Genomic DNA, 72,089 nt, shown 5'->3' with positions numbered 1-72,089 from the left:
AGCTGGGTCTTTACAACAGCAGTCTCCTGACACAGGTCTAGGCAACACAGCTGAACATACAGACACCATTCAATTAAGAGTGGTTTCTAAGAATTGAGTTCCTATTGCTGATTTAAGTTTTCTCATTTCTATCTATGATCCCTAGTTTAACAGTCTTCCTAGATTTGTGTCTTAATTCTGCCTAATCGAACAACGTGCCTTACTTACAAATCTCTTAGCTGCTATAGCTATTGAATGCAATATCAATATAAATTATGTGAGCAGAACTGGGCACTTCTATGTCTAAAATTTCTTCTGTCAGTGAGCAGAACTGGGCACTTCTATGTCTAAAATTTCTTCTGTCACTTGGGATAATTCATACTAAAGAGTCTTCTCCTAACATCTAAAAGAAAACTCCAGGGGTTTCCAGTATGATTGCAAATAGCCTTCATTTTGCTCAATTTCTATTATCAATCATTACATTACTAAGCAATTTCATGGGTCATAAAACTTTTGAAGTCCAGTAGAATCATTTATTTAATGCATTTGTCAGTCATTCAAGAAAGATTTTTTTATCTTTATGCTAAGAGTTAATTGTCTAGGATAGAATTTGAAAGCAAAGCATTATGGCCAGGGGCATGGTTCATCAGGTAGAAACACTTGTCTCCAACTCTGATGACCTGATTTGATCTCTGAAATGCATGGTAGGAGAAAACCCATGTCACCAATTCCTCAAGTTATTTTTCTCACCTCTATGTGTGCTCTGTAATACACACACACACACACACACACACTAGGTACCTGATTAAACAAGCTTAGGTGAATTACCTTAGTGACATGGGTTTCCAATACCAGTCTTATAATTTTAATAATGCAGTTCCTTCACAAAGGATACATTTGATTTTGAAGAATTTCCACAAATATTTTGGAGCAGTCTTACTGAATCTAAATTATACTTTAGGTTGTTAGTGATACAAACTTGATGCAATGAGAACAGAAATGGGAAAGAGGAGAAAAGATCAGTAAAATAGAAAAACCAAGCAGCTGTCACAAATGGAGTAAGGGAGCAATTTACACAAAAATCTAAAGTTTTCTATTGCCAGTTGAGGACCATTGTTGGAAGAGCTATCCATGATAGCTAATCTGTCTGTGGAATCTCTTTATCTTGCCTATAGCTTGTCTTCTTTCAATGTAAGTCTTGTTTGCATCAAGCCTTGGGCCTGTTGTATCTGGATAATGACACAGTTATATGAGCTGCACAATCTGTTCCGACTTCACAGCCTTGTCATTTCTTTACTTTTGCAACCATTCTAAAACCTTAGTTCCCACTTCCTATATCCGCAATGGAAGTGCACACAGTGGAATTCAAACGTGGAAGGAGTGTTTAAGAACCTAATCTAAGCCTTGATATTGAGGGGAAAGTATAAATATCTGCTAGAATAATTTTGATAACAAAGAAGAGAGCATGCAGGTACCCTAATTAGTAAAAAGAAAATTAATAGCTTTTAATCATGTGATAAAAGTTCCAGAACCAGGGCTATTTCGGTGTCTGTATAAAAACGCAGCAGTGAAATCAAGATGCATCTTTGTGACAGCTTTCCCCTCTGCAACACTTAGATTACTGGAGTTAGTCTTGATTTTTCTCCTGGGGGTTTCAAGAAAGTCATCCCAGCCTCAGTAAAGCACAGCAAGGTGAGGATTTTATTTTCATGAGTTTTTATATCAGGGAGTAAAGTATTTTCCAGAAACTACAAAACGACTTACTACTTGGGACTCATAAACATTAGAATAGTAAGGATGAGAACTGAAGGCATCTTCAGCCTCAGCAGGGAGTCCACAGTTATGACAGGAAGGCAGCATGAAGGAGCATATAAGATGCAGGTGGGTGGTAGGTGGGCAATGAGCATAGTCTGTCACGCGATGTAAGGCATATTGTATTTCCACGGGGCTTACAATTTAACACTCATGTCATCCAGTATGGTTTTTGACAATTCCTAAAGCATTCTCAAATAAATTACCCCTTTCGTCTTCACATAACTTTGAAATATAGATTCTTTGTTTCAATTTTTAACCAGAAAAGTTAACTCCAATAATAAAATAGTATAACACAAATTAGAATTTCTTCACTTTTGTAATTATGGGGAAACATCAGTTTGAAACTCATCGACGTTGATTAGGAATGGGATTGAGACATTTAGCCAGAGTCAGTGAGGGGGATCAATTTCAACATAGCAGGATAGCAATCAAAACTTCCTTAATGATCAAGGGGGGAAGCAGGAGTGAGCAAACAAGAAACAATAACACTGCAGAAATGGCCATTTTTCACATATAAGCTCACAGAAACTGAAGCAGCCAGCATAGGGCCTATAAATTATGGTCCAGGTCCTCTGCATATATATTAGCTTAGCATTTTTGTGGGACTCCTCATTGTGAGACAAGTGGGTTTCTGACCTTTGCTGGCTGTTGGGCCTCTATTCCTCCTGTTGAGTTGCCATGTCTAACTTCAATGTGATAGTTTCTGCTTCATCATATTGTGTTTTATTTTGTCTCGCTTGGTTGTTATCTCTTGAAGGTTTGTTCTTTTCTGATGTGAGTCTGATGGGGGTTGATCCAGAGAGGAGAGGAGGAAGGGGAAAAGCCTGAGGAAAGGGGGGAGGGTAGTCTATGTGTTATATGAGAAGGAAATCTGTTGCCAATAAAAGAAAAAAAGAAAAGAAATGGTCATTCCTAACAAGGAACTTTAAAAAAAAAAAAAAAAAAAAAAAAAAAAAAAAAAAAAAAAAAAAAAAAAAAAAAAAACCATAGCTGAGAAGCTTGATTTCACAGGACTAACTAGGCACCTAATGTATACAAGACAGCCTGTAGAGAAAATAAATGTGAATTGAACTGTCTAGTCTTCAGAAAGCAGAGTCAAATGCTGTTCAGTAAGTGTTCTACCTGAAATTAGAATAGTACTATGCTACGAGTCATGAGGAAAGAAAAAAGATTCACCTTAGAGAGTAGTCAGCATCACGCTTAATACTGACTAAAGATTTCGAGTAGTAAGTAAACGAGAGGTGGCCACAACCCTCTTGGCTGTGAGAGGCAGGCTGGGGTATGCAGAAGGATGGTGAAGGGAGCATAGATTGGTAGTAAAAATGTTCTTATGAATAGAAATTGGTGAGTAGGAAAGCGGAAGGATGGTTGCTGAAGGCACAGAGAAGCAAATTACAGAGATAGAACAGAGGTAAGCTCTTCAGAAAACCCAAATGGTATCATGAGTGTGTACCACAGTACCAAGGAGCATACAGAGTAGTCACGGAAACTAGAGTGGATGGGTGTTTAAGAGGGTGACATATAAGAAAGAGAAAGATTGACCTTTAGATAAACAAGATTTTATAAGACAGTAAGACAGTATAGAAAAGTAGTGGTAGACATGGAATCCATGAAAGGTTAGATTATCTGTAATCTTGTGTAGAAGAATGAAAGGCTAAAAAGGAAGCACCCGCATGGCTCACATGACACATGCTAAAGAGTTAAATAGTGGAAGAACTGAACTTGAAAGAAATGTGTCTCTTCTAACATTTATGAACCAATGGGTCATGGGGTGGTGCCATATTCTGTCTTTGGAGGTTCTGTAATGTTTCCCTATTTTATCTTACATCCCACCAACAGTGTTCAAGAGCAAGTTATTTTAGAGGCTTTTACATGAACTATTATTCAGCTAAGAAAAGAATAAGTTATTTTGCCAACAGCATAGATGGAATTCAGGGAGTATATTATGTGAAATCAGCTAGAAACAAAGACAAGACCACACACCTTCAATCGTTTGTGGAAGTTATAAAAGTTGGTCACAATAAAATAGAAAGTAGAATAATGGCTTACAGAGACTAAGAAAAATACCAGATGCAGGGATGGAGAAAGATTAGAAGATAAATATTAAAATACAGCTAAAAAAGAGCAACCTGTTGTGATTTTATATACTACCATAGAGTAACTACAGTTACCATCATGCATAATATTTCTTTTGAAAACTAGAAGAACTCAAAGGTTTCTAACAGATAAAAACAAGAAATACCTGAGAAGTCAAGATTAATAATTACCTGCTTTAACCAGCACATGTAGTGGTCAAATATTTAATTAGACCCCACTTCATAAATATGTGAAAGTTTATATGCCAATTAACTTATAAGTTGAAAATTTTCCGGAAGTAGATGACAGGATGTAGGTAGAGCATTACGGAAATGTTGGGAGAATATATGATTGTTCTAGCCTGAAATATTAGAAGATATTTATGTAATTCAGAGAAATGAAGGTGAATAGAAATTTGGTTTAGAAGGTTCAATGCTGTTTGAGTCTGAGATATACTAAATCTGTGAGGATGATAAAAGAAAGATAAGATGCATATTGAGGTAATAATACTAAAGAAGTAAACATGGAAACAAGAACAACTCTTGCATAGATGATTACAGCAGAAGACGGGGATGTTAGGACAGAGAAGAATGCTTTAGAGACCCCCACACTTGAATCAGTACGAACTGCTTATTTGTAGAGTTTAAAACTCCAGTTACCTAACAGAAACATGTATTTTTTAAAGCATTAACATGAGGCTGAGGATGAAGCTCAGCTTGTAGAGGGCTTATCTTGAGACAATCTTAAGCATCACATAAAGCAAGCTGGTGGTCTATGCCTGTATTCTACGCACTCTGGAGGTGGTGGTCAGGAGCATCCAGAGTTCGGGGCCATCCTAAGCTTTAGAAGCCAACCTGTGCTATTGGAGACACTAAATGAAAACAAACAAGCCACTACTTGGGGAGGAGAGGGTAAGGAAAAAGGACAGAGATGAAAAGAAGGGTCAGAAGGAGGGAGGGAAAACATTGCAGAAAACAAAAGCAGAAAGGGAATAGGAAAGGTGGGAGGGAAAGATAATGTTTTAGTATGTTGAGAGGACAGCATAGGAAATGATTGCCACATTTTCCAAAAGTTTTATTAAATTATAAGTGAGAGGAAAACTTTTTATATATTTTTATTTAAAATTTAATTATATCACTTCCCACCTTCCTGTTTCTCCCTCCAACCATTCCTATTCCTTCATTCCAATCTTTCCCATCTTCCCCACCCTCAATCCCTCTGAAAATTGTGACCTGATTTTCTTTTTATCTCATCTTCAAATCGTTTTGATGCCTGTTTTTTTCCTCTGAGGATAATCACTGTGTTCTGCCCTCCTTCCAACCTTCAAGCTGCTGTGCTTTCAAGGTGCCTGAAAGGGAACATTTTCTAAAATACCACCATACATTTTATCTTCTTGTCTGTGTGTGTCATCATAAAAATTTGATTGTAGTCCTCAAATTCAGTGGCCTAGACTCTAAGTGTGGTGAAACTTCCATAAAATGACACACACAGAAACAAAGCCAAACAAAAGGAAAAAAAGGAATATTTCCACCCTCAAGGCCTCTAAGGGGGCTGCTTAGGGACATGAACACAACCCCGAGTCTGTAACTATGCAAGTGGACAGAATCCGTGAGTAAATACCCTGGTTTTTGCAGAAGTGACTTGTATTTTGTGCTGTTTGGAATTACTGTTTAATACAGGTATTGGAGAGCACAGTCATTGCCACACAACAATTTTGCTGTGAAGTTCCGGGGAAGTTACTTCACCTTCTCCGCATCCACTCATTTCCCAAGATGTTGCAGGCATGTGTGGGATCACCCAAAGGAGAGTGTCACACACCTTGGTGAAGTGGGATTTACGGAGCCTGCTGGGCTGGCTCCAATTGCACAGTTTTGACCTTTCAGAATCTGAACAACACTTCCTGAACAAACAGATAACCGATGTCCTCTAAGGATATTCAGAAGACCCAGGCTGTCACTATGGACTTCAGCCAGCTCCAGTCATTATCCGATCACCTTGTCTTCCCTGATCACCTGATGCTCAGCTCTCAGTTCCCTCAAGCAGATGAATCTGGAAATAAACTTGATTCTTTTGCTTCCTAGTGAAGATAAGAGACATTTTTAGTCCATGGGTCATCTGGAGCAGCTTAGAATAGGCAAGACGGAGGAAGCCGTACTTATATACTGTAAGCACACGAGGAGCGAAGCTGAACTGAACAGCGACAACACAAACGGCTGAGAGGCTCCTGCTATAACAGCCTGGCTCAGGCCCCTTAGTAGCTCTTCAGAGAGAAGACAGGGGTAGCATAAAGAATGAAGCAGCCATCTGTGGAAATGGAGCAAGCCCTGGCGATGCCCCTGGTTTCAATTCATGACTGCACAGCTTGACAGAAAAGCCATTTAAGCATGCTGAGCCTCATTTCTCATTGTATGTGGGAATCGTAACTCATTCTCCTTGGAATGACTGTGATGGTTAAAGGTTAAATGGCCAGTGCAGTCCTGGCAAATGTCACATGTCCTTCCTCTGTCCCAGCTCTTCCTCTGCCCCCTACCCCCCCCCCCGCCCTCCCGTACCTTTTCATGTCAACTGAGAACATCACTACATTGCACCACAGTATTTTCTTCAGCTTCCTTCCTCCTCTTCTTGAAGCAGTCTCTGATAATGGAAATTCCCTGATAACAGAATTCTTATGGAACTATACTGAGAGCCATAATATTGGACAGGAATATTGATTAGTCAGGATGGATGCTGGCCAGTAGACCACAGTCTATTCTCCAAGTCTTTAAGAGTCTGAGTTAGGAGAACTCTTTCATGACTCGATGCAGGTGCCTTGGAGGACAGTGACTGTCAGATCACTGGGGTCCTTGACTCTCTCCAATTAGACCTTTTGCCCTTGGTGATCCTAGCTTACTTTTATTCGTATCAGGCTGTTATGCCCTGGCCATCTCATCTTCAGTAACCGTGTAAATCAACACATGCCCAGATCTAGGCCTTCCCAGAATTTAGCCAAAAATACCATCTATTGAATGCAGATCTGATTCTTCTTTAGCTTTCTAACTTTTCCTCCAACTTAATCTATAATTCTAAGTGGATTTGTTTCTGAAATGTTATTGTAAAAGAGCTATAACCAGAAAGAGCAGAGAGGTTCTGGATATAGACAAACAGAATCACAGAGAGCAGACAGGGAAAGTGAAAGGAGGAGTTAATCCTATCTTCAGTAAACTTTACTTTCATAAAGTTATGTTGACTTGCCTTTACAACACAGATTCCTGTCTTGAACAATTTGGGGTGTGCTCAGTGAAATAAACCCCAAGACGATAACTTCATTTCGTCCACTCAAAATTTACCTTATACTCAGCAGAAATTTCATCAGAGAGGTCAAAGGCAGAAATAATTTTAAAATGGAAGCTTTGGCATTGCCTGACCTTCTAGGAAATAGGGCAGATCTAGATTTGTGGTCACCTGAACAAATACTTCAAGGACCTGCCCTCTGGGTGTCATTTAGCTGGCGATGCAGCTAGAGGAGCTGAGTGCACAGGAATGTGAAACTGGCTGTGCTGTGAGTGGCTGACAGAATAGAAGCAGCCTTCTCCTCAGTAGCTAATAAAAGGTGGAAACACCCGTCAACTCTTGTGTTAAATTTTATTTTTTTTTAATGCACCAGGGGTTGCACAGAAAATTGGGTTTTGTGGAAGCTAGCAAAGTGGCATATCCATCGCCTTTCCTGGAGAGTTTGACATTTATATTTATGACATTGTTTCAAAACTGACAAGGTGGCTCAAATCAAATCCACTTACAGAACTTAGGACCTGGTGCTGCAGATTCTGTGAATTACAAGTCCACACCTTGGAAAGCGACTAAGTATATATCGTGTCTCAGGTATCCCTTCCCACATTAAATGAATGAAGAACATTGTCTACAGTGAAGTTGCATAACTCCCAGAGTAGTTCTCTCGATAAGGAAAGAAAAACTAACATGCTTTCAGTTGGCTCTCTCTGTGGCACACTTTCATGTAGAGAGGATTTAAGGAAAATATCAAAATAGTAAGAAAAAAAAAAAAAAAAAAAAGGAGGCTCAGAAGAACAAACAAGTGATTTGACCCAAAACCAAATCCTAGTAAGTGGATGAATGAGAGCTACCTTCTGTACCTGTCCAGTGATTGAGTTACAAGTTGATTTACTTTGAAAAATTAATAGGAAAAGATGCCCCAAGTGGAACTTTTGTTGCTGCATGCCTTTGAGCTCTAATTTAAGGTCTTGGGAAGCTGAGGCAGGAGGAGAATTGCTAGGTTAAAGTAAGTTTGGACAACATAGTGAGATACTATCTTTTAAAGGGTCTCAAAGAGAAAGTGAAACCTTGGTCAAAGGAACAGAAAGAAACAGAAATTCATTTTCACACTGGGATCAAAATCATATATATGACGGACACTATACCTATACAAACCTAGACTTATACTACTCCCTCAGCAACAAATGCATTTATTTGTTCATCAGCACACACAGTCACCTGCACAGCTACTCATCTGACAGACCTCTCACATTATTTGAGAATAAAGAACTTAACAGAAGAAAAATATGTTTATAGAGATGCGTATGAAGCATTTCTAAAAACATTGCCTTCTTTCTACTGAGGCCCCCATAGAGTACAGAAGTCCTGTTCTTGATCTCTTCAGGAATTATCTTTCTTCATAATACTAGGAATGGTAGATACTTGAAGCGAAATGGCCTCATTAAATCCACATTTTTCTCTGAGGTCAAATCGTAGGGTAAAAAGTTCCAATCCCCTTTTCTCTGCTCCTTTGTACATTCTACATAAAGTAATGTTTCGGTTCCCTAACACCTTTACAGCATCTCTGCAAACAAACCACACATGTGTAAAACAATAAAGCACAGATTATACACACCTGCTAAGAAGAGAGTGACTGCTCCATTTCAAAAAGGATAACAACGCAGTCTACCTAAGGTCAATTTCCAGTAGAACTTAACATTCATGAGACTGTATTTTGAGCAGCAACTCTGACATCATTTTACGTGATATTTCCTCTCCACTGTAGAGTCACGCTTAGCAACTGATTGATTAAAAATCCAATGGTAGAGTCTGCATCCGTTGATGTATAACAAATATAAGTTCACATTTATCTCATAGACATAGAATTATGTTTTCCATGATAAGATCTGACATTTTAGAAAAAAAGGGCACTTTAAGTCTTGAGACAAATAAATAAATAAATAATAAACTTTCTAATCCTTAACCTTTTACTTGTCAATTCAATTAAATACAATACAAATATTTTGGATGAGAAATGTACACATGATTAATGTTGCCTATTCAAATATGTATTAGCTGCATAACTCAAAATTATTTTTCTCAATTAAAAAAATGATTTGTTTACTTTATAGTCTACTTATACAATTTCTTTGTGACCAATAATATATTTAGTGTAATAATCTTTGATTTCAATATGGACTTACAAAATAGATTGAAATTCAGAGTTCAGCTCTGACTTGACCAATATTTTCAATAATCACAACAGACTACAAAGTATGCTGGTCATATTTCATAACCTGGAAAATACCTCCCCAAACACAAAGAGATTGGCTATTTACAGGAAAACCGCAAGCAAAATACCTTTCCTTTCCTATTTCACTGGTGGTTTTGATTGCTATTGTCCCTCAATATTCTCAAATTCCTTAGATACAAGAAAGAGACAGAATACAGAAATTATGAAACGTTAGAAATATTTTAGAAATAGAGAAATGTTGATATATCAGTAATATGTCTATTTGAAATAAACAAGCTTCCAAAAAGAAATCTATTTTAAAAGCTGTTTCAGAATAACATGGTAATGAATTTAAAAAAAAAAGTCTTAGAAAATATTTTCACATGCATCGACTTTGGTGGATCTTATGATCCTCTCTACTTGCTCTTTCCCCTGAACATGCTGTGTTTCTGCACATCTCTACTGGACATCAGCACACCTCTGCCCACTGTATTCCTGCCACAGTTTAAGTTCCAGATGTGTCTTCATTGGAGCTTTCCCTTATTCCACGGGAGAAAATTATCCCCTTCTCTCTATTTCCAGAGAGATCTCCTTCATGTCAGGTAGTCACAGTTATTATGAGGCATGCATGCATATTTTTTTTTCATTTCTAAGGGCTAGACATGAGGTATATAATACATACTATACTGGGTTATATAATAATAATTTCTATAGCAATAGAATGTGGGCTCTCAGAAAATATAATATTGTCTATGCCATAAATGTTTTATGTTGCTTTTACTGCATGCTGCACAGTTCAAAGACTGTAAATGGAAATGTCACTCTTATTTCCTCAGAAGAAGGAATGAGATGAGCCCTACACCCAAGGTCTGTGAATACATGCATTTCCAACTATCCCTAGACTGAGGCCTGGAAGCTTCTGTCCTCTGTACAATCTTCTAATCTTCTGCAAGCCCAAACCTTGAAGGCTTCAGCTTCCAGCCTATGTGTGCTAACCTAGGCCCAGAATGTCTCTGAGACTTACTGTTCTTTCTGCTGGCTGGTTCAGCTCAGATATTCTGGCTCAAACGCCTGTTCAAGCTGACTGATTCAAATTGGCTTCTCTCAACTTCTGACTGAATTGCTCTATTTGGAAAGATTGCTTCTGAACTCCATGAACTGAACTGAACACAACTATCAGCCTCTCCCTCACTGCTCTTTAAGTCGCCTCTTTTTCCTGTTATCCTTGTGAAAGTTGGACATATCCTATATCTGACTCATTATGTCCAATCTTTCTCTGATTCATCAATTTGTCTGCCCCTCGAGTAGACATCATGTTCAAACATGGCTTCTTCCCTCTACAAACTAGCCTTACAATCATAATTAAGGATTGAAGGTGTATACTAATGGTATGTCTATATTTAACCCAGATCATACTATAATCCAGGGTGTGTCTGTATTCTGGCCAGATCATATCTTTGGGTGTGATTCTTTGCCAAAGCAGCCATGTTACTAGAACTAAAATTCCTCTACAGAAGATGACATAAACCTTATTTCAGTCTTTCCACTAAACAGTTTAATGGGTCTCTATCATCTTTTCATTACACAGAAACCACCACTCAGATCTTACAGTGTATGGTGACAATGTAAATCTCACCCTGGAGTTAATCTCAAAATTAGTATTGATTCTCTTAGTGGCTATGGAAATATATTAAAACAATCACCTTCATACTCATTTTTTTGCAGGTATTTTTAAAATCCTGGGGAGTATTTTTAAAAGCATAATTGCCTTAAAACAAAAGAAACGTGTCAGAGAACACCTGCACTGTGTCCTTCAATACTTAATGTTTGAATAATGATTTATTCTCTCTGGCAGAAAATTGTCACTGATATTGTTTTGATGACCATATGGTCTGACAGACTGACAACATTTGAGAAACAGTAGGAAAGAAGTGCATGAAGTCGAAGAACGATGGTTCATGGAGCCTAAGGGTAGCATTGCATTGCTCTTGTCTTGTACCTCTCTCAGCAACTGTGAGTGAAGCTTAACATTCACAGGAAGACAGAACAACAAAGCTGTCTGCATGGATATATGAGGTTATTGACTTGGCAACTGTGTCAAATTTAAGAGAGAGAATAAGTCGTGTTTAGAGTACAAACCTATGATCCCACACTTAAGAGGTTGAGGTTCAAGGCAACAATGAGAACTTGTCTCAAGAAACCAAAAGTCACAGCAGCAAAAAAAAAAAAAAAAAAAAAAAAAAAAAAAAAAAAAAAAAAAAAAAAAAAAAGACAATTCTTACTTTTTCTATTTTTCATTTTTCAAAGTTGTAATATTAGAATTTACCAACTACAAAACATAACATAATTATAAAGTACTAGTCAAAGAAAAACACATTACAACAAAAACAGTTTGTCTCTGATTTAAGAATAAAAAATCATCATGAAACAAATTATTGATTTTTGCACTTCCCTGTTTAAGTATTACCAAGTAATTATTAGTGTATAAAAACAGACTCTATTTGGTCTCATGGTGAATAGTAAAAGCTCAGCACGATAAAAAATTTGAAATGAGATGGCACAGGTCAAAAAAAATTAGTAAGTTAAAATGAGTCAGTGTAAATCAAGAATGGGTTTATACAACAGAATTCAACATTAATTCTATCTTAATTGCAGTGCTAATAAACTGACCACATTAGCTACCAAGTGCAGTGCAGTTCATATGCAATGACCAACATAACATGCTCCAAACGATAGCATTAGGAACGCCTAAATGGATTATCAAACAGGCATGATTTTTCTGACAGTGCTTATGAGCAGAAGATTCCAAAAATGAGTATCATGTCAAACAGGAAAAGAGTAATCCTGGGCTTAGAATGCCACCTACAGGTAAGAAAGTAAAAAAGAGAAGGATTTTGAAAATCAAAGAAAGTGTGTGTGTGTGTGTGTGTGTGTGTGTGTGTGTGTGTGTGTGTGTCAGGGTTAGGGGAGTGTCTTTTAAGATATTTCTAAGCCATCCAACTTAAAAGCTACTTCTGAGTAAGGCTGAAGGTTGAGTCCCAGGTGCATACATATCCCAGCCTACCACTTCATAACTTCTGCACCACAATGCAGCTGGGGGTGGGGGTTAGGAATCTCCATCAGAAACACATTTCAAAACTACAAGATTCTTATAGTGGCTTTCTCCTCCATGAGGTGATCTAACAGGATAAATCATTGGTCCAAGGTCAAGCAGAGCCAGTTGCATGCTGTTCAACACCTTTCCATCCTGCCCATCAGGCCAAGGGTAACCTCTCCCCATCCCAAGGTTCTCACTGACAGAAAGTGGGAAATAGCCATGAACTAGTCAGTATGGGAGACAACTTTCTGAACAGAACACCAATGGCTCACGTACTAAGATCAAGAATTAATAAACAGGACCTCTCGAAGCTGAAGAATTTTTGTAAGTCAAAGAAGACCATCATCAGGACAAAAATACAGCCTACAGATTGGGAAAAGATTTTCATTAACCCTACATTTGACATACATCTAAGATCCAAAATATATAAAGAACTCAAGAAGTTAGACAATACAAATAGCCCAATTTAAAAATAGGGTACAGAGAGCTAAACAGAGAATTCTCAACAGAGGAATCTCAAATGGCCATCCTCATAAAGAAATGTTCAATGTTCTTAGTCAGAAGGGAAATGAAAATCAAAAGGACTCTGAGATTCCACCTTACACCCATCAGAATGTCTAAGAATAAAAACTGAAAGAACATCACATGCTGGGAGGTTATGAGACAAGGGGAACGCTCCTCCACTGCTGGCCGGAGTGCAAACTTGTACAACCACCCTGGAAATCAATTTGGAGGTTTCTTAGAAGATTGGGAATAGTTCTACCTCCAGACCCAGCTATACCACTCCTGGGCATATACCCAAAAGATGTTCCAACATCCCACAGAGACACTTGCTCAACTATGTTCAATGCATCTTTATTGGTAATAGCCAGAAACTGGAAACAATTTAAATGTCCTCAACTGAAAATTGATACAGAAAATGTTGTGTATCCACACAATGGGATACTGCTCAGCCATTAAAAACAAGGGCATCATTTGTTCCATAGGCAAACGGATGGAACTAGAAAATATCATACTGAGTGAGGTAACCCAGACCCAAAAGGACATGCATGGTACGTTCTCACTTATAAGGGCATATTACCCATAAAGTACAGGGTAACCAGGCTATAATCAACAGACCCAAAGAAGCCAAATATTTTTCAGAAGGGGAAACAAAATAGATATCAGAAGTCGATGGAGAGAGAGAGAGCTGGGTGGAAGAGGAGATGGGTACCAGTGTAGGGTGTGAGGATCATATGTAGGGAGAGCCAGGAAAAGAAAAGGGAGATCAGCTGGGGTGTGGGAGCAATCTGTTGGACATATCAGAGATCTCGGATGGGGAGAAGTCCCAGGGGGTCTAAGGAGGCAACTCTAGCTGAGATTCCTAGCAGTGAAAGATATGGATCATGAAGTGGCCACTTCTTGTAGCCAGACAGGATTCCCAGTGGAAGGATGGGTCAGCAATCCACCCACAAAGCCTTCGACCCAAAATGTGTCCTGCCTACAAGATGTGCAGGGACAAACAGCAGAGTCTGGGGGAATGGCTAGCCAATGACAGGCCCAAATTGAAACCCATTCCATGGGCAACAACCAATCCTGGACATATTCATGATACTCTGTTATGCTTACAGACAGGAACCTAGCATAACTGTCCTCTGAAAGGTTCCACTCAGCAGCCAATGGAAAGAGATGCAGACTCACACCCAAACATTAGAAGGAGCTTGGGGAGTCCTACAAAAGAGTTGGAAGAAAGACAGAGGGACCTAAAAAGGACAGGTATTCACAGAAAAACAGTCAACTAATCTGAGTCCTCGTGGGCTCTCAATGACTGATTCATCAACCAAAGAACAAGAACTGGCTGGACTTACTCTCTCCTGCACATATGTAGCACATAAGCAGCTTGGTCTTCATGCAGATCCCCCAAACAACCAGACCAGAGGCTGTCCTGAGCCTGTTACCTGCCTGCCTATCTGTGGATCCCACACTCTAAACTGACAGACTTATCTGAACTCAGTGTGAGACAATGTGCCTAGTCCTACAGCAACTTGATGTGTCGGGTGAAGGGTGTAGTGTGGGGTGAGGGTGTAGGGTTGACAGTGGAGAGTTGACACACAGATGGGAATTCCCCTTCTAAGGAGAAAGGAGGAAGAACTTGCATGAAAGGGTATGGGGAGGAAAGGAAGGGCTGATAACTGGGTTGTAAAGTAAATAAACAAATAAATTTAATAGAAATTTAAAAATTAAAAATATATTTCTAAAAGCTGAGAGCATCTTCCTTAGTGATTAATTTAACAGCCAAGAGCCAATTAAATTGACATGGAGAATAAAGGCACTTGCAAGTCTGACAACCTGACTTTGCTCCTAAGACTCATAAGGATTAAGAGAAGAACTGATCCTAAAAGTTGTTCTCTGACCTCTACATGCACATGCCAACCTATGCACATGCATGCACATGCGTGCACACATACACACATACACACACACACACACACACACACACACTAGTGCAAGTTTGCTTCCTGTTGCTGTTATGCTGTGTTAAATACCATGGTATAAAAGAAAGAATTCCTCCAGCTGGAATTATTGTCATCATGAGTTCCAGTGTAGAAGCTGAAGGGAAAACTGAAGCAAAGCAAGTATGGAGTAAGGTCATATGATGGCTTGCTTCCTCTGGCATGCTCAGTGACCGTCCCTATGGATCTCAAGCTCATCTCCCGAGAAATGGCACTGCCCTACAGTGGTCTGGGCTCTCCTTTATCAGTTAACAATTAAGAAAATGACTCACTGAAGTGGCCACAGGTCAATCTGATTAAAGCACCCCACCCCCAGTTAAGGTTCCCTCTTCCCAGTGATGCCTAGTTGACAACTAAGGTTGAGAATCAGTTATGCCGCAAAAGACATTATTCTCGTGTACTTAAAAGTCAGAGTGCACACAACATTCTACTATTGATCCGTGAGAATTCTAGAATTTCAATTTCCTTCATCTTAGACATTATATCTGTGTTTTCAATCATAAAATCACGGAGGATCAAAAGAGTGAAATAGAAGGAAAAGGATGTGTTGGGGGTGCCTGAGGGTTGAGAGGGAAAATTGGTAGTGATGTGTATGTATAAAAGTGCCAAAGAAAAATAAAAGATACTCTATTTTTTAAAAATCTTCAGCACAACAAATTCGGTTGTGGAAGAGAGAAGATTTCACACACCACATACAATATACAGGCAGATATCTTTCTGAAGATAAAATTCACTTTCTACAAGTCATCCTTTCAAAATGTGATCACATCCTCTCCATCACTGCCATCTCCAAGCTGTACCTAAGCCGATAAGCTTACAGGCTTAGAATTTCTCTAAACTCCCTATAATAACCTCTTAACTCTTATCTGCACTCTTGTGTCCATAAAAAGCCGCCCATACACTGCTGCTGTGCTATGCAGCACGAGTCTTGTCAATATTTACCTAGTTAAGATTCTTATGCAGCTCTTTGCAGGCTTTAGAATAAAAATTCAGATCCCCTAGCTGTATAGCCTTCTAAATGATCTAGTCCTGCCTTTCTTCTGTGACTCACACCATTCCATTTATTTATTCAAAATAGCAGCAATGGGAGATACAATAAGATCAATACAATAGAAGCTGGATTGATGGCGCAACAGTTAAGAACACCAGCTGCTCTTCCAGAGGACCTGGGGTTGGCTCTCGGCACTTACATGGCAGCATACAATCATTTGTAATTCCTCTTCTGACCTCTGCAGTCACCAGACACACAAGTGGTTTGCCAACATAAATGTAATCAAAACACCCATACACATAAAAAGTTTAAAAGAGTAATAAAAATATTAACAATTACCCACACTTAGACTATAGACTGTATGATATGCCAGGAATGGTCCTTAATTCATAACTATAGTAAAATGTGAAAAGCACTACACTGATTGTATCGATTATGTTTAGATATACAGTTATGTGGCTTCTTATGTGTTCATTTTATTATGCAATCAATATCACCATACACCTTCAGGAATTTTTGCATCCTCTCTAGTTGATATTCTGTATACAGGGACAGTCCTATTCCCTGCTCCACTCTGCCCAGGCTCTGGTAATCCCCATCTCCACAAAAATCCTATCCCTGTGCATGTAAGTCCTCTAAGAATCTCAGAGAGGTAGAAGCATACAATATTTGTCCTTTGTGACTTGCTCATTTCCCTTTGCACAATGCTTTCTAGTCCAATTTTGCAGCATGTACTAATATTGCTTTCCTATTTTAGGTAAAATATTTCATTGTAAATATATGCCGCATTTTTTTCAGTAGATAGAAACTTAGATTGTTTCTGCCTTTTGAGTTTTATGCCACTATGAAGACCAATGTCAATCTGTCAGATTGCTAAAATATAATAACGTCCTATAGGCTCAATAGAAAATTTCAGTTTTAGATGTAGTGAAGTCAAAGATGAACATAGGAGCCTCCATTGAGGGGTGTGTTAAAGATAGTGCCTGCCTCCTTATTGTAGTGGGGGCCAGGACGAGGATCTATGGTCTCTTCTTATCAAGACATACAGTCCAGTGGGTTATTATCTAATCTCTAAATACCATCATAATGTCAGGATTCAAAATATAGGCTGAGGAGACACAGTCTGTCCATGACAATTGCTGTACAAGTTATGTGTTTGAATCCTTGCATTCACCTTTTTAAAACATTAAAAACAAAAACAAACCTATACAACTAGAATTGGAACTGCTAGATAATGTGGTAATCATGTTTGTGCAGGACCTATATTGCTCTCCACAGCAAATGAACCATAGTAAATTCTTACAGGAAATACACAAGGTGCCAAATCCCCCCTTCCTAGCCATTTGTTAATTTCCTTACTTTTAAACTACGTGACAGACATTCTTATAGGCATGGGAAAAAAATATTGGTCAGTATCTATGTGCAATTACTTTTAAACTAGGGAGTATTGATGGTGATTATCTTCATGAGTGCTTTTGGACACCTATCGGATTTCTTCAGAGAAATTGACTAAGGAGAAAACTTTTATAAAAACTTGAATTGCTTGAGAACACCATGCATGCATACAATGTATTTTGATGATACTCGACCCTATTCCTCAGAACTCCTCCCAGATTCAATCCCTTTCAAATTTTGTCCACACTTTTTATTTTTATTGTTTTTGAATTATTTTTAATCTATGTATGTATACATACCAAGTGCATGCTTGGTGGCTGAGGAAGCCAGAAGAGAGGATCCGATCCTCTGGAACTGTAGTTTCCACTGTGAGCTGCCATGTGGGTGCTGGGAACAGAATCCAGCCACTAGAGCAGCAAGTAACATTAACCTCCGAGCCATTTGCCTTTTGCCTGCTTTTTGAAAGGGACAGTCATTCTTTCACTGCTTTTTGAAAGGGACAGTCATTCTTTCACTTTGACATTGAGCTGGAAGGAGATCTGTTATTTATAAAAAACACACTTCAGTAAATAATCTTCCATTATGCAAGTACTCATTTCTTGTGTAGTGTACTCTGAGGCACAAATTTTTCATTTTTATGGCAAAACTTTCCAACTTAGTTTAGTTTGCCTGTACTTTTGATATCGCATCCAACAAATTACAGCCAAGTTCAGTCATCCCGTTAGCTCGTATTTTTACATTTAGCTCTGTTTGAGTTAAGTTTTGAAATGTTACAAGGTGAGCATCCTCACGTTTGTGTAGTTTACTTTTGCCACCATGTCCGTTATCGCTTTGTTTAGGTCTACTCTACTGCATGGAAGCTGTCCGTCTTCTGTTCATACTGTATAGGAAGAGTGTGTCAGTCTTATTGAGCCAAGGAGCAGAGGTCAGAGTTCAGACGATAAAGGTGACTAGGACTTGCAGAGGAGGAGAGTATCAGAAAAAGTCACTTCTCAGAGAAAGATGCCAAGGAAGACCTCTCTGCCCATGGAGGTTGTGACATTCATGTCAAGGGAAAACTAGCAAAGAGAATACTTGCTCCAGACTAGGAATAGCTTGATCTCCCCACAACCAGCATTAATGAGTGCGTTATAGTCAAATCTTCAGAAACCACTCAAAAATTAAGCTATAAAACCCTACAACATATTAGTTAGCGTTATGTTGTTTAAACAACTTTCCATCCTTTACTCTGATGCTCCTCAGCCTTAGCGCAGCTGCTCTTCTCTCAATTCTATGAAATTAACCTTTTAAAGCTACCTTTAAAAGCGAATTTTTATGTCTTTGTCATAAAAGAATGATTTAACTTTAATGAATATGCTAATTACATTGTTAGCATCCTGAAACAATAATGCATTTAACAAAATACCATACCATAGCCCCATTAATATGTAAAACGCTACTCTTGCCTCTTCCTAACAAAATTTAAAAGTAAAAAAAGAATATATTGAATCCAGTTGCTTGTATACTTTTTAACAGTCTTGAGGAGGAAAAGCAAAATTATACATATTCTGTGTCACGAAGGATGTTATCACTATCCAAACTTATTAGGTTTTAGATGGGGCAGAGTTCTCCAGAAAATATCTAGAAGGGTCATGAGGAATCAAGAGTTTATCAGAAAAACTATTAATGCTATGGACAGAGGACAAAGTGAGGACCACGATGAGGGCTTTGAGCAGAGTTCAGACCAGGTCGCCAGAGACAGGTACTATGCTGGGTAGAAGTGGAGGCCTGTCCTTCCCATTCTCTGATGATGGAGGTTTCACAGCAAGAGCTTGCAGCCAGCCTTTCTGGTCCCTAGGCAGAAAGACATAGGGAGCAGGAGATGTGAACTAGCTTTCCTACTGACAAATCCAGGCATAGTTGCCTGTAATGTCTCAGTAGGGGACCTTGATATACAGAGTATCTGTGGAAGGAGGGTTGAAGCAAGGATAGATTCTAATATCACATTTTTTTCTTTTATTGAATATTTTATAAACATTTCAAATGTTATCCCCTTTCCAGGTCTCCCCTCCAGAAATCCCCTATGCCATCCCCTCTCCCCCTGCCTCTATGAGAGTGTCCACACAGCCACTCCAGCTTCCCCTGCGTGGCATTCCCCTACACTGGGGTATAAAACCCCCACAGGACCAAGGGCCACTCCTCCCACTGATGTCCAACAAGGCCAACCTCTGCCACATACACAGACAGAGCCATGGGTTCCTCCATGTATACTCTTTGGTTGGTGGTACAGTCCCCAGGAGCTCCAGGGGGTCTGGCCCATTGACACTGTTGCTCCCCCAAAGGGGCTACAAACCCCCTCAGCTCATTCAGTCCCTTCTCCAACTCCTCCATTGGGGACTTGATGCTCAATCCAATGATTGGCTGTGAGCATCTGCCTCTGTATTTGCCAGGCTGACAGAACCTCTCAGGAGACAGTTATATCAGGCTAACCTCAGCAAGGACTTCCCAGCATCCACAATAGTGTCCAGGTTTGGTGACTGTATATGGGATGGATCCCCTGGTGGGGCAGTGTCTGGATGGCCTTTCCTTCAATCTCTGTTCCACTTTGTCTCCATATTTCCTCCTGTGAGTGCTTCTAAGAAACACTGAAACATCCACATTTTAGTCCTCCCTCTTCTTGAGCTTCATGTGAGTTGTATCTTGGGTGTTCCGAGCTTTTGGGCTTATATCCACTTATCAGTGAGTGCATACCATGTGTGTCCTTTTGAAACTGAGTTACCTATCTCAGGAAAATATTTTCAAGTTCCATCCATTTGCCTGCAAATTTCATGAAACCATTATTTTTAATAGCTGAGTAGTTTTCCATTGTGTAAATGTACAAAACAGCAACCAACAGATTGGAAAAAGATCTTTCCCAATCCTACATCTGATAGAGGGCTAGTAGCCAATATATACAAAGAACTCAAGAAGTTAGATTCCAGGCAACCAAATAACCATATTTTAAAAATGGGAACAGAGCTAAACAGAGAATTCTCAAATGAGGAAACTCAAATGGCTGAGAAGCACCTAAAGAAATGTTCGATATCCTTAATCATCAGGGAAATTCAAATTAAAACAAACCTGAGATTCCACCTCACACCAGTCAGAATGGCTACGTTCAAAAACTCAGGTGACAGCAGATGCTGGCGAGGATGTGGATAAGAAGGAACACTCCTCCATTGCTGGTGGGATTGAGAGCTAGAGCACCCACTCTGGAAATCAGTCTGGTGGTTCTCAGAAAATTAGACATAATACTAACTGAGGACCCAGCTATACCACTCCTGGGCATATACCCAGAAGATGCTCCAACATGTAATAAGGACATATGCTCCACTATATTCATAGTGTAAGACCCCCCCCCCCCCCCGCAAGGGGACCCTCACCCAAGTCCGGACCTGCACGCCCCAAGGACACACGAGAGACCTTCTTGATGCAATTGCAGAGGAGGTTTAATGACGAGGGCCCTCGGGCTGGAACATATCTCACACAGGAGATAGAGGTTCTGCCCTGGACCCAGGGAACTTGGGATATTTATCGGTAGGGGTTGGGGAGAGTGGGAAAATTTGGCGCGGTTACATATGATTGGATATTTCAAACATCAGCAACTTGCAGAACTGGCAGAACTTGCAGAAACTCGGACCTCCCAGAAAAGGGAGGGAGAGAAAAGTAAACACCAGATAGCCCATTACTCACTTGGGCTTGTTTGGACTTGTCTGGGCACGCCCTTGCATGCCTTTATTTTTTGTCACTCTGCCCCTGCAGGGGCTTAATATTTTTATTATGACTATATTTAACAAATTGTTGGTGGTCTTTGCTGACCATGAATTTTTGTTATTGTTACAATGCTGCTTTCAAATTTTGTTCTCACATTAGCAGCCTTATTTATAATAGCCAGAAGCTGGAAAGAACCCAGATATCCTTCAACAGAGAAATGGACACAGAAAATGTGGTACATTTATACAATAGAGTACTAAAATCACATTCTTAAAACCCCAGTTGTGAGAGGTTCATTAAAGGACCTCTGAGATCAAAAGTATTCTTTAATGACTGGTTTTAGGAAAAAACATTTCCAAATACCCTGGAGGTAATGAGTTTGAATCAGTTTCAGTGTCATTCTTCCTCAATTTTTCTACCACCAAATACATATATACATTATTTCTACACGTGGGGCTGCCATGTTGGATAGAAAACATGAACAGGAGTGAGTCTCTGGTTCTCGTGCCTTTCTTCATACAGGAATATGAAAGCATCCTCTAACTTCTACTATTATGTATGTCTAGTTAGGTGGCTTCCAGGGTTAGTCACTTGAGATTAAGATAGAAAGATGAAAACAGTCAATTCTGTGGCATGTACATAGACCTAGACCCAGACCCAGACCCAGACCCAGACACACACACACACACACACACACACACACACACACACACACACACACACACGTGTGCAGGAGCATGCATGCACACACACAAAGTCAATCATTTCCGAATCTTTAGATAATGCTGAGAAAGATTTTAGGTTATAACTTCAGTTCTTATTCAGTTGGCTTTAATCAAATGAGAGGTTATCCTGAATGAGCCATCTGACCCAAAGGGGACAAAAACCTTCTCTCGGTAGACACCACAGGGTGCCTGCATCTGTAGTTGTAAACCCTGCAATCTCCCTTCCTGACTGTCTACACTTGCAGAGAGCATGTCTCAGCTTGTGGCAGACAGCAGCTGCCTCCTTGTGGTCTTCTGTAGGTTTCTGTTCAGTTGTTAATAAGCCAGTTCCTCACATTCAGAATCCTAAGGCCCACAACACTCTCCCTAGTGATTCTTCTACTTAAGCCTGACTGACACAGGCTTTCTTCTCTCTGCAGTTCCACACTGTGTGTGCAAGGGTCAACTGTTTCTCACTGATTTGTTTACCCTTTGTCAGTAAATACTTAAAGATTCATGTTCTGTGCCACATAGCATACGCCTTCATCACCTTCCCCATACCACTTCGACTCACAAACCAACCTGTGATCAAAGATGAACGCTAGTGCTACAATGTGGCTTTGAACACGTTAGCAGCTGGAGGAAGCACCTGTAGCTCAGGGGTCTATGTACAGTAAATCCCCTTCTCGTTGTATTATGACTGAGCCTTAGAATGTTTACCAAATCTTCTATCTTGATTCCAGTTCCCCGTCAGGAACGTATAAGGAGAGCAAATGCCTTCCTAATCTTTTCAACGTTTGTAATCTAGTGACTGTGGATCATTCACTTGCTTCTCATACTTGGTCACTGTCTAATTTCAAAAGTGTTTATTAGGTAACACAGATGGTTTGATCTAAAAAAAATAAAAGTAGAAAGAATGGTATTTTCTTTGGAATTTTCTAAACAAACAAATAGTAAAATGTCTAAATGATGGCATTTCCTACATATAATGATAAACACTCTAGAGTAAGGCCAAATTTATTACCTATATATCATGCTTCTTAGGACTTTTGGAAATATATTTTCAAATGGTAAGAATATTGACTATTACTTTGGGGTTCGGATAAAAAACATGTGGCAAACATAAAATCTAGTAGCTTTTAATGACTATTTTTTTCTAAGTGATATTCAAAGAGAAATGTCAGAACTTATACATATATAAAACACAGTACATGCCAGTCACCAGCAAATAATGGAACCCATGACAGGAACATCATATTTATCAAATATGTATTTCTATATAAGAAGTACATAAGATGACACTGAATATATTGCTGACCCTGAAGTTAAACTTCTCATCCTTAAAACAGAAACAATAATCATGATGCCCCCCAAGAGTCATGTTCTAAAAATTAAACTATATTATAGTATAGTTTATTAATTCTATAATATATTAGTTTCTCCTCTAAATTATTTATTATCTGATCTATAATGTAGAATGTTATAAAAGAATCCTTGTTGCTCACTCCACCTTCATTGAGAACCTTACATTAACACAGAGTGATTCTCTTCCTTCAATGAGTGAATTATTTAACATCATACTACAAAGGTTCTTCAGACTATTTTTATTTTTGTAACTTATCTTTAATAAGAAAATCTATACAGATCTGTTTCTAGATCTGAAAATTCATTTATTTTATGTAATAGACTTAGATTGCCATTATAGCAAATTCATATGTCCATCAGCACTTCTTTTAAGGGAGAGTTCACAAACATCTTTCCCAGAGTTCTGAGGCAGACCTCACAATATCATTCCCATGCTGAGAAGGAGTTGAAGCAATCCTGGAAGGCATATCTGCCATGTACCGTATTTCATTGTACAGGGGCTAATAAATACTACTTTTATTGAAGCAATAGTAGATCTGGCTGAGGATCATAACCCCAGTCTATTTCCATCCATAAACACACTCTACTATTTCTTATAAGAGAAATATCATTATTTTATTAATACGTTAACACCGGAATTTGAGTTTCTAGTACTCAAATCAACACTAAATTGAAGAAAGAATGAGTCAAAATTTTAAATGTAAAGTTTAATTATTTGCCAGGCATTGTGGCATATACCTTTAATCCCTGTACTTGGGAGGCGGAGGCAGGTGTATCTCTGTGAGTTTGAGGCCAGCCTGGTCTACAGAGTGAGTGCCAAGACAGCTAGAGCTACATAATGAGACCACATCTCAAAGGACAAAACAAAACAAAAGTTTAATTATTTATAAGATTTGTATTATTAGCTATTTCTAAACAGTATACCATTTTAATTTTCTAGAATAATGTACTTGAAAAATAATTTGGTGTAGATGATTTTCAGAGATTTTTTTCAACTCAGAGTCTTTAGATATGTATATTGGCATGATTGTACATTTATAATCAGTCTTTTTATGTGAGGTTTCCAAAGCAAGCATACTAACAGATGTTGGAATTACCTGAAGACATAGCTTTACTACTCTCTTCTTTGGTCATAACTAAAGATCCAGATGTTATACAGATTGCTGCTTCTCTGCCAAACACTTCTCAATATCATCAAGCACTTGCACAGCAGCCCTGGGAATCCGGGTTCCAGGACCAAATACATTGGAAACACCGACTTCATACAAAAATTCATAATCCTGTTGAACAAATTTGCTTGATTAAAATAAACATTATTTCAACTTCAAAGAAATATTTTATACGTATGTGTATGTATGTGTGACAGTGTATATGTGTATGTCTGTGTGTGTGTGTGTGTGTATGTCTGTGTGTGTGTTTGCACACGCGCACTCGTATTGTGGGGAGCCGACAGAAGGCGGCTATCATCCTTGCAGCCATCTTGAGCCATATACCCTGATCAGAGACTTGATTGCATTAGCCTACAACAGCTGAGCACACTCTGATAACATCTTGCTTTAGATACCCAGAATTTTCCCTTGGGTGTGTGACTTAAAGGCGTGACTTAGAGATCAGATTTAGAGACAAGACCTAAGGGCATGATTGAAGGCGTGACTTAGAGGCGTAGCTTAGAAGTGAGACATATAAAAGGCGAGAGGCAGACAGGAGAGTTCAGAACAATTTGGAGTAACAGAGATTCAGACATTAGGAGTAGGAATAGACATTAGACACTTGGAAGAGTACAACTTACAGTACAACTTACAGTACAACTTACAGTACAACTTGGAACTAGGAATTAGGTTAGAGAGTACAAATTACAGTACAACTTGGAGTACAACTTGGAGTTAGGCACTTGGCACTTGGAGGAAGAACTTGGAATTAGACATTAGGCACTTAGCACTTGGAAGAAGAAACTTGGAAGTTGGAGGCACTAGGGACTAGGAAGTAGGGACTAGGAACTCAAAAGTTGGGACTTGGAGAGAAGAAGAGAGACTGAAGAATAAACGGGATTGAATCACACTCTGTCTGGTCTGCATTCCTCGAGTCCGTCTTCATTCTCTCTCTTGCTGAACCCTGACCCGCGGACCTGAGCAGCTTGGGGTAGTACAGTTCTCAACAGCATGTATGCATGCATGCACATGTATGCAAATACACTTTTTCATTTCTTCTTCACCAACAACCAGTTTCTCAGCTGGAACACTGTATGTGGAGCTGAAACAAACATCTTCCTTGACTAAAACAGCTAAAACCCTGCAGCACTGTGCTTAGACTGTAAAAGGAATTATATGTTCTAGCTAGTCCATATAAAAGACACACTGGCCTGCTATTTTATTTACAAGCTGTGAGCCTAGAATGGACAGGTTTGGGAGCTTACATCCCAGCTGTATGCCCCTTTCTATTTCTCCTGGCCTGTGCTCATGGTCCATCTCCTCTCATGGTGGCCTTCTCCTCCCTTCGTGTCCTCTTTCCTTCTCTTTGGTCTTTCCTGAGACCCCTCACTCAATCCTTAAGTCCAACTTTCTCTCCAGACTGCCCAATCACAGGCTCTAGCCTTTTATTAACCAATTGACTTTAATCTAGGAACAAGGTTTACATAGCATCACCTGGTGTACATGTGGATCTGTTCATCAGGGGCAACCAGATCTTGGGGGACCAGAATTTAGCATTTGAATACACAGCAGCACCAGACCAACCTCCAATACAGATCCCGAATCTCAACTAGAAATCTGCCCAGTGTTATTTGTGAAGCTACAGAGCCCTAACAAGGAGGGAAACCACACTTTCAAACCTAATTTTCTCTCTAAATCTTCACTGCTTCTTTTTCTATGTGTTAAACTTACTATAATGATATATTGCTGACTTTAAAATTCTATTTACTTCCTCCTTGATATGTATCTGTCACTAGTGAATACTGATAATTTGAATCTGGCCTATGATAAATCAGTTCTGTTAATGAAGACGTGTTGTCTTTCTGTTCTGCTACCACAGTCTTTAGCTTATTTTAGTGACAGCTAGTGTGTTAGTATAAGAATTCCTGGGACACGAGTCCTCCCACAGGTTTTAGGCTGTGTTAGCATCAGTGTTTAGCACTAACACTGAATCTAGGATGTGCTTTGAGGTTTGACCCCATACAGAACAGATGGTCTGGCCTGTATTTAACTGTTGCAACACTGGTCTTTTCCCAACTGTCAAATGATCGAAATTAGACAATAAATTACCAGTCCCATGAATTATCCACCCAGTACCCCTTTCAACCTCTGTACCTTTCTTACAATGCTAAGAAGTTTGCAATAGCATTTGACATATACTCCTAAACCTGTGTCCTTCCTGCCTGAATTTCTGAGAGAGGAGATAAGGTCCAATCATCTTTGTATTCCCAGCATTGGATCTATAGGCACTGAAAACACATCACTGACCAAGACAGCAAATGCTATATGTTTTAAAAGTTTATAAGAATGACTGAAGTATTCAGTAACAATCATCTCCAAATTAAGAACAGGCTGACAGGCTATCCTCTTTTTTTTTTTCCTTAATAATGTGGTATTCCATGGCATTATCCTTACATCTTAGTTATGATGAAACTCAGGATTGTGGAGTACTCTGAAATTTTGATACCCAAAAGAAGGGCTGACCTACCTAAGTCTTACATCCTTAGAAACATGTCTGTGTTATCTACTTGTTTGCCTCCCTGTTGTCTCTCTGGCCCTCTCTGCCCCTCTCTGTCTGTCTCTGTCTGTCTGTCTGTCTGTCTGTCTGTCTCTCTCTCTCTCTCATCTCTCTCTCTGTCTCTGTCTCTCTCTCTCTCTCGTTGTGTGTGGTATGTGTGGTGTGTGTGTGTGTGTGTGTGGTATGTGTGTGTGTGGTGTGTGTGTTAGTTCCATGTTATCTGTAATCTCACAGTCTAATACACATGCATCATGGATCATGGTGGATGGAGCATGTGTGTTATTTTATATAGCAATTTCATCTGAATTAGTGAAAGCTTCCTTAATGGAGGAGGCAGAAAGGTTCATGAGACTCAGAAAGAAAGCAAAATTCGTAAGTCTGGGATGGCTGAAACTGCAAGATTCCCAAGCAATAAGCAACCCTGGGAGGAGACTAAGCACCAGAGCTGTGAAGTGGGAATTGTGCTGACCTTCTGAGCTGCCTAAGAACAACAGTCTCCACCAGTATACACTGTGTTTATTGCTGGTATGGCTGCTTTTGAGTCATCCCTGATCCTGTAAGTAAGCCCTCACCCAAACTCCTATAAATCAAAGCTTGTGTGGAAATATGTACATGTGTGCACATGTACATGTATGCATGTGCAGGAATATAGAGAAGAAAATACCTGTGGTGGAATCACGCCCCCACACATGACAAGGATATCTGGCCGTCCCAAGGCAGTAAGTTCTTTGATAAGCTCAGGAACAAGGGTTTTATGACCAGCAGCAAGTGTGCTGACACCCACAGCATGGACATCTGCATCCACAGCTTGCTGAGCCACTTCCCGGGGAGTCTGAGCACACGGAAAGCAGACAGATCAGGTTATTACAAGGTAAGGGTGAAGCAAGACCCATTGCACAGCACTGTGCTATTTCCTTCAGCATCCCAGGATGTAGACTGACTGACCCTTGCTATTTTGTCATTTTAAGATTTTGAGTAATACTGAAGCTACTGATACAATGGACACAAATCCTGTGTTTGCTTCTGGGACTGGAATTTATCAATTAGGTGTAAGTGAGAACCAAAAAATTTCCTCAAGGAATCTTCAAGGTAATCTCCATGAACTAGAAAATACCAATCAATCTCAAAGACTACAATGATAAAGCCTCTTAAAGTAATCTTCACTTTCTAAATCCTGATTTTAAAAAAAAAATCATTCTAGGGCAACATTTAGAATGTAAATAAATAAAATAATTTAAGAAAACAACATCATTCTGAACTTACATTTATTTTTACAGAAATTTGACAACATGAATTTTGTTTCATTTATCATAAATTAAATGGATAACACACATTAGAAAATATAGAATTTGTTGGCTTTTTTAAAAAACAACTTTAAAAACATCTTCTTGGCTATTATCATTTACTTTTCTAAATGTGGTACGTACCTGAAAAAGAGGGCCTATGTCCACATCAAAACCAAGATCAGCAAATCCTGTGGCAATGACCTTGGCTCCTCTGTCATGGCCATCTTGTCCCATTTTTGCCACAAGAAGACGAGGTCTGCGCCCTTCACGTTCCATGAATTTATTAACTCTGGGAACATTTTAAAAGGCAATAATAACAGTTAAATTACTAACTGTCCAAATATAAAATATAAAACTGCAATTTATCCACATAAATCTTTCAAGGACACCCACTTATGTACATCTCATTAGTGACTTTATTTAATATGAAGAATCCCATTCAAGCCTTGAATTTGGTTGTCTTGTGTTTAGAGCCACATTTGAAAGATGGCACAGACTGTGAGCATACAGCCTCAAGACCAGATAAATCCCTAAATACATCTGGCCTATCAAAAGGATGACCATCTGACTGATAGGACAACAAGCAATAGTATCAAAGGAGAAATAGTTTCCCCACAAGAAAAGGTTTGGACTGGAGAGGTCTCTGCCAATGTTCTTCTAAACACTGCCAACACCAATGGTCCTCAAAATGTCCCATAAAATGGAAAGGGAAAGAACACTACCACACTCATTCTGTGAAGCCAGTACTAACATTTAATGTAGCCCATTGTGATGACACAGAATCAGAATGTGTGTGTATAAAATGACAAATTATACCAACCATAACAAAATACTACATCAATTTTTTAAAAAAAGTTCTGTTTGATGGCTTTTACCTTGGCTGTCTAACATTTACATAGTGTATAAATGTTAATGCAGTCTTTAGAAGAACGTGTGTTACACAAGATGAAAACACCAATCACTCAGAAGCCAGTTTTACACTCGAGAAACAAATCACACTGCAGCTTTGCATCAGGCAGTTAGTTTCACTAGTCCTCTCTGTCAACGCAATGAAAACTGACTTGACTTTTTGCAGAGGCAGCAGACAGGTGTTTATAGGTGTTTATTTTTCAATTAGGAAAATTAAGTTTTAACTATTCAAGCAAGCAAACCATGTGAAGAATGTTATGAAAATATGAAAGACTATGGCCACAAGTCTATGCAAGCTCTCCACCTGGAGGATCTGAAGGCCTATCAGGATTAGTTATACAACTGACTGTTTGAAAAAAGAAATGCCTAATGGCAACTATGGTGCAAGGTAAAAATAATATGCATTTTGCCAAATAAATACTTGTTTTAATATTTAATTCTCATTAGCCCCTATTTACTATAGTTCAAAATTACATGTAATTCATTATAGCCATAAATCATTAAATGACCAGAACATCTTCAGAGAAACACATCATGAGGCAGTTGTCAATGTCTAAACATTATACAATATACATAAGCTTAGTGGTAAAGCCTACTATACATCTAGGCTCTATAGTTAGTGTGTGTGTGTGTGTGTGTGTGTGTGTGTGTGTGTGTGCACGCACGCACGCACGCTGTAGCTTTTTCTTCCTACAAGTGTTGAACATTAAATAAAATTCAGAAGAAAATGGTGCAATTGAGATGTAGTAAGCAGAAAGCATGTGGACTGCTTACTGCCTGCATACTACTTTATAGTACACAGTTTTAACCATTAGTAAGAATACACTTTAAAATACAAATAAAAGGTACAGCAAATGAGTAACAGCATTGTTTGTTATCACTAATTATTATGTAGTGTATATGATGGTAAGTGCTATACTCCTGTATAACTGGCAGAGCACAGGTATACAGCAGCATCACCATAAACACATGACTGTAACCATGGCTACAGCATCACTAGGTGCAGTACCAGCGGGAGACAGGAATAAACACCATTAAAATCCTGTGGGATCTTCACTGTGCATTCATTCTATTGTTTTTCAAAATATCAAAGTTTCACATACTGGAACAGGATTATGTATTTACATTAGTTATGAATAATAAATTATATGACAGATTTTACAAATTGATCTATAGATCAATCATCTATTATATATCAGCTACATATATTTATTTAATTTAATAATTATTAGTTTCATAAGAATAACAGGCTAGTAAAAAAGTCGGCTTGTATATTTCATAAGTAACAGGGATAACTGAGGGGACTGTATGAACACGAAGAAGAGGACCGGGATCACGATCGCTCACACAGTACCTCTTGATGGCAGACGTGATCTCTTTACTTTCTCCAAACTCCTGCCGGTACGCTCCACTCACCATACGATCATTAGCTTTATGCTCACCAAATACTTTTTTCAAAGCATCCGTGATTTCTCCGACGGTACATCTACAATATTAAAAAGACGTGCCAGTAAGAGCATTAATTTATAATAAATAGCTACATGTTTAGCTACTTATGTCATAATATATTTACAATAGCTTTATCTTTAGCTCAGTAATCAATAAAAGTAGAATATTTTGTGAATAAATAAAAATAAACTGTAAACCCAAGAATGTTTTTAAGAGACTATGAAATCTTCTTTCCTGAGAATATGTATATGAAAGTGATTTTTGGTGCAATTTTGCATTATAACCCCTTTCTAACATCTGTCAACCAACATAAAGACTAAATGACCTAAACGTTACAAGTCGATAAGTATCTGAAGTCAGTTCAACAATACTCCATTTATCAATAGAAGCCGGCAGAGCAAAAAGAACCACTGACAGTTTCGGATGAGCAATAAATCTTTCAGTGTGCTTCACCCAGGGATAGTGGTGGAATCAAGACCAGGGAGACTGCAGAGAAAGTGGTGTGGAATAGGCCAAGACACCAAGAGAAGATAAGCAACAAAACACCACTTTCACAGGCACTCCTGAGCCACTCCTTCCCCTTCCCTTTCCTGTGTTTTTCTCCGACAACTTCAAACTTATTTAGCAACAGCAGAGAAAGAATTAGGATTGGAGCTGTTTATTCTTCTGGTTGCTTCATGATTAATACCTTAAAATCAATGACAAAAAAAAAAAATCAATGAAGTCTTTTCCCCTTCAAAGACTATGGCAAGGTTGTACACACAACCTTGATGGTATAACTGAGAGTACATCAGATCACAACCTAAAAATCTGAGCTACAGTCAAATTACACAATTACTAATCTCTGCCAGAGTAAATGCCCTGCAACTTGACAAAAACTGTATCAAGTTTCTAGTAGTTTCCATTATGTTCTTTTGGACTCAAAACAGTTGACAGAAGCAATAGTTCACTTGGGTACACTGTGAAAAGTTAAAGCGATCAAACTTTCATTTTCTGGAAACCTCCCAATCCCACATGCTCACCTTGCACGGGCTGCATCCACGGCAAGAGCCAGAATATTGCCGTCTCCACTGGCAGCACACTGGGTAAGTGCACTGAGAGACTGCTCAGCCAAAGCTTGGTCCCTGCTGGATTTGATCTTAGAAAGAAAAGAAGAAAGGGAACAGTTATCTGAAAGAGCAAAGAAACGGATACCAAAAGATTAGAGCCTGGCATATATTCTATTTACCATCATGTTCCATCATCCTGACCTCAAAACAGGGGAAGCAATGGAAGACGAAAATATTCAACTAAACATGTTCATTTATCTAACACATTTATAACACATAAATATAATTCTGATTTAGCACAAAGCCAACAAATCAGAAGCAAGCTTAGTGGTAACTTTCCTAAGTGTTATCCAGACTTTTCTGAAGCAAAAACCCAATGAAAACAGGTGGTCCTTTTGCAGTGGGATGCCACGGAACCTCAAAATTAACAGTGGAAGACCAGACAAGAGCTTATGGATTTTAACTATGCCAGAAGTGTCCTTTAGATGACTGACAACATGCTTGGTATCACACATATTGCTATTTTTTTTTTTTATTTAAAAATAAGTCCAAGAGACTGAGTCATAGACAGAAAGAGAAGGAGACAGAAAAAGTATAAAAAGTGCTAGCATTCCTTTTAGGCTCTACCCAAGAGCTACCTGGCAACAAACAGGTAGGCCTGGCCTACTATAAAAGGGCTGTTTGGCCCCTCCTTGATCTTTTACTCTGTCTTTTTCTCTCTCTCCCCTTTTCCCCTTCTCCTTTCCCCCTCCTTCCCACATGTTCTTGGCCAGCCTCTTCTCTTTCTCCCTCTCCCTCACCCTCTCCCTCTCTGTCTCTACTCAACTCCCCTTCCCATGTCCCTAAATAAACTCTATTCTATACCATACCCATCCTTTGTTTGGGGCCTGCTGAGGCACCCCTCCCATCTTTACCAAACCTGGCTCTATCAAACATATCCTGGCTCTGCTTTCATATAATTATGTTGCATAACTTCAGAATGAAATTAAATGAAACAGAAGCATGGTGCTCACCAAGATGAACACCCAGCACACACTCCAGCAAACACAGACAGCTCCCTACACACTGAAGCTCACAAAGGTGATTGTAAACACAGATAATCTGAAAACTCCAGGAGCGAATGAACCATGGTCTAGTGGAACAGGGCAATGAGAGCCCAACTCAAACAGTGACCCTAAGCCACACTGTGTTCTTATGTTATGACTTCACCACCAAAGTCTTTAGAGACCTAAGTGAGTCATAACTGGCCAATTATTTATTCCAAGCAAGTTTCCCAATATCTTTCCTTAAAAAAATAAAAGAGAGTGAGAAATAACATTGACCTCATATGGATGTTATAGACTACAGACGTTATGCAGAACAGTGTAAGGACATACTTAGGAAATAATCGCCAACAATACCTTCTTGAGTTTTTCAATCTGCTTCTTACGGACTGAAGTATTGTCAATGGCCAGGACCTCCACAGAGTCTTCTTTTTCCAACTGATACTTATTTACTCCAACAATTACTTCAGAACCTGTTGATTTCCCAAAGGAAAATAACAAGTAGATTTGCTCATAAATTGTCCCCTATTGAGAATGCTGTGATTACTACATATTTTTAACGAATTGTCTTAACTCATAATGAATTTCAGCATAATTCAGAAACTGCTTCCTGTAATACTGGGTATCATACATATTGCTTTTTTTTTTTTTTTTAAATTAAGTCTAAGAGACTGAGTCACAGACAGAAAGAGACAGAAAAAGAATAGAAAGTGCTAGCATTCCTTCTAGGCTCTACTCAAGAGTTACCTGACAACAGACAGGTAGGCCTGGCTTACTATAAAAGGGGCTGTTTAGCCCCTCCTCACTCTCTTACTCTCTCTGCCTCTGTCTCTGTCTCTGTCTCTCTGTCTCTCTCTCTGTCTCTCTCTCTGTCTCTCTCTTTCCTTCTTCTTCTCTTTCCCTTCCTCCCTCCCTCCCCTCCCTTCCTCCCTCCCTTTCTCCCCTCTTCTTTTTTTTCCCTCCTCCCCTGCCCATATGTTCACTGTTCAATGAAGGGTTTTCCACAAAGAAAGGCTTTGTTACTCTCCTGAGCGACACACTATCTCAGTTCCTCACACAAGAAACCAAATCAGTTTCCATCACAGATTTAGAAAGGAAAGCAAGTAGCAATAGACAATAGCTTTTCAGAAGTTTTAAATTTTTTTCTTATAACCAGTTGTTGTTAGTGAAAGGACAAGTGCTCTTAAACCTTATCCATAATAAATCAGTATTACAAGCACACTTTCTCTCCTCCAAAGGTAACTCACCACCTGCATCCTTACTTCCTTCACAGCACTTAGCATCATCAGTAATGACTTTGTTTCCTTACTTGTACATTTCCTCTGTGACTCCAATGGAATCTCTCGGGAGTAACCAAGAGTTCATGTCTGTCCTAGTCACAGCTGCCTGCCCAGCCACAGTGGACACCTCAAACAGAGCATCGCAAAAAGTATCCCCTGAGTGAATGAGTGCATTCCTCCATGGAGAGCACAATGACTGTCAAGCACATCATCCTTAATACAGTCATTGGCAACATCCACTCATATATGCACGTGTGTGTTATAAGTACATATATGCTTGCATGTGTGCTTGCGAGAACACAAAGACATGAGATATAGACATACGGATATAGGCAGATATGCAGATATGAGAAATATTTTACCGAAGCCCTATTTTTTCATTGTTTCATTTAAAAATGTATCTGTATCAACTGTACAGAGTAACCACAGATGAAAACTAGTTGTCCTCCTTAATCACTGAATTTCATATATAAGCTTTTCTATTCTCTTTTACCAGAATCTATTCTAGCTTGTCTTCGGGCAGCACATTCTTCAATGCGAAGTTTAGGGATTCCTTCAGCTACAGCTTTGGCCATTCCACCCATTTCTTCAACTTCATGTATCAGCTAAGGGAAAAGAGAAACCAACAGGGGGAAAGGACAAAAAGAAAACTAAGACATAAAAGCATGATGTTATATATCCCTACCAACATTCAAATTATAAGCTAATGCTAATACTTTAGAAGACAATACAAAAGGAATATGTAGAATTTATGTATTAAAGCTACCTAAAAAGAAAAAAAAAAAAAAAACTTTAAAATATATTCTGGAAAACCTGAAATTTCTCAGTCAAGTCTCGCAGGAAAATGCTAATAATAGCTCCAATTCTCTAACCTTTATTTTTGGTTACATGAATAAGAAGTAATATCATATATGTGTGCATACAAGATGGAAGAGAATCATCAAAAACCCAGTACAATATAGGAAAAATGTGCATACAAGATGTGTGTCAAGATACAAGTCAGAAGAGATCTTGATGCTTTCAAAAAGAAAGATCTGGAATAAAACAGCATCAAATTTCTGATCATAAATATTAAAGGCAAGAGTAAGAACTCAGAATGAAAAGCAGACTAATATTAATAAATTTGCTCATCAAATTATTAATAGAAATAATTCCAAACTAAGTCTGCTGCAGCTCATTTGCATAGGTTCGTGAACTTAGCTGGGAGAGGGAACAACAGAAGATTAAGACAGACAGACATATACAGAACACAAGCAAAGCTGGAATTGGGTGGACCCTAAGCTTCCTGATGCAGACAGACGTGCCAGCTATGAGCAATGGCCATCCAGCGCAGTGCTTTTATTATTTGTAGCACAGGAGGAGGAATTAGCTACTCTCCACATTAGGTCTACATAAGGTAGCAGCCTCGGGCTGCAGTCATCTAGGGGAAAGCTGCTGCTGCTGTTCTTGCACATACTGTGTACATCTCCTGTAGACTAGAGGGAAGCTGTGTCAATTCCCTGTCTAAGTCATTGATGTCCTTGACATGGCTGAGCTCAGGATTTTATCAATGCTAACCAAGGATAAGAACATAATGAAGAAACTGTCAAACAGGTAACGTTATAAATGATTCAACTCCTAGTAAGTTTCTGAGAGAAGTGCTTTGCGATTAACATGGAGATATACAACAGGTCTGTGCTTAGAGACTAAGAGACTGGAGTACTTCACACACAGTAGGACATTTATATCACATCACTTCCCCCTAGCCTCAAGTGAGCACTGTGGAAGCGGAGGTGGAAAGAGACAGAGAAGGTAGATGTCTGGAGAAAAACAGTTGAGCCAACCACGACAGCTGAATTGTACACATGAACTCACAGTAGCGGCTGGGACTGCAAGCAAAGACCTGAATGAAATTAAGCCAGTCAAGATTTCATTCTAGAAGAGAAGCAGGCTGTGAAGTTCCAACTCTATTTTAGGAGCTCTTGGCAGTGGGTGTCTACTAGGAGCAGGCAAGACCATTTTCTGTCGGGAAGATGGTTCTGATAGGAGATGGTCTCACATCCATACAGAGGCAGCACAAAATGGACTGAGTGTGTATTTTTAAGATAGTGCACATAAAGTTAGCAGGAAAAGAGAATGCAGGAAGAATTCAAGCAGAAAAAATAGGGGGTGGATTTTATGCAAACATAAAATGCATTCATACATGTGACAGGCATGTATGAATATTAAATAACTTTTTACAAAAGAAGTGCTTGGAAATAACAGGCATGAGAATCACGCTTCATATTCCACAAATCTCAGCAGAACTAGAGAGAAGTTCAAATCAAATAAGAACATGAGAACAGTACAGGAGGGATGAAGCTGATATAATGATTTTGGTAAGAAGAGGAAAGGAAAAACAAGGTATTAATTGGCTGAAATACCAAATATTATTTAACCAGGAAATCAAAGGTGTCTAAAGTTTTGTGTCTAATGTGTAAAGCCAACAAAATTACAAGAAATGATATATGTGTCATTTAAAATACACAGATGGTAAACAAAAAAAAAAAAAAATCAACTGTGTCATGTATTCCAATAAGCCAAAAAATGAGAAATGGAAAACAAGAGAGTGCTGCCTGTGTGTGTGTGTGTGTGTGTGTGTGTGTGTGTGTGTGTGTGTGTGTATGAGTGTATGTGTCAGCGTACATCTGTATCTGTACCTGTACATCTATTTCTCTGTGTGTCTGTGTAGTTCTGTATTTGTCAGTGTTTGTCTGTGTCTATGTATGTGGACATGTGTCTGTTTGTGTATGTGCGTTGTCTATATGTGTCTGTCTGTCCGTCTGTCTGTGTCTGTGATCTGTTTAAGCATATGCACTTTATAATAGCTATCTTTTAATCCTGCAGAGAAACAAAAATGTATTTTTAAATTATGTCTTAGTAGTGAAAACTATAAAGTCCAAAATAAATTTCCCTTTTCTCACATACATTTTATAATTTTAGTATAAATCTAAAAATGGTTATTTATAGATTAAAAAATTATAAAAAGCAAAGGTAAGCATCTGACCTTCAGAGCAGCTTCATAGACATCATTTGTGAGAGATTCCATCATGTATGATCCTCCCCAAGGATCAGCCACTTTGGGGATCCCAGATTCTTCTTGAATGATGATTTGTGTGTTCCGGGCAATCCGAGCACTTTTCACAGTGGGCAAGCCTAGTGCTTCATCAAAAGAATTCGTATGCAAAGACTGTGTTCCTCCAAACACAGCTGCCATGGCTTCGATTGCAGTACGGACAATGTTATTATAAGGATCCTAAAACATTTGACCAAAAGTCCAAATCAAAGCAAGAAAAAGGTTCACAAGCAACAGAAATAAGACGCATTATAAATTAAGCAACGACTATATAACCTACCCCAATTTCAAAAGCCCTTTGGGGCTGGATTGAACATCAGACATCGGAGTATCTGAGTAGCAAATAAACTCTGACAATTCAGTCAGCAAGCTAAAAAAGAATTAAGGGCCAAGGTGTGTAGTCCAGGTTTAGACATAAAAACATTGTCTCATATATTTCAAAGAAATATCAAAAACATTTACACTGTTTAAATACTGCTCCATAATCATATCGTGAAGTATAGGGTTTTTTAGATTACAAGAACATTTTTCCTAATTAACTATCTCCTAATTATTTTGCATACTTCAGAGTATCTCCTCAAAGGATGTATACAAAGTGTGCACTTAATAAATGACTAATTAAACTGATTAAGTCTAAACTCTTAGATAGAAAATTGAATTGCACTTCATTATATTCCTGTGATGTTGGCCAGTCACTTAACTTCTATAGACTTTAGCATTAACTGTAAAAATCAACATAATAAAACATAATTATAGAAGTTCCTTCCTAATCCCAGAACTTGGGAGGCAGAGGCAGGCGGATTTCTGAGTTCGAGGCCTGCCTGGTCTACAGAGTGAGTTCCAGGACAGCCAGGACTACACAGAGAAACCCTGTCTCAAAAACAAACAAACAAAAAAACAAACAAACAAAAACAAAAAAACAAAAACAAAGAAGTTCCTTCCAACCTGAAAATCTCTACTTCTCTAGTTATAAAGAACATGTTCATTGTTATTCAATGTGAAACGTAGAAAAAACATGTAACTTAAAATCACAGTAAGTGAACATATGAAATGAATTGATATAGAAATAAGACTATCATCACACAATTCTAATGGAATCAAATTACACTACCAAAATAGTAATACTCTTTGAATACCTGTTTGCATTCTTGCTTAAAACACAACTGTTTGTATGTGTACATGTATGTTAGATAAAATAAAAATTTAAAGAGGTAGTTTTATACAAAAAATGCATGTCTTAAAATTATTTAAAAGTATTAATTGTAATGTTTTTATTTCTTCTTCATCAGCAAATAATTTTCTACTATATTAGCAGAGTACATAATCCCAAGAACTGAAAAATAAGATTTCATGTAATTAAAACCTTCTGTCTAACAAAGGAAAACAATCACCAATCACCAGAGTAAAGAGACTTTCTTCAGAATAGGTATATCAAAAACAAAAAACAAAACACACACACACGCACACACACACACAAAAAAACCTACCAATAGGAGATTAATTCCTAAGATACAAAAACAACTGGAAATGTTAGTCCCCCAAGCCTAAAAGCCATTGAATCAACAAACGGGCTAATGAACTGGACAGTTCTCAAAAGAAGAAATACAAATAGCAGGTGAACGTGAAATGTTCGCAGCTTGAATATGCATCAAGAAAATGCATATTAAAACTGCTTTTGGATTTTATTTGATAAGACACCTGAACCAGCCAAAACAAAAACAAAAAACCAAAAACAAAATAAAGCCAAACATTAGGCAGAGTTGGAAAGTGCTGAAGAAGAAGGGGAGAAAGGATTGTAGAAACCAGGGGATCAGAGACACCACAAGAACACAGCCCACAAAATCAACCAGCCAGGGAGCATAAGGGCTCACAGAGACTGTACTGACAATCACAGAGTCTGACCTAGGTCCTCTGCATATATGTTATGGTGTGTGGCTTAGAGTTCTTGTGGGACTCCTAACAGTGGGCAAAGGGACTGTCTCTGACTCTTTTGCTTGTTTGGGGACCCTTGTACAACTCCTACTGGGTTGCCTTGCCCAGCCTTAATATGAGGGGAGGTGGCTAGTCTCACCATGTTTAGCTGATGTCCATGGGACGCCTACCCTTTTCTTAAGGTAAACTGAAGAGGGGTGGATCTGGAGAAGAGGGGAGGTGAGAGGGAGAGACTGGAAGGAGAGGAAGAGGGGAAACTGCAGTCAGGATGTGTCACACGAGAGAAGATTAAATTTTAAAAACGGTCCCATTGCATCCTATTCAGAATGGCTATCTTCATGAACACAAATGATACAAGGTATAGAAGTACAAGTCTTTAATCCCAGCATTCAGGAGGCAGAAGTCAGTCTATTGTACCTAATGAGTTCCAGGCCAGCCAGGGCCTTGCATCAGAGGAGTGGGGAGGGAAATTAAAAGATAGAAATAAAAAGGGAGGAAAGCCAAGAAAACAAGTAGCAACACATGTTGACAAGATGTGAAGAGGAGGCCTAGTCACTGCTGGCGGAAATGCAAACTGTTGTGTGGCCACTATGGAAATCAGTCCCACACTCCTGAGAGCCTCGAAGTGCACTACCAAATGTTCCAGCTCTGGTGCTCCGAGTACAGGCCAAGAATTCCAACTCAACAGGACACAGGGACACTTGCGCACTCAAGTTTACTGATTCTCTAGTCACGGGAGTTAGGGAATAAAGTCACCCTGGGTCTCTATCAACAGATGGAATGTGACACATGAGCAAACTGGGCTCTTATGCAGCTATAATGAAAATGGAATCATGACTGGCAGGGAAATGCATGTAACTGAAAATCATGTTCAGCAAAATAACCCAGAGTGAGGAGACCTACGTTTTTCTCTAATCCAGAGAACCTAGATGTAAAACTAAGTGTCTGTGTGTGTGTGTGTGTGTGTGTGTGTGTGTGTGTGTCTGCGTTTACAAGTGTGTTTGTAGGTCACAAAACTAAAAGAGGGCCATGCATGAAAGGAGAGGAAGACACTTTATAGTTGGTGAGTAACAGAGATGATACATTTGATAAAAGAAAAAAAAAAGTTGAACATGGACTATCTTGAAAAAGAAACCGGTGGGAAAAGGGAGTGGAAAGAGTGGACTTAAGAAAACAAAGTAGAATTGCCAAATGTGTCTGAAGAGGACTTGAAACACACCCATTACTTTGTATACTAACATAAAATAGTAAGAAAATCAATCAGGACTTTGCCCGGACTAAGCCAAGATAGGAAAGGTTTTAGTGTTAACCACTAGAGGGAGCTAACACTATTCAGTAAGCATGAACTCAAAACCTAAGTATGCATTATGCTTCAAGATATTTATGACTCTCAGATATTAACAAACAGGCCAGGGAACACATTCGCTAGCTGTGTCTGCTGCCTAGAAGAAAATGTTCATTTCCGTTATCGAGTTCTCTATTTTTCCACACAGACCTGCTCAGTAAGTGACCACCCGGACGTCTGGCAGTGTGCTCTGAGAAGAAGAGACTTGGAGTTTTTAGGCTGGAACATCTTTTCTATTAGGTGAGCCCACAGTCTCCTCCCAGCTCGCATCTTGGCTATTTCCATGTAGAAGTTCATTCCAATTCCCCAAAAGAAAGACAACCTAAAAGGGCAAAGTCCAGAACCTGCTGAAACTTAAAAATCAAGAAAATAAACTCATTGGATCACTCACTAGAAAAACTGTGTCCAGATTTGAATATCAAACAACGTAATTTGAATTAAAAGCAATGTACATCTAAGTAACTGTACGCTATGAATATCTGCTTCTATTGAGAATTACTCACTTCACAAGTGATTTTGTTTAGAAAGAAATTTTCTCTTGTTGCTCAGTTAAAGACAGATTCTTGGGTTGGGGATGTGGCTTTGTGGTTCTTACCCAACACACCACAGACCCGGAACTCCATCCCCAGTAGCACTGAATCCAACTCATTTATTTTCTCCATGCTGAGACTGAACCTGTGGCCTTACACTTGCTTAGACATATGCCTCCACCATTCACCTATATGTCCAATTTAAGATCCATTTCTTATATAAAAAAAAAAAAAAAAAACAGTTGGAATACCCGTTTACCTTGTTTGTTTAGTACAGGGTTGCCTTTGTGTGTATTTTAAGAACATAGCTGAGCATTGAGATTGAGATTTTTGCTTCTAATTTGTCATTAGCCTCACTGTTATCTTTCGTTTTATATTCTATTGTAGATTAGATTGACTTGCATATTTAGATTACAGATTTGCTTTTAATGGCCAGAGGTTGTAAAATCTCAAATAAAACAAGTGAGCTGTAAGACACTGAAGTTTAATGAAAGTCAATATACTCTGTAAACATTAAGGTCTTAAGATCTCTGCTCATTCTCAACATCTATGAAGACTGAAGAATTCTTCTTTATTTCAACATATTTATCTAAATTTTATCATTTAGTTTATATAAAATAACCATATTACATGCAAAACAGATAGTATCTTATGACAAGTAATATTTATCATAAAAAACTTATAATAAAAAATATTTCACTTTCTACTTTAAAATGTTTTTACTAGAAGGTTGTCCATTTTGTGTGTGCAGGTGTGCATGTAGAGGCCAAAGGACAAAGGACAATGTAAGGTGTGTTTCTTGGGCATCATCCACCTTTATTTGCTTGTTATTTTTGAGACGAGGTCTGTCACTGATAGAGAACTCTCAAGTGAGCTGAGATAGCTGGTCACTGAGCCTCAGAAACTTGCCTCTGCTTCCTCAGCACTGGGACCACAAGTACACCTCCAGCTTCGACACTCGAGTTGGAGTGACTGAACTCAGATCCTCTGCAAGTAATTACCAACTAAGCCACTTTCCCAGTTTTGTTTTACATTTTTTGAAACTTCTTTAACGCGCAGCTTAAAAGAAGACAGGTTAAAAACCTTACATACCTTCAATCTATTTCAATACAACACGCCATGTGGCTTTAAAGAAACTCTCATATAAATTCCGGGAGAAACGGAAATTTAAAAGTAAAGCAAACTTATAAAATATTCAGGAACAGTATAGACCTTGAAGAGCTATACAGTCCCCAGGCATCACTTTGGAAGCCACTGTAAAAAGGTTCAATAGCTTAGACTAAAGGAACTGTCCCGAGCCACATTTCATACACATGAACTGCCAGCACATAGGTGAGACTAGCTTCAGGGAGAGGCTCACCACGAGATTTCTCATTGGAATGAAACCTAGATTGGTTTCTGACCAATTTAAATACTTCAAAAACTTCAATGATATGTTTCTATATTTTCCATACAACTTTATTAACAATTCATTTTGAGACAAAATAGTATTGTGCATCCCCAAATATTTATGTAAGTATTACAGAAAAAAAGAATAGGTGATTTCCATGTTTTCAAATGAAATAACAATTAAAGTGACTTTATTTTATGTTTATATTTTAATATACCTTCTAAATATGTATAGTTGTATTCTGTAAATCACTAGGAAAAAATGGCATTACTCCAATTAATGAAGTAGGGTTAAATTAAATTCTGACTTTTTTTTTTTTTTTTTTTTTTTTTTTTTTTGCTATTGCTAATACTGGCTTATTTTCTCTTTCTCACTTGTAAAATATAACACAATCTAAATCTATCATGGCATTTATCTCTACAAATTTAATCAGTGTATTTTGCTGTACAGGCAAGAAAGTAGTCCTATGCATGTTTTAAACAGAGAAAAGACACCTAAGTTTAATCTACTGACCTTGGTGCAAATTCATCAATTGTGAGCCCAGCCTGGAGTCCAGTTCTGCAGTACTCCAATCCATCCGCGATAGTATAGGCCAGTTCTAAAATGGCATCAGCTCCTGCTTCCTGCATATGGTACCCACTAATCGAAATGGAATTAAATTTTGGCATGTGCTATTTAAAATAAGAGAAACAACAAAGAATAGAATATGAAAAGGTTCTGTTAGATTTATTTTATGAGAGCAGGTATCTTCAAATGATATTCAATTTCAGATATTCTTGGTAGTTTATAATCTTAACTGGAAAAAAAAAACCTAGCATCTGTTACATTAAATTCATTCTCAAATTTCAATTATTGATCTATAAGTGTTTTCAAGATCTTATGCTTGCTTTTCTCCAAACAGTTGCATCAAAAACTCCTTAGGCTGGCTAAGACTTTACAAAGACCTTATAATTTTGCCTGATAAATGTTGAAGGCACATAAATTTCATATTACTTAGAATATTTTCCTATTTGAACAAAGTTATCAAATATGAACAAGTATACTGTGAGCAAAACTGATTTGATATTAGTATTATATTTTGAAGAAAATAGGACAAAATGCTAGCTTAAAAAAAATCAAAGATTACCTAGCAGAGACTAAGCACTTAAAAAATTAGTTGCAATTGTTTATATATGGTATACCATAAATATGCTGCATTTATATATACCTTGCATATATGCAAATATACATTCATATAATATATAAATATAGTCCTGTATTTTATATTCTCAAGTATTCTACTTATAACCTAGAGCTCTGATAGTCTTTTAAAATAATAGAAATATAAGAATGGAATATTATTCAATCTTTAAAAGGAAGGAAATTCTGGTATGGTATAAAGTGGACAAACACTAAGGATATTATATTAAATAAAACAGGCCTGCCTCCCAAAAAAAGAAAAAATACTGAATGATCTGAATGATCCTACTCATATAAGCAATATGCAGTATTCAAATTTGCTAATGTTTATAGCAATACAATGGTGGAATACTAGAGCAGAAAAGAGGAGCAGGATGGTGTTTTCTGTTGAACAGATCGTTTCAGTTTTGCAAAACTAAGAGTAAAGGTAGATGTTGGTAATGGTTGCACAGAAGTAGAAATACACCTCATATCACTGTACACTTGTGAGTGGTTAGCACAGTAATATCATGATACAAATATTTTCTCATAAAATATAAAATTATCAGTATATAAAGTACTTTTAAAAGCATCATTTGATCAGCATCAGTAACTGGGATGTTGTCATTTACAGAAAGGACTATGTAAAGCAATTTTGAACTTCTGGATAACAATAGGGCCTTTTACAAGGTAAAATTCATAAGGATATAGAAGCATAGGGTGATGCTATCCACTCCAGTAGGCAGTCTTCACCTTCTTCCTCTCACAGCAAGTCCTAGGTTAGAGTTCCACGGTACAAGTCCTACACTCCAGTCTTTTCTTACTACTGTGTCCATAGAGATAGAAGGACTTGGCTACGTTCCTCTGTAAGATCCCTCTGCCTCTCGCACATCTGGCCATCCTTCCCTTCTTCCTTCCTTAACCATAAAACTGATACACCTAACAAAAGAGAAACAAGATAAAAGGAACCTGGAGTTCCAATTACTATAGAGCTGCACAGACTCAAACCTCTCAGAGCCCACCTTCTAGCTACCTTACATCAAACAGAAGTGACTCCTGGTTAGCTTAGCTCCTGCTATTTATATGCTTGTTACACATCACTATGCAAGATTCTTTACAAACTCAAAATGTGGTATAAATACACAGCTATATAGAATACATACACACACACATACACACACATACACAAACACATATATAATTCTATCTAGTACAGGTCAACTGGGCAGATATAAAACACGGACATACTTTGTGATGTACAAAGGCTAAGTATCAAATGAGGCATGCAGAAAATGCTTGTAGGATTTTTGGTCTAACTAGATACAAAGGGTGAATAGGTTAAAAAGCTTTGATGCAGAAAAGACTGTGTCTTTAGCATTAAGCAGTTTTAAGGGATACGAGGAGTAAAGCATCAGTAGCAAAGAACGAAGTGTGAGCATCTCAGAAAACATGCACTGCTTGAAGGCAAACGTAGAGGAGATGCTCCCTCAGAAGCAGCCCAGGGAGCCTTCTCCCCCCACTAATCTGTGCCTAATTAGGTGAACTGGGTATATCACTGAGGTGGTAAACACATAACTGGTCTGTCCCAACCCAGTTTCTAGAAAAAATGACTGACATTCTGATGCCCGGTTGTCTTGATGTCAGTATGTATCTTCACTCCATCTGAACTCTGAAGGGAACTAAGGAAGTTAGAGTTCCCTGACTGTAACAATTACCAGACAATTAAGTATCAATGAAGAAAGAAAAAAAAAAAAAAAAAAAACTGTCGAATATAGCCTAGGTTATGACAAGAAGACAGCCTGACAATATTAAATTACTCAGCTATGAAATTCAAGGTAACTTGGAGCAGACTGTGAAAATCCCTACAAATGACTACAGCAAGATCTGTAAAAGGCAAGCATACCTGTGCCGTGTACTGGAAAATGTCAGCAATAATTTTCATGGATGGCTCTGGGGGGAAAATATAAGTATTTCTGACCATAAACTCCTTTAGGATGTCATTCTGAATTGTGCCAGTGAGCTTCTCCTTCGGCACACCTTGCTCCTCCCCAGTTACTATAAACGTTGCCAGGACTGGGATGACAGCTCCGTTCATGGTCATGGAAACGGACATTTTTTCTAAAGGAATGCCATCAAATAGGATTTTGGTGTCTTCTACAGTGTCAATAGCAACTCCCGCCATTCCAACATCTCCACGAACTCGGGGGTTGTCTGAATCATAACCACGATGTGTTGCCAGGTCAAAGGCAACAGACAACCCCTGCTGACCAGCTAAGAGCATAAAGAAAAACATTGGGTATATTAGAGTCTCAGATAAAAGGAACTGCAAGCAGATGTACCTCATCACAGTATACTATTATTACATGTCCGTGCTCATATGAAACAAATTTGAATAGCACTTGACTCTCTAGGAAACAGCACTTTCCAGGAAGCTAAGACACACAAACTGAGATGCTAGATCTGTGAGAAATAAAAGCAACAGAATAATAAAAACCACTTATCTCAGACCCGTACAGGATTTGTTGCTTGAGCTCATGTATCAAATACTTTTTGTGGCTGTTTTTTATTAAGATGTTTTCAAAATTCACAAAAATATATAGCTGATCACATATTCTTAATACAACTTAGCATGTACATGCTTTTGTTACTTTATATTTACTCTTTACTGTGGTCCTAACATAACAGAGCCATTCAAATATTGTTGAAATAGAAATTTTAGAATGCTGAGATTATTCTCACCACCCTACAAAGGTTTTAATGGAAGTACAAATAAAATCCCAGGCCTTCCACACACTAGGCAAGTGCACTACCACTTAGAGAAATAAGTGGATCTTGTGCAGTTTTCAAACAATTACAATAGTCTACATTAAACATAAACATAATCTCTCTGTAAGCAACATAAACTTAGAAATTCTAAAGTTTAGCATTCAAACAGTAAGATTTCACCATACATTAGAAAGGAAATCGTAGCTTTAACTTTTTAATGAAGGACAGATTACACTGTGTGCATGGTTATCAGCTGACATCCTAGACTGTGTTTGACATCATTTAAGCCCTCCTCTCAATTCTTATCCCACAGAAACTAATTAAAAGCTTTCCAAACACAGACTGTATCTCTCTTTCATCATACATCTTCATCCCCTTTCTTTTCTACAATGTATACAGAAGTGTGAATTCTCTCCAACTATTTTGCACATTTTTACTTTTGACTCATATCTTTTGGACCACAGTTGAAAAGCGTCCATTTGCTTCACAACAAATTTAAGCACAAAATGAATGTCATATCTAAAAAAATGAATTAGTGTCTCATGTTGTCATAAGCATCATGTCTCATATTAAAATCTTACCCTTAATATTGTCCTTATAGAATTTATTGCTTTCCTCCACAGTACTAAAGCCTGCATATTGACGAATGGTCCAAGGCCTATAAGTATACATGGTGGGATAAGGTCCTCGTGTGAATGGCTTCACGCCTGGAAGTTCTTCAGGTAAGTCCATAGTATCTGCCCTTGAATATAAGGGCTTTATAGAGATCCCTTCTGGGGTGTGCCATATTAGGTCCTCTGGGTTTTTGCCTTTCAGCTGCTTTTTGGCCAGTGCAGCCCATTCTGGGTGAAGGGGTTGCCGCTGATGTAGGAGCCGTCTCCATCTGGAGGCAGATGGACTGTTTGACTTTTTCAGGTAATGGGGTGATAACCAAAAAAGCTGGTTCTTAGCTCTCAACATGGTGAAACATGAATACTCCCAAAAGGAAATGAGAACAGACCTAGAAAAATTAAGAGAACAATATAAGTGTGAAGAAAATTGAGAGGTTTCAGTGAGTCAGGAAAAAAAAGGAGGAATATTCTTCCTGTTCATCTTTCTTCCCTTTTCTGGTCTTGCATCTGATATAACACTCTTCTTCTTCTCAACACAGTCTTCTTACTTCACGGTCTCTTGGTTGGTCTTACTGACCAGTCTTTGCCCCCTGAAACCAGTTCTATCCTCATAAAATGCAAATCTGACTATATCATACTCTCCACAAAATTTCATCATGGTTACATTATGTAGTAGATTGGAACATAACAGTTCAATTAATTTGCATTCAAAACCCATTTACAGATTATCAGCTTATGGTAGACATTCCATTGGTGTATGGAGAAAATACAGTAGTGAAGACTAGCAGGCACCCAAAGCATCTCTGACCTGATCTCTTTGTATCTGTCAAACTTATTTCTGTCTCTGCCATTTATACATTTTATGGACTAGAAACTCTAGAAAACTCATAGTTCACTGCATTTGCCATTTACCCACACAGAAAAGCAGTAAGCTGCCTCAATTACTTGATACTTAAGTGTCACACAGCTTCAATATGTAGAGCCTATAGTTTTTTAAAAAGAAAATCAGACACAGATTTCTTTAATAAAGTTGTCTCGACAGGTGCTTTACAGTGGGCAGTGGGAGTCTAAAATTCTATTTTTCATATAACTTCTAACCTATCAATTTAGTGAAGCCTTGAAGACTGACAAATACTTATTACCTTATTATGGATCACCAAGCAAGAAGCATAAGCCACTGATGGGAATACCGTTTGAATTACTTTACAATGTACATTTCCAAAACAGAAAACGTCTCAAAAATGCTACCCCCTTAAATTGAGCAACATCCATTCTGGGAGAGCTTCTATAGTGAAAGACAGAACAGGAATTCTCTGCTCTTTTACCTGCACTAGAGAAACAAAAACACTATAAACATCTACAGTTAGAATAAGTGTGTTACAACACAGACAAACGACAGAATGTAATGGAACTATTATATTTCCTATCGGAACTTGCAGGAGTATTCACTTATGGCAGTTAGTACAGAAAAGAAAAAAGGAAGCCTTTAAGGTGACCATGTGATCTGGACATAAATTACAAGATGTACTATATTTGTGGAAACGAGTACTCTGTGTAATTACCATTGTGTGCGCTTTCTCTAAGTATCTTGTAATAAAATATTCACATTAGGATAGATAAAAGCAAAATTACAGCTACGAAGTAGCAACAAAGATAATTTTACGGTTGGGGTCACCACTGTATTGAAGGGTCTTGGCATTAGAAAGGTTGAGACGATTGACCTAAAAGAAATAATTAAACACAAAACTATGTTGGAAGAAATTCAGCAAGTGGTTTAAAATTACACGCATGTGTCTCGCTCTCATGGCAAAACAGAGAAATTAGGTTATGGGTTTTGGAGGGGCGGGGGAAATGGGTTTTTTTTTTTTTTTAAATCAAATCAGACCCCTTTCCTTTTTCATTTCTTCCTTCTGTCAAACTTTTTTTGTCCGACTACCTCTAGCAAAATCACCCTAGAAACCACCTGAGTCTCAAGCACCTCTTAACTACAAGTGACCTCTGCACTGCGCCTGCGTGGAAAACCAGAGCAGACCAGCGACAAGGCTACCGGGCTGTTGAAAAGCACTTTGCAGCGGTGACCTCCGAATACCAACAGCCTAGCGGGAAATGAGAAGCCAGTTGATCGAAGTGAACATCTACACTTCAGGAACAAGCAGGCGGCTTCCTTCAGAAAGATGGTGAAGAAGGAAGAAAGGATAGCAAGACAGAGAGGTGGAGCAGAAGAATGAACCCGGTAAGGGGAGAGACTTGCAAGCCTGACGTGCTCCACAGCGCACGGGCTTACTCACAGCGTTGGGGGACACCAGGGCGAGCACTGATCTCAGAGCCGAACCCTGAAGCTCGCAGGTCACAGCCGCACGCAACTGGAGCTCGGGAGCCAGTCAAATCAAGGGGCGTAGCCTACACCGCCCTCTGTTCAACCAATCCAATCCCGCCGTTACGGGCGCGCGTCTGATGACGTATAAGAGATACGCCCGCAGACCGGCCTCTTTCAATCAAATGTCTCGCTTTCTTCATTGACACTTCCTGTTTCCGGGTCGTTGAGGTTGCCTCTCTTTTCCGGTTGTTTGGGCGGAGTAAGTGAGACGCGCCGTTTTTGAGCCGGTGAATAAACAGCGGGGAGTCGAGGAAGCGTTTAAGCGACTGACGGATCCAGAGGGGATGATTTTGAGCCTCACGCGTTTGTGGTAAACTCCGTTGTTTTGTTTATTTTTAAGTGGCAATGTCTAATGTCCGATTGGGTCTCTGCATCTAGGGCAGCAGTTCGTGATAACTCCAGGGAAGAGTAAAAACATTGATCCTTCGTCTCTATTCCCCTTCACCCTCCCAGTCCTCTTTGCTGAAGCTCTGTACTTCGTCCTGGAGCGACCGACAGAGTAACCAAAGTTCGCTCTCCTTAGTGGTTCGCGGATAAACAGCTTAAGTTGAGCTAGGTTGATTTAAAGTAGTTTCAGCAAACAGAAGCAGGACGCCTCGCTCCCTTTTTCCACTCCCCCCATAAAGATTCAAGTCTAAACGGATTGGTTCATACAGCAAAACAAAGCCGTAACGCTGTCCGACTTCAGCTGATTTCATTTAAGCACTTTATGTCTCTTCTTCTTATCTTAATAATCCAAAGCTATCACCACAACTGCCCACAAGTTAATTTGATTGCATTTAGTATATCTCATACATAATAATTATTTTCGTATCCGTGTCCACCAGCCAACTGTTAAGCTATGATTTCCTGTGGATCTGAGAACGGGAAGGAATTTTTATCTTAATATTTTTTTTTTAAATTAACACTGAAATTGAGTTGTCCCAACGAGATAGAAATCATGACTCTGGTTTAGATTCTTACAATATCTGTCTCATGTGATCTAAGACTTTTTTGTATTCTGTCCTGCCATTTTGGTATTACAGGTACCAGCTGTTGGTACTGTTTTATCTGTAAAACCTTTTAGTTAATTTACTGAACTTGAGGCTAGTAAGTTTTTAGTTAGTTAGGATTTAGAACCTGGACTGGTTGTCCTCCATTTATAGCTTGTTCTTAACCCCTATGCCACTGTCTGTCAACCGGAGCCATTTTTGACAGTAACCAGAAACAATTTTGGTTGTCACTACTTGGAAGCAGGGTGATTCTGGTTTTTTCGAATAGAGATGAAAATGCTGCAAACCATCTTATAGTGTGCAAGCCAGCCTTTTACAACAACAACTACAAATTGTGTGTGTGTGTGTGTGTGTGTGTGTGTGTGTGTGTTTGAATGAGGTCAATGAAGCTTTCCACTATGAGCTATTAAACACCACTGGCAGAGGACCAATTTTGTTATGTGTTGCTTTTGTGTTTCTGATTAGTTAATACTGATACTTTTGCTGACTCCACATTAAATTATGAGGCAACGTCATAGAGCATTCACACCAGCAATGAACCCTGATGTACACTATGAATTGGGAGTAATATGAGTGTAGGTACACTCACTTCTAGCTTTTGTACCATTGATGTGGGATGTTAATGGTTGGTGAAGTAACAATGAGTAGCAATGGTTAGGTAGCATATGAAAACAACTTTTACTTTCCTTACAATGTGTTAGAATCCAAAGTTGGTCTGGGAGCTAATCTTTTTTTCAAGTATTAGCTATTAGAAAAAAATGAGAGTCAAAAGATATGGCCAATTATTTTGTGATTGAGTTTGACACACATGAAATTCTGTTAAATTTCTATAGAAATCTTATTCTCAATGTCTGTCTTTAAAATAATTGTACAAAATGGTTTGTAAATCACATCTACTACTGAGTTACACATTATTGAGTATATAATATATGGAGAAAATGATTGACAGAACAAAACTTTGTCAAATGAGAATCATAAGAGCCCACAGAGTTTTATAGAGACATGGAAGAAGAATGATTAGAAAGGATTTGGAAAGATAATGGCTCCTAATCTTAGAGACCAAGGTAGGCTAGAAGACAATTCGGGTACATGAGAGACAGAATTACCTTGTGTGTTAAGAAGTCAAGTCTAGCTAGAGAGGAAAACTTTTAATGTAAGAGTAATAGGAGAGGAGCATGAGAAAGTTGTGGTAGATTCTTGAGGACTGTCAATGTCAAGGTATAGAGTGTAGATGATAAACATATTAAATGAATATTTAATCCATACATTTTGTTCTGAAGTTTGTGACTGACTTAAGGAATTCATACCATTTTAATCTACTTTCCCTCCCATATCAGATGTCCTTATTTAGTGAACATGAACGTCCTTAAAGTCAGTTTTTCTAGGAGAGGTCCACAAGTAAACTGGAATCATTGTGGGCTTAGTAGTGGTGTTTTAGTAGAAGTCAAGTTGTGGGAATTAGGTATTTAAAACTGAAACAAGGAATAAGTCCAGGCATTGAGTAATGTACCACATTGTTCAATAACAGATATAGTGATTAGGGAGGTTCTACTAAATTTTGTACCTGATTTGTGCCTGATACCATGGTTCTTCTCCATCTTAAACAAGTGAGAGGAAACTTTAAGGTTTTGTTGTTTGTTTTTTGTTGTTGTTGTTTGTTTGTTTGTTTGTTTGTTTTTAAGGTTTTTTTCAGGGTCTCAGTACTTGCTGCTCTTTCAAGGGCCCAGGCTTAAACCCAGCACACACACATAGTAGCTCACAGCTATCTCTGACTAGTTCCAGAGGATCTGCGTTCTCTGGCCTGTATGACCACCAGGCATGTTTGTGGTTAACAGACGTACATGCAGACAAAGCACTTAGCTATAAAAATAAATAAATTTTAAAAACAATAAATTTGTAGAGTTTAGAAAGAGAATAATTGCAAATTTAGTAGATATATGCTAAGAATTAAAACACATATGTGAATATTTACTTTTTTACATTGTGCCTAATTTATAATCTTCTACTCATTATAAAATACAGGAATACATAACTCATCCTGATTTTCTTTTTTATCAGAAATGAGTTTGATTATAAAAATCTACTAGAGAAAAGTTATTCTGAATGTTACCAATGATAGCTCCATCACCATTCCCATGTCTGCTTTGTAACTCATGAGAACACTAAGTAATCAGCATCCTTGTAGCCTTATTACAATTCACACAGTGTAGAAGGAGGCACAGCCTACCTCCTTATGAGGGACAGACGTTCACATTGTGGAATGATAGTACAAGCCTAAACTGTATCTCTTTTTACCTTTGCCATAAATTAAATTATGGTGAACCTATTACTTGAATGTTCTCTGACCTGACATTGCTTTATATTTTCTTGAATTTGGAAATGGAGATAATATTGCATCTGGGAATAAAACAAAAAAAATTTCAGAAGAATCTTTTAAATTATTTTCCTGAAACCATGCAAATGGTAGTCATTTTAAGTAGTGAAATTAAATTAACATTTTTTTCTAATGAGAGGCAAAGGTTTGTGTTTGTTTGCTTGCTCATTTGATTTTGAGACAAGGTTTCATTTATCTTGTCAAAGACCTACTTCAAACACTTTCTAACTGACAGTGGCCTTTAACTTTAGCCTTCCTGGCACAGCTCTTGAATGCTGAAATTTCAGACATGCACACCAAACTAGATCTATACAGCTCTGGGAATTATATAAATTTTAGATGAACTTTCAACCAGTTGAGCTAGCCCCAAAGTTATTTTTTTAACATTATTAAATATATTAAAGCAGAGATGCTTTTCCTAAATTCTGAAGACATAGTTTAGAACAAAACGTCCTTTTAGCTTCCTGTGGAAGCTGTTGGAAGCCGATAAAGAGACCCACAGGAAACATTAGATGGAACTTGAGGAACCCTCAGAAGAGGGAGAGGAAGGAGGCAGAGTGTCCAAGGACACCACAAGAATCAATTCAGCAGGGCTCATAGGGGTTCACAGGGACTGAAGCAGCAATCACAGAGCCTTCTTGGGTCTGCAGTAGGTCCTCTGTGTGTGTGTCTGTGGGGTGTGTGTGTGTGTGTGTGTGTGTGTGTGATATAGATAGATAGATAGATAGATATAGATATAGATATAGATATAGATATAATGGTATTTAGCTTAGTGATTTGGGGGACTCCTAAAGGTAGGAGTGTGGGTCTCTCCTGCTCTTTTATCTGCTCTTGGAAGACCCTTTTTCTCATACTGGTTGCATCATCCAGCCATGATATGAAGGTTTGTGCCTAGTTTTATTACATTTTATTATACCATGTTTGGTTGATATCACTGGGAGGCCTGTTCTTTTCTGAAGGGAAACAGAGAAGCAGTGGTTGAGAGAAAGAAGAGGGGACCCATGACTTGAGGGATGGGAGAAGAAACTATGGAGAAGAATAAATAAAATAGGTTTTTTAATGTATTCTTTTCAATAACAATTATACAAGCCTTTATCTCTTTCCTTCACCTTTTCAGACTATGTATCATTGTGATTGTACTGTTTAGATCAAAATGTCTGGTAAAGCAAATGCTTCTAAGAAAAAATCTCAACAAGTGAAAAGAAAATTAAAACAAAGAGCCAATAAGGAAGCGGATTTGCCAGAGAACGAGGTAATGAAATATCAAATCTTATCTTTCAGATCGCTTTAATTAAAAATATCTATTCTCTTCAAAGGGCCAAAAGTAAGTTTTACTACAAATTGTAATTCATATCTAATACTTTAGTGCATTCTTTGTTTATAATATCTACTATACTTTTTTCTGCCTACTGGAAGGTATAGTATTTGTATACATGGAATATGTGTTGCAAAACCATCTTTTTATCTGTTGTTTGTTTGTATATCTCTAGGTTGAAAACACAGCAAAAAGGAACAGAAGTCATACAGGACATCTGTCCTCTAAAGGTATTTGTTCTGTCTGTCTTGTTTAAAGTGTCTTCTCCTGGTTTTCATGACAGTGTTTCAGCCTCTTGGTTACAAGTTCAGAAATAGTAAAAGGTGGTCATAAGCAGCCACATGCACAGTATTTAATTTTAATAGCAGATATAGAGAGGTTTTCCTGTCACATTGAGAAGAACTAGGAGACAAATTATTATCCCCCACTCTGAATTACTCATCTTTGATATAAAGACAAACCTACTTCTTCCTCTCTAAGATGTCTGTGCTTTCAGTTCTGCCCGGACTGTACAGAGAGTTTGATAGTTTATAATTACTAGCTTAAGCATTTCAAATGTAATTAGTTTGAAATACCATTTTCTTAAACATGGCTTCTTTGTAAGAAGATTCCTTACCTATCTTACCTATTGGTGTAGGTAGTATCCTGATTTTCTATTTCCTAGGGTTCCATGCTTTTACATTGTAACTTCTGCACTCCTGTAATTTGCATAGCATCCCCTTTTCCTTTACCTAGTCTTTGTGAAGCCAATACTGTATATTATCCCTTGTAAGTAGAAGAGTTCATTATCTAAGCCTTCTAGCACACACTGTTGAGGTTTACCGGCTATACTGATTAGAACTAGAAAATGAATCTCTGTTCCCTACTATGAGTTATTCATCTCTGATCTAAAGATATACCAGTCAATATCTATTTCTTGCTTGTTCTCTTTCCAATGTTTGGAAGTAGTTTTCCAGTATTTTTATTGAAACTCTTAAGAAATCAAGTCATTTTTTTAGAAGCAAGTTTTAATGATAATAACTTGATTCTTTATTAGAAAGTATTTCTATTGCTGTGTCAATTGATAGTATATCAGGTATTGTCACAATAGCAAATGCATCATCAGTAACTGACATGTTATAGCTTATAGCTGCAATAAGATGTGTATTCAAAAGTAGAATGTCGTAGCTTCATAATGCCACTACTGTTTTTTTATGGTAAAATTATATTTAAGTGAAACTGCAAAACTTCTAGATTGATTAGACTCTCTTTTATTACTAGTAACAGGAAAAGCAAAATATGTTCATCTAAAGCGGGTAAAAATATCATCCAACAAGAGAACAACCTGGCAACCACTTCCAAAGAATACTGAAGAATATTTGCAAAGTATGATGGAATCAGTAATTCTGTGAGTTTGAAAGGTTTTTTTTTTTTTTTTTTTCAGCTCTTGACTCTTAGGTATTTACTATTTACATTTGCTCAATAATACTGCATATCTGAGTTACTTTCTTCATGGAGGTGACAGCTGACAGCATGCCTACATAAACATCCTAAACAGCAGAGAGATTGTCTAGTCTTACAGGTTCAGCAGCTTTGAGCCCTTGGGAGGCAGAACATCATGGCATTGGGAGCAGTACCTTTGAGGAAGCAAAGCACAAGACTGGCACCAGGGACCAGGTGTCACTTAAAAGCATACCCCAGTGCCCTGTGTGTTGTCCAGCCAGTCATTACCTCCTAGAATTTCCATGAACGAAGACCATATGTTCTACACATATGCCAATGGCAGACATACCAAATTTATACCCTGACAGTATTTTAAGGCAATAAAGTATTCTTCAGCTTCAGAAAAGGTGTTCTTTTGGTGATTCGTGATTAGCATTACTCTCGCAAGGGGAAAAAAAAGATTTTCTTAATTGTAGAAACTTCGGATTCTATCAGTGAAGTAAAAATCAAGTCTGTGTGGGTTGCAGTCTCTAAAACTTTTAAATTGTTCTGTCAATATTGATTCTTAAGAAATCATGTTCATGATTAACACTTTCTGTGAAAACTTCCATGTTATATAAAATACAAACAGAACTCCACCATGATTGCACCAGAGAAGTTGGGTATGTGAACTCTTATGATGCAATATAATTCGAGAAATTGCAGGTGTTCTGTTTAAAGTGTTTTCTGGGTAATAGAAGAAAAATGTGTTGAGATTATCATGTGGTATGTGTGTGTGAGTGTGTGTGAGTCAATGAAATCTACTATTTTGTTTTAATATATACCAGGAACAATAAAACCATAGATATACAATACTAAATACAATACTAAAAATTTTAATATAATGAATTTCAATTAAAAGTAAGTTATGTTGGTTAAAAATGTATCTAGTAAACCCACAGAATCAATGAAACTGGGCTCACAGTAGCTCACAGACACTGAACTGCCAACCAGGGACCCTGAATGGGACTGGCCTAGGCCCTCCGCACAGATGCTGCAGTTATGTAGTTTGGTCTTATGTGACTCCTGACAGTGGGAACAGGGGCTGTCTCTGACTCTGTTGCCTGCTTTGGAGACCCTTTCCTCTTACTGAGCTGCCTTGTCCACCTTTACTAGGTGAAGAGCTGCCTACCCTTCCAGCAACTTGATATGCCATGACTGGTTAATATCCATGGTAGGGCTCCCCTTTTCTGAAGAGAAACAGAGGGGTGGATGGGGGTAAGCAGGTGGTGAAAAGACTGGGAGGAGAGGATGGATATAAAAATTAATAGTAGTAGTAGTAGTAAAAAATCTAATATGAAGGAGACGTTGAGTGATTATGCTTAGCTAGTGAGGATGAACACTTGAAAAGTTTTGAAATACAGATTGTATTATGTTTCAAAGTAATATTTACTCAATCTTTTTGTCCCCCAGTGGAATTTTAAACAAAAACATTAAAAGGAAAGAACAAATTCAGTATCATCTCAACCAGTTGAAAAAAAGGTAACCCACAATTGAAACGATTAAATCTTAATTATTTTTAACATGATTTCCACCTGTGTTCTAAAATAGATTTCTATAGAATATGCTTTTCATTACTTTTTAAAGGAAATGGTGTTTGGAATTACATATTTATCAAATTTCAGAGAATGTACACAAAAGAATATGGTACTCGCGTAACTTTTATGGTCTTAGTGTTGTGTGTTTTATGTATTTAAAAGATACTTGATGACATTAACTCCTTTACTTTTTAACAACTTAAAGTGTTTACAACTCTTGTTTTATCTTATGCTTTCCATTGCTGTTGTTTACCCTATGGTTTTCCTTCACCTCTGTATTGATTGCATTTTCTTTTGCTTTGGTAAAACACCAGGACCAAAAGCAACTTGGGAAGGAAATGGTTTATTTCACCTTACAGCCTATAATTGATCAGTGAGGGAAGCCAGAATAGAAACCTAGAGATGGAAACAAGTGCAGAAGCCATGGAGAAACACTGCTTATTGGTCTACTCTTTGTGGCATGCTCAGTCTACTTTCTTACAGCACCCAAGAACTCCAGCCCAGCGATGTCACTACCCACAGTGACCTGGGCCCTCCTACATTAATTGTTCTGTTTGCACGAGTTTGTAGGCTTTCTTTTGTTTCTGTTGTTGTTGAAGTCTAGCTTTAATCTATGGTCTCTGACTAGGGCCTAGCTAAAAAAATGTTCCTATACTTGTGCTGATTTTACTGCATTATTGATATGAACTAAGTCAGGTTCCTATCCCATGGGCAGTCAAAAAGTGCTGCCAGGCAGACCAAGATGCTAACTCGTAATTTCTAAAGAAAGCTGCATGTAGCAGCCAGAGAGAAATAGTGACTGTCTTGTTGATAGTGTTGTAACTGTTTTTAGGGTATACTTTTATAAACTCTAATAAGTTTTTGAGATTCTTGGAAACAGAACCTCAACTTCAAACACTCAGAACATTTAGAAGAGTAAATTGAACCTTACAGATAATTGATTTAATGAAATAGGAGGATCACAGCCTTTATGTTCATTCTAAACTAAAATGTATGCTACTTAGAGTTTGCAGAAAGGCTGTTCACTGTAGTCCAGTAATGGCTTTGTGGCAGCTTAACGTTCTCGTAACAGTTTAGTCAGACTGATTCATTGTAGGGTTTACGCCACCAATGAGTGCATTTAGGAAGATTAAGCTTTTGCGCATGGTCCCTAAAAGAAAAATCTAGGTTCCACTCTTAGGTAGCTGCTTTCAAACCATTCTTTTCTGTTTTTTTTTTTTTTTTTTTTTTTTTTTTTTTTTTTTTTTTTTTTTTTTTTTTTTTTTATGTATATGAGTGCTCTATCTGCATATAGAGCCTGTAAGCACAAAGAGGGCATCAGGTCACATTACAGATGGTTGTGAGCCACCTATGGTTACTGGGAATTGAAACTCAGGACCTCTGAAAGACCAGCTAGTGTTCTTACCCGTTGAGCTATCTCTCCAGCCCAGCTTTCAAATTTTAAGTGCAGGTATCCGTTCTCTGAAATACTTTAAACTGGAAGTATTTTAGGTTTGGAGATATTTACATATAAACAACAATGAGTTCTTCTGGAGATACCCAATCTAAACCCAAAATTCATTTATTTATCTTGTCAGTTCTCTTGAACTAGTTTTATGCAATATTTCTTTAAAACTTCACCTTTATTGTATGTGTGTGCACACATGCATATAAGGTATGGTATGCATTGGAGGTAAAACACAATGTTGAGGAATTGGTTCTCTTCTTTTACCTTGTATTCCAGAGGTTGAGTGCAGGTCATCAGGCATGCATGCTAAGCGTCTGGGGTCTTTACCCACTGAGCCATCTTACCAGCCCTTATACAGTGTTTTTACACTTTTTTGTTCATAAGTCAGTGTCTTATGATAGTGAATTTTCCACTAGTTTTGTGAAATTTCATTAGGGAAGTTTCCATCAGTTTGGCACCAAAAATTGTCCAAAATCTGAAACTTTTGGGTTTTAGGTTTAGGAGGGTGTTCACCTTACAGTAGAATTTATAGAAAAACTAGTTACTATGGCAAAAGCAACTACAGTGATTTTATTCTTCATTTTTTTTAAAAGATTTATTTATTTATTATGTACCCAACATTCTGCCTGCATGTATGCCTGCAAGTCAATAGAGGGCACCAGATCTCATTATAGATGGTTATGATCCACCATATGGTTACTGAGAATTGAACTCAAGACCTCTGGAAGAGTAGCCAGTGCTCTTAATCTCTGAGCCATCTCTCCAGCCCCTATTCTTCATTTCTTTCTCATAAATTTGAAGAATCGGGTTTGAAAACATTTTCTGTCTGCTGGAAGTGGGGACTCCTACAAATAAGACTTCAGTTAGATGTAAAATGGACTCCATGCCATCCTGCCCTACAGCAGAGCATGTGGACATCTTATCTGCCTTGGCTTTAAAACTGAATAGTCTTTGAAAGCATTTACATGAACCTTTATTGGCTGCATCCTTTACAGTGAAAGGTGAGGTTAAGTAAGGGTCAGACTCAACTTAGAGTTCTTTCTTTTATCAGACATTCCATACTAAACTGACAGACTCACATGTATAGTTGTATAGAAAGTGTAGTTAAACAATAATAGAAAATTCTGATTTTAAAGTGTAAACTAAAAAGTGTTTTAGTAAAGTACCCTTAGCATTCCATGGTTTGAGATCATTGTTAATGTATTAAAAAGTTAGGTGATGTTTTATCAGGAATGTTTTGGGAAGGAATGCCATTAGCCATTGTGGGGAAAAAAATTTAAAAAATGTTGTATCCCTTTCAAGTGTGGGAATAGAAAAAATGAAACTTTTTAAAAATGGTATTCTTCACAAAAATAAGCATGTTCTATTCTATTTTTAAGACTACTACAACAGTGTGCAACACTGAAAGTTCCTCCAAGAAAGCGGAACTATTTATCAGATGTGTCAAATCTGCTGAAAATGGAAAAGACCAAGGAAAGAGCGAATGAAGAGAGCCTGGCCTCACTGCAGGTGCCATTCAAGGCCTTTATCATTAGCGAGCTGGGGAAGGGACAAGGGGAAATGTAAGCAGCACAGCATTAGTGCTCTCAAATTTTGGATTAGGGGTTTTTGTTGATTTTTATATGTTTTGTAAGAAAAGCCAGGCTGTCACTTGAACTTTAAGCCTCTAAATTTGACGTGATTATGATTTATCTGTGGTCAAGTAACAGCGCCGTTTTTTGAAACATTTTTTCATCTGTTGTGATCATGTTCTTCACCCCACAGTTTCTCCCAGATCTTCCTTTCCTTTCCTACTTCCCTACCCCCACCCACCTATATATTCTCTCTGTGTGTCTCTCTTTAAAATATAAAACAATAAGAAAAGGACAACTACTTTCCCCTGCCTTCACCAGAGGTGGAGGCTTGCGTGCATTAAACATTCAGCGTCACTCATATTCCACAGCCATGGCCAAGGAAGGCAAATCTGCTGAAGGTGTAATGGGCGGCAACACTGCTCTACAGGAGATGCTGAAGACTTCCCTCTTCCACAATGACCTAACACATACACTAAGCTGCCATAGTGCCAAGCCCGTCTCTGTGTGCTTGCACACAACTGTGATAAGTCCATGTATGTCAAGCTGGTGGAGGCACTTTCTCCTAAGCACCAAATCAACCTGGTTAAGGTTGATGACAAGAAACTAGGGAAACCGGTAGGCCTCTGTAAAACTGATGGAGAGGAGAACCCACAGAAGGTGGGTGGTTGCAGTTGTGTAGTGGTTAAGGACTAATAGCAAAGAATCCTAGGCCAAGGATGTCATTGAGAAGTACTTCAAATACAAGAAATGAATAAGTAAAATGTTGGCTTATTTAAAAAAAAAAAAAACCACAAAAGTGGAAATCAAAACAAATAAGCAAAAGAACATAATAAGACCAAAAAGTCTGCAAAATTAGGATTTAGTTTATTTTATGTTGTCCAAACACTCCTAGACATGGGCAACCCCACTCTTTTACTCTATTTAGTTGAATTTGCAGTATTTGTAATTACCAGTGCTTATCACTGAATGCTATAGAAGTCTACATTAGTTCCATACTGTTATGGAGGTTGTAGTCATCATTGTGATTGTTGTCTCTATAGCACATGTGTATCGAGGACTTTGTGTCCAAACACCCCATAGTTATATCCCTAGTCCCCACCACAGTCTGAAGAGTATAAACTTTATTTTACTTGAGAAAAAATGTTACCTTTTCCAGGTGAGCTATAAACAATCTGCTTAAAGTGAAAGGATGTCAGCCTGTCATACACCAGAGTAAGGCTGTCCTCAAGCTCCCAATCCTGCTCCTGTCTACATGTTGTGATTAGAGCTGATGCCTCCAGGCCCAGGCTTCCTGTATGATCTGTTTCTCAGCAGTTGAAGACAGACATTTACTGGGGATAAGGAATCAGGCATGCAGCAGAACGCAGAGAAAAAGACCCTCCACAAAGCGGAACCAAGGAAGCTGAGTCTTTTAAGTCTCGGAAGGCTCTTCCTTACCTAATTTAATGGTTAGTCAGTTTGAAGAAAGACAGGACAGCATATCGGCCCCGAACTGTTGTATAGCATGTCTCCCTCCAGCCTTGAACTGGTTAAGCCAGTCAATGGGGAGCGGCACAAGGCTTCTGGTTTAAGCTGCCAGTGTTTTGACTCAGGTTAGGAGTGTGAGAAAGCCAGCCATCTTGAAATTTATTAACCTAGCCATAATCTCTGTCTCCCTATCCATATGCTTGCCAGGATGTCTGTCTAGCTCCTAGTACCTCATTTCTCCTTTTTAGAGACCACCCTAACTGTTGCTAGGGTCTGTGGGGGTGGGGGTGGGGTGTCTACCACTCTAGCTTTTTTGGGCTGTCAAAATGGGATATGAGGGAGGAGGAACAGTCAGAGTGCCAAAGAAAGGGATCTATCTAAGTGGACACATTAAAACTTAAGCAATTGCGAAGACTCTGAACATGAGCTATCCAATTGGTGATAGATAGTATGGTTCTTTAGGCTGTGCTATTTGAGAAGGTAGGTTCTTCAGTAATCCTCAGAATAAATGAGGACTACTGAGATGAAGGTCTGCAAAATTTTACCTTCTAGGGGTCTTAATAGGGTTTGGTTTTTTTGCCAATTAAAAACTTAAAAGCAGGGAGTAGCACACACCATCAATCCTGGCACCGAGACAGGCAGATCTCTTGAGTTCAAGGCCAGACTGCTCTACAGAGAGACTTCCAGTACTACACAGAGAAACTGTCTCCTGAAAATCCATGAATGAATGAATGAATGAATGAATGAATGAATGAATGAATAAATTCAAGCAAACTCTATCTTGAGCTCAACAAGTAGCAGCAGCAAAATCTTGAACACAACAAACCAGCAGTTGGAGAAAGGCTTTTATTGGAAGCAAAGAAATTTACATGCAGCAGAGAAAAAGGAAACATATAGGAAGAAAAGACCCTCTACAAAACAGAGGGGGTGCAAAAGCCGAATCCCCACATATAATTTAGAGAGATCATAGCCAAGCTATCACCTTCGTTTTGGGCTTTTGCCCATCAGGATAAATTATTGCATGCTATTTTTCTCTTAATCTGTTAGGATAGCAATAATAAACTGGTATACATGGTTTACTTTATAATTGTCTTAATCTGCACTTTGTAAATCCAGTAGCTAGTTCATAGCAGTGTGGTGCTAAGGAACAGGTTAACTTCACCGTGGAATGCAGTTTACAGAATTCAAGCTCTGGGATATTCATAAAAACGAGTAGCCTGCTTTCTTTTACCTAGCAATTTCAGTGATAGAAAGAATTGGACAAAAAATACTGTAAGGGAAAATAAACCAGTCATGACCAACATGAAGCCTGACTCAAAGTGTAAAGTGGTTCCTATGTACAAGGAACTCAAAAAGTGAAAATGTTCAATATTATAGAATGTATTAGGATTTTAACTAATATGGTATCCTAATCTTACATATTTGTTAAGTCCTTTAGAGTTTTGCATTGAAATATTTACAAGTGAAATGTTATGATGTCTAGGATATACTTTAAAATAGCTTTAATGACCCAGAAGGTGATTTATACTGTTCTTGACCTGCAATCAGCATATTCCTGTTATTCTGATATTTGTTTTATTAATTTTGTACTTTTTGTCTCTCTATAAATTAATATATTTTTTAATTAGAAAATGTTCATACAGTATTTTATTAATTTTTATTAATATTAATTCCAGTGCCTAGCATTCCATTCTTTTGGCATATTTAAACAGGAGGCATTCAAATGTTCCTAAGTAAAAATAAAAATATTTTCATTTGTTTCTGGCACTTGAAATTACCTGTTACTTAACAGATGCTGTTGCCTGGGGTCCTTGGGCTGTGCAACTCCTACAAAGGGTTTGGCCGAATCTCCAGTGCTCGTTGGCTTCTGTGTTAAGGTAGAAGAAGCACTGATGAGCAGAGTTATCGCTTTTATCCTTCGGTATAACTCACTGTTACATTGGTCATGCAGCTTTCTTCCAGAGTGTTTTACAGTATGAGGTATTATGTGTATACACATACACACACACACAGTCTCCTAGGGTTTCATTTATCATATATTTACTTCAAAATATTAACTTTTATTTTTGCCTTAGGAAGAAATAGACAAATTAGTAGAGACCACAGAGTCAATGACTGAGAGCATTCAAACACTAAAGAACAAAATTGAAATTCTAAAAAATGAAGTGGAGGAAGAGGAACAGGAGGTGAAACAGGTAATGGTTGAAAACCATATTGATAGTATTTAAATAAAAATTTTAATGCTAAGATAGTACCAAGATAACATGAGTTTTGTAAGGTGGATAAAACTGCCTTTTGAAATAATCCCTAGCTTTCTGTTTCTATTTAGGTATTTCACATAGAGAGCAATAAAGTACTGGCTCTTCCAGAACTTTCTCAGAAAAGTCTTAAAGCGCCCATACTTCAAGTAAGTCCCCATTTACCGTTTGCAAGGCTATATTTTACACACACACACACACACACACACACACACACACACACACACTGATATAAAACCATATTCTGCTTCTTTAAACAAACTAATCCTGTTATAAAACTTTTGATGAATTACTTTTCTTAGCATATAATTTGAACATTTTTTCTGTCCATTCGTGTACACTCATTCCTTATCAGTATTTATATAACACTCCATTACACAGATGCACCATTGTTGTAAAGTACTGATAGAAATAAGAAATTTTGTATTATACTCCTTTATATACTTTTACATATTTGTATAGTCATAACTATAAGTATATCCTTCTCTAGTGTTTGACTTTTAACAGAGTTATATGGCTCTTTATAGACTAGCATTGTGGTATGTTATTAATCAATACTCTTGTAATTTGTGTTTCTTCCAAAGTATTCATTGATATTGTCATGTAACTGCTCTTTTTATTATCTGGAGTACTCCAGCAGAGCAGGAAAGGGGACAAGAAAAGACTTAATTTGAAAATAAATGGCCACTGGTTGATGACTAGTGACCTCGGGTGGTAGTTACTTAAGATTATGTCTCTAAATATCAGAAGTTTGACATTTCTCATCATAAAATGCTAAAATTAATTGTACTGTCTTACTCACAGAAAGAAATGTTGGCACTCATTCCAGATCAGGATGCGCTTCTGAAGGACTTGGACGTTCTTCATAATGCAGCCCCAGTGAAGGACGTGGCAGCGTTCATTCAGGAAGCCTACAGGAAGCTTGATGGCTCCTAAAGAGTTGGGTTTTGTTTTGGTGTTTAAGGCTTGTTCCATATTAACTTATTGTTGATGAATTGTAAAACTTTTTCCTTTTTATAACAGTCTCTCACTGTTTGTAGCCTAGGCTGGCTCAGCACTTACTCTGTCTCCCATTTGGCCTTGAACTCACAGCAACCCTGCCTCAGCATCTTAAGTGCTGGGACTACAGGTGTGAGCTTCCCATCTGGCCAAAGGTATACAACTTAACTGTAGATCTTTCTTCAGAACAATTAACCTCTGCTATCTACCATAAAACTAGCCTTTGTGGACTTACCATTAATATCTAATGTCCTGAAAACGTAGCAGTTACTAAATCTAGGAAATCTGTGTATATATAGATATTTGCTAAAACCGTTACTGAGAATTATTTTTAAAAATAAAAAAAAATGCCATGATGTATACTTTATGATATGTGAATGGAACTTTTTATTGGAAGTCGCTTTTTGACTATGAAGAGCTGGGTGTACAGCACCTACTTGGTAGAAACACTAGTCAGTCTCTTCTCTCTCTCTCTCTCTCTCTCTCTCTCTCTCTCTCTCTCTCTCTCTCTCTGACTGGTAGCCTACGTTTTCTGTCTAAACATGTGGAACTTGGAAAATCACAAATACCTTCTTAAATCCCTCATCTCTGTAGAATTATTGATATTTTTCAGGTGTTTTTGCACTGCAGATAATAACATGTTGGTTCTTTGGCAAGTGAATTGCTAGATGCTGGATATTTTCTGCAGTCATCAAAGCATACTCTAAGATTGTTTAAAGGGAACCTGAAAAATATGTGCGTGTGTGTGTGTGTGTGTGTGTGTGTGTGTGTGTGTGACACACACACACACATATATCCTTTCAGATAAATGCAAGACAAACAGCAACACAAAACAGCCAGAAAACTTTTTTGGGAAAACCCAACGTTGGAGAAGGGACCACCGAAGGTAGAAGGCACTGAGATAAAAGGGAAGGCAGCAGTCTAGGGTTACAAACAATAATATGTGAAACTTGCAGGCTAGAGGATGTTTGTTGGCTTAACAAGAGGATCCTGGCACCGTGCAGTGCAAAGCTAGGTTGCTATACTAAGCTCCACAAAAGTGGCCCACAGCTAACCAAAATGTTCTTGCACTTTATGAGAAACTGTATGAGTTTCTCATGCTGTGTCAGTTATGAGACAGCCTGGTATTAGTGTCTGTCTTATATCTCAACATATGTACCAGGGCAGCTGACAGGGAAGGTGGCAATTTTTGATCAAGACATCATTAATTATATCAAGCTGCATTCCAGCAAAACATTTTCTCATAAACCTTGACTCTGGTAAGTTTATATATGTGAAGTAATAATTCCAAAAGCAGGTCTAAAATCACCTCTAAGCAACAGTAGTATATTGGCTTGGACTTTTTTTTTTAATCTGCTTATAAAAGATATTGAATTTTTTAAGATTTATTTATTTTATGTATATGAGTACACTGTTGCTGTCTTCAGACACTGCAGAAGTGGGCATCGGATCCCATTACAGATGGTTATGAATCACCATGTGGTTGCTGGGAATTAAACTCAGGCCCTCTGGAAGAGCAGCAAGTGCTCTTAACAGCAGAGCCATCTCTCCAGCCCCAAATTTTCTGTTGTACTAGAGTATTTTTGTTAGTGTATTTTGGAAGTGTCATAATACTACTACTATCTCACAAACAGAACTGCCCATTTACCTGTGGTTAAATATCTTGGGATTGATATCAGTTGTAGAGGGAGGTCATGGTTTAGGGAACCCTGTAGCTGCTTGAGTTCAGGAATTAGAAGCAGGATCATCTTAGGAAGGTCAGGAGGACTTTAGGAAAGTAATGGATTCCACAGGATGCCTTAATACCCTGCACTCAGCAACTGGAAACATGGTTCTTTTAAACTAATGAAGCCTAAGTCATTGATTTTTATATTAGCTAGGATATTTGCACAAGCATACTATTTTCCTCAGGATATCTACTTGATAATTTCAAGTCAACTAGAATATCAGTTTATTATTACTACTGAACGGGAGCCACTTTATTGCTGTGGCTGAACTGCTACCCTTTGGAAGTATAGCCTCTAACTTAGGGCTGTGCTATACTCTAGGACATAGACAATCAAAAACACAGTTTTTCTTTAAATGCTATATTTGGCATCCTCTTTGCGAATGATTTGAGGTAAATATGCAGCTAATATTCTTTGTCCCCAAGTAGATAAGTAAAAAAAGATACGAGTGAACAGCAGGTGTCAGTGTAGCAAAACCCCTGTCCTAGCAAACAAAGATAATACTATAATAAAAAGCAGATAACTGTATGGAGCTCTGATGGACTTGTAAAAGAGCCAAGGCAAATACTGAGCACACAACCGAGTGGAGAGCAGAGCAGTCATTAAAGCCCTAATATATAATGAACTGCAAAATAGGTGTTAAATACCAAGAAAAAAAATGGATTCATTCTTGAAAGGCCTAAAAGCTAAGAAATGTTTGAATAATATTCAATCTTATAATGATGACTTGGACATAGAAACTAAGTCTTTTCACCAGTTAGGTTGATGAATATTTATCATTTTGAACTAAGAATGAAACATGTTGAATTAACTCACAAAAAAATTAAGTGTTCAGTAAACTGCGAAATGACAGTAACTTGGAATAACAATCGGGTAAGTTGTAGCCTCCGCATTGGCCATTTAAATTCTTTATATAAGCCTCTCTATTCCTGCCAACTCTGTTTGCATATCTTCAACAGTTAGGCTCTGTTCAGTGTGAAACACCTGCGGTAAAACCTACCATTAAAGGATTTATTTTACTTGGTTGGATATCTTTTTTTTTTTTTTTTTTTTTTTTTTTTTTTTTTTTTTTTTTGCATTCTTTGTTTACCAAAAGTATGCAGCTTGCACCTGTCAAAATTAGCATCTGGGTTGTTCACACTGGCTTCTTTTCTAAACATGTCTAAATCCTCTCATGTTTCATTCACTGCCAAGAAATATTAGGCTTTGAGTAAGAGAGAAACTCAAATTTCCCTGTTGAGTCATAGTGGACTACAGGTGTGAGCCCTGTTTGTGTTGAAAGGACCTTTTCTTACAAAACTGCCTTCTTGCCTACATTTCTTTACTACTAAATCACCACACAGTCACTTCTTGGCTTAGGTGTTTTGCCTTGTTCTTTGGAGGGGGAGGGGGGGGGCTCCCTTTGTAGCCCAGGCTGGCCTGGAATTTTTTGTCAATTCTACTGGCTCTGATTAGAGAATGCTGGTAGTATATTCCAGACATGTACTCCCATGCTCAGTTTGCTACCCTCTGAAATGGCCTCTGTGACAGGACTGTGAGTTACTATAGCAACATTACAAAGATAGTAATAATTCAGTTCAAATTGAACAAAAAGATGAAAGATGTCTTTCAAATTAAATGGAACTATTTTAGAATTTTTTTTAATGAAATTGTTCACTTATGGACCAATAGGGGGAAAAAAAGTATGTCTTAGCCAATTTTTAACAAATTTCATTCCTAAGGAAGTTCTTAAAATTAATGCAAGTTTTCAAATGAGACAAATCTGACCAAGGGGTCTTTGTGGCAGTAGCAATGTTAGGGAATTTGTGCGTGTGCGTGTGTGTGTGTGTGTGTGTGTGTGTGTGTGTGTGTGTACCCGCACACAAGCTCATTCCTGCCCTATAACTATTTAATCTCATAATAAACCAGTAGGATTAAACCTCATGATACTTGTTATTTATCCATTTAACAGAGAAACTGAGGAATCAGAAAGTTAAGTGTCTTAAGATCACAAATACTCCATGATAAAATTTGAATGTGTACAACATAGTTGAAACCTTGAGTTCTTTGAAACTTCTTGAACTACGGTTGTAAGGAACTAATATCAGTGGATCCCCTTACAGCATCATGGATCCGGTTTTTTCTCTGGAAATAATGAGTGAAGTACAGAGTTATTGCTTGTGTTTACCAAGAAAAACCACTTTACATTTATTTTACATTCAGTCATGCATACACTCTTAAGTTAGGAGTTGAATGCTTGCCTTACTCCAGGACGAATACTGCAGAATAATCATCCTCAACCAATTCAGTTTTTCTGTGAAGTACACTTGGCCTTTGTTATTTTCCCTCAGGCCAGAAGCAAAGCAACCATTCTGCGTAGCTCTGGTGTCATTCAACACAAAAACCCTTGAAAGGAGTAGAAGTTGTTTTGAATGCACTTGTACAAGATATGGTCCACACTGAAGACACTCCTATCTCAAAGGCCATAAATAACCTGACTTCTAACTTCAAATAATTTTCCAGGATGCTCTACACACATTTTTAATTCCACAGAATACTGTAAGTTTATTTATTTAGTCTATAGTTCTTAGTATTTATAAAAAATTACTCATAAAACGCTTAAGACCGTTATGCCCAGATGTTTCACATCCCCAGAAGGCACAGTAAAACTGTTCTGGGCCTCTGCAAGTAACAGTCTTTCTCAAATGTCTCAAAGTTTTCTGAGTATCGGGCCATGAGTTATCGGCTAGCTGGCACACATCGAATATCAAGTCTGGGAACCAGGGGGTCCCCGGGGTTGGGGGGTGGGGGGGTTGTGTGAGCCTGCTGAGCCAGATAACCAGTTTCAGGCTTCTCAATTGTCCAAGTCAGGTCAAAGGGCCCGGTGCTGGTTTCATGTGGGTGCAGTGTATCCAGGCAGTAATCCCGTCCACTTTGACAGCAGTCGGCGTGGTCAGCAAGACGACGGACAGACGTAAGGTCCCTTCCACCTGGGTTCCAGCTCGTCACTGCGAAACCTCTTTATGTAGACTCAGTCACCGGGTTGGAACTAGTGTGCTTCTGGGATTGGGCCTGTTTCATAGAGGGCACGCAGTTTAGGCCAAACCTGCTCATGAACCCACTGTGTTGCTCTGACCTTAGTTATTAACTCATCATCTTCTAGTTCTGCAATAGCTGCTTACTGGAGGCTAGGTATGATGGGAGAGAGAGGCGTTAACCCTATTCGATAAGGAGAGTACAAGGCAAGGGGAAGGAGAGTGACCCGGTTTCCACCAGTTTCCACCAGTTTCCAGGGCTAATTTGGTCAAGGTCTCCTTTAAAGTTTGGTTCATTCTCTCTACCTATCCTGAACTTTGGGGTCTATATGCACAATGTAATTTCCAATCTGCCTCAATAAATCTTGCTACATCTTGGTTTACCTTGGACATAAATGCTGGCCCATTGTCTGACCCTATCATATGAAGGAATCCATACCTGGGCAGGATATCCTCCAGCAACTTCTTAGCCATTACCTTTGCAGTTTCAGTTTTCGTTGGGAATGCTTCCATCCATCCAGAGAAGGTGTCCATGAACACTAGTAGATAATTATAGCTGTATTTCCCTGGCTTGATCTCTGTAAAATCAACTTCCCAGTAGGCCCCTGGTCTCTTACCTGGAAGCAAAGAGCCTGGTTGCTTAGCAGTGTTGTGGGCTTTGATTAATTGACAAGCTTTGTAGCTTGACACTCTGCCCTGGATGACATCCTGCATGTCTCTGAAAGTCACCTTTGATTGTCTCACTGCATCTGTCATTCGTTTCAATGTCATGTGAGTGACTCTGTGAATTTTCCTGAGGATAGACCTTGCCACCGAAGTGGGTAATATTAGTTTACCTTCAGCTGTCTGCCACCAACCATCTGAACACTGGCTCATGGACTGATTTTTGGCCCATTTGATCTCTTCTTCCGTATAGGCTGGGCGTTCTGGCAGGCTGGGATTGGGCGGTTCTGGTAGGGTCACAGCCAACCCCGAAGTATCAGTTTCCTCTAATGCCACCTCTTTGGCAGCTTTATCAGCTAGGTTGTTGCCTCTAGCCACCGCAGTTGCCCCTTTTTGATGGCCTTCATCTTCACTCTCTTTGGTAGCCAGGGGGCTTCAAGTAATTGTAGGATCTCATCTTTATTTTTGATAGTCTTTCCTTCTGCAGTCAGGAGTCCTCTCTCTTGGTATATGGCTCCTTGCACTTGAGCAGTGGCAAATGCATACCCGCTGTCCATGTAGATGTTGACAGCCAGCCCTTTTCCCATAGTAAGGTCCTGGGACAGTGCTATCAGTTCAGCCCTTTGATCTGAGGTTTCTGGGAGAAGAAACTGAGCCCAAATTACCTCTGTTTCTATGGATACCGCTGCTCTCGCTCTCCTCTGACCCTCTCGAATAAAACTGATTCCATCTGTGAACCAAGTCTGCTCTGCTCCCGACAGAGGGGAGTCCTTTAAATCCAGTCGAGTGCTGTGTACTTGGGCCAGAATTTCACTGTACCAGTGAAGTGGGTGATCCAGATCAGGGTCAGGTAGGAGGGTCACCGGATTCAGAGAAGTAGGTGGCTGGAAAGTAACTTGGCCAGGGTTAATTAGTAAAATCTGGTAATGTGTCATGCGAGCATTACTGAGCCATCAGTCAGGGGGCTGTTTGAGTTCTCCTTCGATTGCATGGGGGCGGGTAGTCACAGCTAAATTTTGTCCTAAAGTCAGTTTGTCTGCATCTTTGACCCATAACGCTGTGGCTGCAATAATGAGTAGGCAAGGTGGCCGTCCCGCTGCCACTGGGCCCAATTTCTTTGATAGCTAAGCCACAGGCCGTTTCCATGGCCCCAAAGTTTGAGTCAGGATCCCTTTGGCTATTCCCTTCTGTTCATCTGCATATAAGTGAAATGGCTTGGTGCTATCAGGCAACCCTAAGGCAGGAGCTGGCAGTAGCTGCCTGTTTTATTTTCTCAAAAACACTCTGATTGTCTTTGGTCCAAACAAAGTTCTTGGTTTCTCTGGTGGCTTCATAAACAAGTTTGGCTATTTCAGAGAAACCTGGAATCCATAGTCTGCAAAAGCCTGCAGACCCCAGAAATTCTCTTACCTGTCATGAGCTCTGGGGGGTTTGGGATGTTGAGAACCATCTCTTTTCTTGCTGTGGACAGCCATCGTTGGCCTTCCTTCAGGATATAGCAGAGATAGGTGACCTCAGTCTTACAAAGCTGTGCTTTCCTGCCAGATGCCCGATACCCCATGTCCCACAAAGTCTGTAAGAGATTCTGGGTCCCTTCCTGGGATCCCTCTTTCATTTCTGCAGCAGTAAGAAGGTCATCAATGTATTGTACCAGGGTCATGTCTGGGTTATTAACTCTGTACTCACCCAAATCTTCATGTAGAGCTTCATCAAAGGTAGTGGGTGAATTTTTATAGCCTTGAGGCATATGGGTCCACAGTGAGTTGCCCATTAATGCCTCTCTCAGGATCATGCCATTCGAAGGCAAAGTACTTTTGGCTTTTAGGGGCCAGAAGTAAGCTGAAGAAAGCATCTTACAGATCTAGGACAGAATACCATCTCTCTCTGGTCTGGGGGCAGAGAGCTTAGTAGAGTGTAAGGATTAGGTACTACTGTAGGGTGTATGTCTATCACTCTGCAGTTAACTTCCCTCAGATCCTGAACAGGACAGTAGTTATTTGACTTTGGTTTATTCATGGGCAACAATGGAATATTCCAGGCTGACTGGCATGGCCTGAGATCTCCCAAAGCCAGTAATTTCCAGATGTATGGAGTAATCCCCTTCTGTGCCTCCTGTGACATAGGGTATTGGTGGACTCTTATAGGGTCTGCACCCAGTTTGAGTTCTACAAACATAAGGGGTTGATGTTTTGCCAGTCCCATACCTCCAGT

General features: G+C 38.5%; 2 protein-coding genes and 1 pseudogene across 2 annotated transcripts; 2 read left to right on the top strand and 1 right to left on the bottom strand.

Annotated features, from left to right (window-relative positions):
- Positions 1–23,976: 23,976 nt before the first annotated feature.
- Positions 23,977–49,093, bottom strand: Mmut (methylmalonyl-CoA mutase). The gene is made up of 13 exons (XM_034521306.2): positions 48,961–49,093; positions 46,643–47,061; positions 45,199–45,566; positions 42,651–42,808; positions 40,368–40,539; positions 36,872–37,120; positions 34,340–34,451; positions 32,924–33,039; positions 31,497–31,612; positions 30,380–30,511; positions 28,258–28,405; positions 27,495–27,662; positions 23,977–24,405 (listed from the first exon to the last, which is right to left on the bottom strand). Exons 2-13 carry the CDS (start codon positions 47,019–47,021, stop codon positions 24,277–24,279), a joined length of 2,247 nt encoding a protein of 748 aa, XP_034377197.1. The 5' UTR covers positions 47,022–47,061; positions 48,961–49,093; the 3' UTR covers positions 23,977–24,276.
- Cenpq (centromere protein Q) lies at positions 49,083–64,841 on the top strand. Its single transcript, XM_034521307.2, has 9 exons — positions 49,083–49,359; positions 53,533–53,667; positions 53,906–53,960; positions 54,991–55,117; positions 56,605–56,673; positions 59,556–59,685; positions 63,293–63,412; positions 63,547–63,624; positions 64,280–64,841. The coding sequence occupies exons 2-9, from the start codon at positions 53,569–53,571 to the stop codon at positions 64,409–64,411; spliced, it is 810 nt and encodes a 269-aa protein (XP_034377198.1). The 5' UTR covers positions 49,083–49,359; positions 53,533–53,568; the 3' UTR covers positions 64,412–64,841.
- Positions 59,784–60,628, top strand: LOC117722302 (small ribosomal subunit protein eS12 pseudogene; annotated as a pseudogene).
- Positions 64,842–72,089: the final 7,248 nt, after the last annotated feature.

This window comes from Arvicanthis niloticus, chromosome 17, assembly GCF_011762505.2.
Source record: "Arvicanthis niloticus isolate mArvNil1 chromosome 17, mArvNil1.pat.X, whole genome shotgun sequence".
Taxonomy (NCBI): Eukaryota; Metazoa; Chordata; class Mammalia; order Rodentia; family Muridae; genus Arvicanthis; species Arvicanthis niloticus.
Note: the sequence above shows the minus strand (reverse complement) of the source record. Positions and strands in the feature narration are given on the sequence as shown.

Excerpts from the sequence above, each read along its gene's own strand:
- Mmut (XM_034521306.2), bottom strand. The coding sequence starts at position 47,021 with ATGTTGAGAGCTAAGAACCAGCTTTTTTGGTTATCACCCCATTACCTG. Across the intron at positions 42,809-45,198 it reads TTTTCCAGTACACGGCACAG|CACATGCCAAAATTTAATTC; the intron begins GTATGCTTGCCT and ends TATTTTAAATAG. Across the intron at positions 33,040-34,339 it reads ACAAGCTAGAATAGATTCTG|GTTCTGAAGTAATTGTTGGA; the intron begins GTAAAAGAGAAT and ends GGAAATCAACAG.
- Cenpq (XM_034521307.2), top strand. The coding sequence starts at position 53,569 with ATGTCTGGTAAAGCAAATGCTTCTAAGAAAAAATCTCAACAAGTGAAA. Across the intron at positions 53,961-54,990 it reads AGGACATCTGTCCTCTAAAG|TAACAGGAAAAGCAAAATAT; the intron begins GTATTTGTTCTG and ends TTTTATTACTAG. Across the intron at positions 55,118-56,604 it reads ATGATGGAATCAGTAATTCT|TGGAATTTTAAACAAAAACA; the intron begins GTGAGTTTGAAA and ends TTTGTCCCCCAG.